The following is a 72089-nucleotide window of genomic DNA, read 5'->3' as shown; positions in this document are numbered from 1 at the left end:
CTGTTGTGGGGTTTTTTTTTCTTTTTTTTCACTTTATTCTGGTAATATTATAACCTTTTTGCCCAACTGAATTTTCCAAAAATTAGAACTTTACTCTCAGTTTTGCTTGTTTTTTATATTACAGCTTAAAAAAAATAACATATTTTTACTTTAATATTTTAATAATAACTTTATGCAACTAAAATTATATTATTTTTCCTCATAATACCAAGAAATAAAATTACAAAATAAAATTACAATAAAATAAAATTACGTCTTTTTTCTCATTGGATTAAAACATTTTTTCTCTTAGATTTTAGTGCTGTTTTTTTTTATTTTTGCTGCTGTTTTTTTGAAATTTTCCAAATTTTTCAAATTTCTTCTCATAATTATGACATATAACTTTTTCCCCAACCTAAATTTAAAAAAAATTCCAACTTTATTCATTGTTTCGTTTGTTTTTCACAATACTACAACTTTTTAAAAAATAAAAAAAATGTTTCTTCACTATTTCAACTTTCTGGTACTAAAATGACATTATTTTTCCTCATAAAATTATATATAATATTATCTCACTTTTTCTTGTTCGATTACAACTGTTTTCTCTTCATATGACGACTTTATTCTTGTAAAATTACTGCTGATTTGTCCATTTTTGCTGTTTTTTGTTTTCTTGTTAAATTAAAAACACACAAATGGTCCCCGGGCCACACTTTGGACACCCCTGCCCTCGCGAAACCTTTTTCTATTTTTTCTTCTTGGTGAAAATGCAGGGGAAGGATAATTATATTTGAAAAACATGGCTGCCGAGCTAGAATTGGCTTTACTGCTGGCAAGAAAAATTGTAAAGAAATGTTTCAACTGCAGTTACCTGCAGCTATTATGTGACTTAACAATTTGTAACTTAAGTGTTAAACCTCGCTCTGACATGATGTCAGAAGGAGGCATGCTGGGAGAAAAACATCAGAAGTGAGGCGGCTAATGCCTCCGCCATCGCTACCGCCTGTCAAGGCTGCTAAATGAACTCTGTGGCCTCACCCAGCTCCTCCATCCACCTGTGTCGCCATCCAGGCCACAAATCAAATCATATTATATTGTCATTTTCCATCTTTGCCTCTCCATCCTTCTCTTGCCATCACTCTCCCCGCTGACATCCCCCTCCCTTCCGACAAGCCTCTAAGAGGAAAAAAAACATGAGATGAGATGTGAGTCAAAGGGTTGGGAATTTTCCCATTCCTGACGTGTAATCCCATCAGATCAGCTGGAGATGTCAGCCTCAAAAAGGTTCCCGGGCCACCCGGAGCTCCAAGGTCCGTCCAATTTCAACATTTTTTTTTTGTGTGTGTGCGGTGCTAGCCTAATAGCGCCTTGTGTTTTTGTCCCACTCAAGTGGAATGACATTTCAATGTCACCGCAGTGGAAAGTTTCCCGGCGTGGGCTCGGTTCACGGTGACCTGCTTCCATTTGCAATGTGTCATGTTCCCCACCAAAGGTAATGGCCTCCATCTTTAAAAAGGGAACACACACACACACACACACACACACACAAATATTGTACATGTGCACAAACACAATAAGACTCCATCCCTTTTTTTTCCGGGTGAATGATTGTCTTAACATGTGTGCCCTTCGCTTTTAACAGAATTGAAAAGTCACCAACAAAAGAAGAGCGTTCATATACTGTAGCTCAAACTATCTCGCTAATTAGGATGAAAAAGGCTCAATAGGTAGCTCCATTAAATGGATACATAACGATATCGTCACGATAGAACCAACAGGAATGCATGTCAGTCCCCTAAAGGTGTGTGGCGATTCACCTAAACACCCTAAGGTTACAGTGTAGGACATTTCAAGACAGTCCCACTTATGGGGTCAAGCTTTGGGGTTTTACCCAACAGCACCACCATGTGGTGTGGTTGTCAGAAAAATAACCGCACAGGCAAGAGGTTGCATGTTGTGACATTTTTTTGTGCAGTGGTTTACACTGCAGAGTTGGCTTACACAAACAATACAGTGGAGCCTTGGTGAACGTCATTAATTCGTGCCAGAAGCTCAGACTCGAACCGAAACGGACATTAAACAAATCCATTTTTCCCAAAAGAAATCATGTAAATCAGGGGTGTCCAAACTTTTTCCAGTGAGGGCCACAATACTGAAAAATGAAAGGACGCAAGGGCCGCTTGGATATTTTGTAAACCAACACACAGAGATATGCTAAGAAGCTACATGTAGCTCAGCAAAAAACTGCATTTCACCTTTGTAATATAGGTCAGTGGTCCCCAACCCCCGGGCCACAGCCCAGTACCGGGCCGTGGGTCATTTGGTACCAGTATTTTGAAAAGTGGCCGGATTCTCTCTGTTACACCGTCTCACTTGACGCATGTCCATTGTGCGTGTGCTAACTTTATCTCATGCCGCACAGATAGACTACTACTGCATTTTTACCATTTTTCTTTCACCTCATATTTGGTGTGAAATGCTGATACTATGTGGGAATGCATAAAGGTAAGTTTTGATGACTTATTGAGTGTTAATGTGCACATTTGTCTCAAGTTAATTCATGCTAGCGTACTGCCTTTTAGCACACACGTCAAACAGCCATGTAATAATCTCTCTGGAAAAACTTGGCTGGAACTTGGACTGGTGGCTGGTGGGTCGGCATTCATTTTGTGCTTTTAATGTAATTTGATGTTATTCATGTATTAGTTTTACACAATACATCATAAATAAGATAAATTAGATCGGCATAATGTCCACGGGAGATTTGTGGGAACACAAGCCGGTCCGTGGGTCACAAAAGGGTGGGGACCACTGATATAGGTGAAATGCTACTAAAAATTACGTTTTTTCGATAATAATACGACTTTTTTCTTGTGAAATTGCGACTTTTGTTCTTCATTCAATTCTGACTTTTTTCTTAATATTTTGACTTTATTCCTGCAAAATTACAGCTGTTTTTTCCATTTCTGCTGTTTTTTTTAAATTTTCCAATTATTTCATTTCAGCTTTCCTCTTTTTAAAAATAATGATGTATTTTTCTTTATTTCAACATTGTTACTTAAATGATATTTTATCTTCATATTATTAGTTTATTCTCGTAAAATTGCAACTTTTTTCGCATTACAAAACAATTTCTTTCTCTTAATATTTTGACTTTACTTTACTTTACTTTCTGATGTTTTCCATTTCTGCTCTTGTTATTTTTTGTATAATTTTCAGAATATTTAAACTTTCTTCTTGTATATTTTCTTCTTCTAATATTTTCACTTTATTCTCATGTTATAAATTTTCCCTCTCTCTTTAGTATTTTCAACTTCATGCTACTAAAATGACATTTTTCCTCATACTATTACTTTATTCTTGTGAAATTATAGCTCTTTTTGCTTGCTGGTTTACAACTCTTCTCTTAATATTTTGACTTTTGATTGTTTCTCCCATTTTTAGTGCTGTTGTTATTTTTTTTTAAGCTTTAGACTGTGCTGCTGGGCCGATAAAATCACAGCCTCTGGTTGCAAATGGCCCCGGGGCCACACTGTGAACACCCCTGACTGTAAATCCAATGAATCCCTTCCAAAGCCAAAACACGTTGTCACGTTGATTATTGAAGGGGCTGAAGACAGGAAGGTGGGTGTGGTTGATCACATGGTGTCTTTGAACAGTCACGTCTTCAGTGAAGGTAAAAGTAACCTTAAATGTTCATTCATTCATCCCTTCATTCATGATTTAGAATTGTTTTATGTATGTGAAGCTACCGGTATGTTTGTAAAACTATAAAAACGTGTCACATTTTTGAGAGTCAACCGCTAATTACAGTCCAAAGTTTGTCAGCATTTGCCTGCCTCCATGCGTCCATGATTACACCACCATTTTGTCCATTTTTTTTTTTTTTTTCCATAAAATAATGTCAAAGTTTCCTTTTTTGCAGCAACAAACACTGCAGTTTCTGTCTGTTTACAGACGTGGACAAGACGCGCTCAGGGGCTTCCATTAGCATGCTAGCATGACGCAAAGGGCGGCTAAGCAAGCAGTAGTATGCATGCATTACCTCTGGTTGCCTGGGGGAGACAGAACATTTGCATCCACCTCTCCACTCCAGCTATGAGCTCTTCAGACATCAAGTAGTCAGGGTGAGTGTTTCCTCTCGGGGCACAGCTCGGCACACCAGTCTGTACAATGGTAACACAAATGAATAAAGCACAGCTGATTGTGTTAGACCCCCAAGGCAGTCCCCAACTAGCATGTTGGCTCCACTGGAAAAGACCTGTGAACCTTCAGCATGTGAGGATTAAAGTCAAGCCACACACAGCTTTTATTGGATGAGGGACAGGAGGCTCCCACAGGTGGTGAATGGATTATTTCACTTTCAAAAAGCCGCACTACAATCACGGGGACGTAAAAACAAGGGGGTCGTTTTCATTCTGAGATATTAACGTCTGAAAAGAAGCAGGTAATAGTTGGAACTACAGTATATGAGCCGTGAGGCAGGTTCGTGAGTATGTCGGTGGTGCCTATAGAACTATACAGGTTTGCTTTATTTATGCCTGTAAAAGGCCGACATGCTGAGGCTTTTTATTAAAGCACAGAACTAGAACTGCATATGGAGCTCAAGCAAATAAGCCACAAGAGAATCAGGATTAAAAAGAAACAACATACAATGAACAACAATAAACTGCTGTGATTGACTCAAAATTTCGCTGACATACACACACAGCGAAAGAGTGGAGTTTGGTGAGGCGCTATGCAAGGTAACATACTAGAAGTTGGGAGGGAAAAAGATGCTTGCACTCACTCCTTCACTATAATGTGTGTTTTTTTAATAATGAATTAATAATAAATGACTGCTGTCAAAAAATATTAAAAGACAAATTCTATGTAGTATTCTGGTCAGTAGACATCAGTAATGTTATGAGACATGATGTTAGATTACATTACCTTTCACACTGCATGCAGACTGGATACTGAGCCAGCAGAGCCGAGCCGACATGCCATGGCTGAGATGGACTGACGGACAAGCCATGACCAAGGTCGAATGAAAAAAAGGTTCTCTTCTCATTCGGTGTGGAAGTGGTGCGTTTTTGGCTTCTTTGTCCTTCTTCCCAATGCCGTTTAAAACACTTTGTTACATTTAGAATAAGTAAATTGGAGAGGCTAACTAGTTAGCTCGCTAGCTTGCTATGCTGGAGGCGACCGTCTGTTATGTCCCTGCAGTGATCCCGTAGCCTGCACAGTAAGAATAATAGGAGTGTAAAAGTGACTATTGGGTGTCATTTCATGTCCGCATGTCTAATAATGTTAAACTCGGTATTTAGGTTTTCTATGCTCTAACTATGAAAATATTCTGTTTATTAATATGGAATCCCACTTCGGAAATTCACTTATCACGGTCGGGTCTGGACCCAATTAACAGCGATAAATGAGGGACAACTGTATTAATAATGAGCAATACCGAGCCATTATGCCAGATCTATTCGAAAGTTGTAGCAACATAAAAGGCAACAAAATGAACTTGCCCACCTTAAACTTTTCCACCTGACGTAGTTTTCCCATCTGGGAAAATACTATCGAGATGGAGAGCCTTCGTCCCAACGTTTGATCAGCAAAGTAAATACAAACGAAAGTCACAGAAAGTCATTGCAAAAGTTGAAAAGCCAGCATTTCAAGAAAAGCTACAAATGTTAAACAGTACGAGAGAGAAAATACATGTCACAAACGCCAACTGCACAACTTTACAGAGTGAAAGATGACAACTATTGGAAATATTGCATTATTATGATACAGTATACAGTATTATATACAACCATCCATCCATCCATTTTCTATGCCGCTTCTCCTCATTAGGGTCGCGGGGGTATGCTGGAGCCTGTCCCAGCTGACTTCGGGTGACCCTGGACTGGTGGCCAGCCAGTCGCAGGGCTTACAGTATTATATGAATTATCATAACATCGGTGGCTTATTTTTTCAGTGTACCTTTCTTAAAAATAATGTTAAAATCTCGTCTCCTCTCGTTTTCGTGGACCCAATCTCGTTCATCGTCTCATCTCGTGAGTTGGGTGTCCTACAAAACACCCACTGTAACTTTTCAGTGTGTGTCCGAATCACCACACAATTTGATACACACCTTTAGGGGACTGACAAGTTTATGTAAGTCAAATTTTTGCAAAATTGGTTAGAGAAACATGGTCACCATCCAACAAATTGTCTTTACAGTGTCACAGACGGGACTGACTGACTGAGACTAAGGATGTCTGTATTTCATGTATGCTGGCATGTCTTCCAAAACATTTTGACCACAGCCCATAGGTACTGCTTGGTAGCTTCCAGTCACGTCCATAAAAGGTCATTCTCATCTTCCTTAAAGGACTTCCTGAGTCGAGACCTCTTGACTGCCAATTAGTCCTTGCACTTTTAATTCCCTCATCACCCTTGATATAAATTAGGCTCTGAGAAGGGGTCAAAGCACACAGTCAGCAGCAGTGCGCCCTTGTGGCTAGGACTGGTCCAATATGTCTAACGTATGACGATAATGGTGGCAGTCATAGTGGGCTTGAACCTCTGAGGCCTCCCTGTGAAGTCAAGGATGCGCTCCCTCGCCCGTTGCGCCAGCTTTCCACTTTAGCATACATTAATTCAGTTTCCCTGACATCACCAATCCATTTGCGTCTTTCTATGGCACCATCAAGGAAGCATTGAATAACTAATAAAAGCAGGCAGTGGATTAGGGTGGAGTGGATTTATGTGGCAGCTATCAGAGCTACTTTATATTAAGGCTACTTCACCACAGTGTCCACTGTAATTGGCTGTGACGCTAGCCATCAGATAAAGGCAATGACTGATGCGCTGCAATCGAATGGCGCTGGCGCCTTCCCCAGATGCCTTTGTCATGTGTTTGTGCACATGTGTGCTCATTGTTGGTAGGGTTAGCGATACACTACAAAATGCATTCAACTGCATGTGTAACACATTCAATCAGATTACACAATATAATATAAATAAGTGAGGGTGATCACAGGAACCTCTAAGGCAGACCTTGGCAAACGTTTTTAAATTATTATTTTTAAACCTTTAAAATCATAACTTGGTCAGCAATTGGATTTCCTATACTATTTTCAAATTACCATAAATCTTGAACAATTAATAATAAATTAATATTCTAAAGGAGACTGTGAACTTTCTAGTGATACGCCGGCCATGATGGTAATCATAGCAGGGTTTCCCCTAGGATTTTTTGATGCTGTGGTAGTGATCTGCATGGGAGGCAGACTGCCGCCGCTGTCATGCCAGTGCTGTGTCGCTGTGCCAGCAGTTTTATTTTATTTTTTTATATATTTACATTTACTGTCAGTAAGTGTCAACATTAGGGTCGTTTTCACAGGCTTGAACAACAAATGCATTAATTAAATTTAAATTCCTTCCTCTCGGTCCTTAACCGTCAAGTGCCAACAGGGCAGAAAGGTGATTCTGGTGCGTGTTTTTCAAAATAAAGCATAGTGAAACGTTTTTTATGATATTTGATATTATTATTTGATATTATTATTTCAGAGTAATTGTGGTCAATGTGTAAATAATGGGCTATACACGTATCTATATAGCACAGGGCTGCTCATACTTTTTCAGCCTGTGGGCTGCTTTTAATATGACCATGTCCCAAAGCTCTACCTCCTACTATAAACAGAGAGAATATACTGTATATATTTATAAATATGAGTATTTATGTACATTATACATGTATATCGGGGTGCACACAGTGAAAATGATTAAATCTCTTATCATAAAACATATAGCATGCATAAAATCTAAGCGGTAAACTTTGCAGCTACTATACTAAATAGTAATGGTTAGTATTTCACTTATACACTTTCAAAGTTTGCAAGTCATCAAAATAGTTGATATGATTCAGTAATTCACAGTTCAATTCGATGTGGCAATAAAGATAATTACACATTCCTCCATAGTCGTATGTCGGTGAAAATAGCTACGTCGCGTTCATTACACATACACTTATTACGTCCAGTTAGCATTGGCTATCAAACATTACAGTTATTGTAAACGAGAAATGAATAGGATTATGCAAAAGACAATGCAGCCGAAGTCAAGGCAACATATTAAAAAGCTTTCAGCGATGGGCACATTTTCCAATTCATCGTGAAATTTTTGTTTAACAAACAAACTTGGAGAAAACACACATTTCTATAGTGGAGTTCATGACGCGAAGCGCACCCATGAAACAATTACTTATTTTTTACATAACTAACAAGTGAACGCATTACTTTTGTTATAGATGTAGGCATCGTACCACTGACTTATTTTATCCATAATCAGAATAATAAAGATGAAAGTTGCATTATCAGTGTGTGACTGCCGACATCTGTTCTCCACTTTCTTTGCCGCTGAGGCAAAAGAGTGAATCAGGAGGGGGGTTCATGTCAGCTGACTGATGCCAGATGACATCTACAAAGTGATCTTTATGATGTAGGTGGAACCCTGTGTAGGGACCATGTCACAGCAGCTGCGGGAAGACAAAGCAACGATACCAAGCAGAGGCAGCAAGCGTGAGTATCGTGACGAAAAGAGACGCAAAATAAGGCTTTCTACGACAGAGTTCTGCAGAAAAATGATATTTTATGGGACATAAACATTTACCCTTAGGTTGTTGCATTTGCACAGGTGAGCATCGGTGGCAGTTCATGTAATACCTCTCTCTGTCAAGCTACAGGTAAGACTGCAAACAATCTTGGTGCTAATGAGTCATCTGGTGTGCTAATGACGCTTTTAAGATTTTTTTATCCACCATCAAGCTAAAGAACCTTTGTCAAATCTGGAGTAGTTGCCACTGCACCTGAGCCTGAGGATAGAAACAGGAGGTGAAATGTGGTGGTCCGTTACATGGTTGGTTTGTCGGACAAAAAGGATTTTCTCCAACCATAACATACCAATGCATTTCAAACCCACCAACATCCTCAGACAAAAGCTGGTTTGCCCTCAGCACAAAAAAATCCTAAGAAGCAAACTAAGCAATGTGGTTTATGCAGTGCAATGATGTTTACATTGGAGAGACCAAGCAACCCTCTTTCTTCGGTGTCAGCAGTTCGTTTGCGTCTCAAAAAGAAGGGGCATTCCTTTGAAGGCAATGATGTCCCGATTGTAGATAGGGAGGCGCCGTTGGTATGAGAGGTGTGAAAGAAGAGGGCCGTTGGTATGAGAGGTGTGAAAGAAGCATCTATGTCAAACTAGAGAAGGACGAGCTTTGAGCCATCACCTATTGTCTGCTTACAGCAGGGGTGTCAAACTCGTGCCATGGAGAGCCGAGACGCCACAGGTTTTCTTTCCAGCCAGACACTAAAGCAGGTGATCAACACCTCCTTCAATTTGAGGGAAGGAGCTCATCAATGAAATCACCTGCTGGAGAAACTGGTTGAACAGAAAACCTGCAGTGTTTCTGCCCTCTATTGACACATGTGGCTCACAGCAATGTCCTGACATCTCTTCCCCAAAGATTGTCTCATTCCACTGGAAGGAGTGGCCACTAATGAGCCGTTGTGCCACCAGGCAGACGAACAATGCATTGTTATACAGGATGCTCGTTCACTAGCCACACTTGGCAACAACGTAAACGACAACCCTATTGTGACCACCGCCCTGCCATAAATAGGGGGACTCTACACTTCAAAATTGACAACTAAAGAAATGATTCATGAGATGTTTTCCATTGTAACGTACATGCATGTTTAAATAAAATTAAACCAAACCAAACCAAACCAAAGAAGCCTTTTGGGAGGTTTGTCTTCAACAAACAAGACCCATGTGGACCAAACTAATGGAATATTCAAGCAGTAAAGTAAGCTTCTGTGATTCTGTGCAGTGCAACTGGGATAAGGTCGCTGCTCTCATCAAGCTCCCTCTCAACCTACAATCCAAAATAATGATATTTGACCCTTTAATAACATTATTTCATACCATGCAAAGATCTCACATAAAAAGGCCTTTGTTGAACGTTCAAAAGGCTTCCTGCACTCATGAGCCAGACTGCATTAATAAACTTGGCAAATAGCAGTGCTGCTGGGCTACATATTAAACCAGAGCTAATGCACCTTTTGATCACTGGACCATCGGAATAATCACTGTAAACACCGATGATGATGGTGTTGCTTGTGGTGGAAAAAGAACAGAAAAAGAGGGAGACCTGCTGTATTTTATGCACTTTGAGCAAGAAAAGCTCATCTACACTTTCAGGAGATGCCCTGTCGCATTGGATCATCAACACTGAATCTCCTTTTATTTGCCAAACATTTGCGCCTCACCTCAAAGCTTTCAGCTCCCACAGTCTTAATCAGTTCATGTTCCCTAAGCCCTTGTGGGAAGATAATCCTCCACAGGCACAAAGGTCTCAAAAAAAAACTTCCTCATGATGCACCCAATCAGGTCCGCTTTCATCCTCACACAAGTTCAAGCTATGGATAAAGATGTTGGAGTTAGTGTGTCATCCTGAGGGAAGCATGTTTTTTTTCCTTTTGTCTCCACTTTTATGATATTATATGCCTTATAACCTGTTGGGCTACAAAGTTAAATGCGTTTTGGTGTTTAATAAAGAGCAGCTACAAAAACATACATACCATACATTGGCAATATAAGAGCAGATGGAAAGCAGTTCATTGTTTTTTATTGATACATGCTTGATTATTGATTATTACTTGACGTGACTGAACTGATGTTGACTTTCTCGGATCTGATGCTGCAAGCACCTTTGAAAGTTTGAAGTTTAACCAGCATGAATGAAAACCAGCTGGAACCTTGCCCCAACTCACAACCATATTTTATGATGGTCGGAAGTTTCAAACATTGCAGGGAATCTAAGTAGGGAGGATTCTGTTGTCTCGATCCCCTTGTGTTGGAGATCGTTTAAAGGCAATAGGGTTCTTGCTATAACAAAGAGAAATACGTTTATAAAACATGAAATGTTTGAGGGTGTTCTCGGGGCATTAAATCGATTGCAACTGGACTGTTCGTGTGGTATTAGAATATTTTTGTATTAGATATTTTTGGGATGTATCACAATATGACGATATAATTAACTTCAGCGAAGTCTTGTATAAAAAGCTACAAACCTTAACATATATAATTAAAAATAATGATTAAATTAAAAGTAAATTTACCTATGGCACTGTGTAGAGTGTCCAAAGCAAGTCAGTCTATTTCAGTTGTTGAGGGCAGCTGCTTTCACAAGGTTAGATCCACTGTCAGTACTTACACACACTTGCTTCTTCTCATCTAAGTCCCGTTCCTGGAGAAACTCCTTCAACTCGCTTGCGATGTTTTCACCTGTGTGTTCCTCCGGAAAGAAACTTGTATGGAGCCAGGATGGCTTCGAAGTCCAGCCACTGGTTATGTAGTGGACCGTGAGGCTAACATACGGTCGAGTCGCTCGGCTACTCCACGTCTGCACTCCATTCGCAATAAAAGCCTGTTGTTACGGTGATCAAGTCTGGCATTTGTTTTCCTCACTGAACATTACAAAGACAGTCAGTGACCAGTGTGGAATACTACATATCATTCACATTCTTTTATATGTCTTTTAGTTCATTTTAATGCTTGAACAAACAAACTAAAAACAAACCACAAAAAACGTTTGTCCCAATATGCATAGTTTTTTTTACTAATAATGGTCTTTAACCACAAGCATCATGATTTATTAATTAATACAGTATGTTTAGAAAAACTGTGATAGAGTGAAGCCGCAAAATTTGAACCGCTAAATAGTGAGGGACGACTGTGTGTAGATCAGACAGAATGTGGACGACCGAATTACCTGAAGATTTTGGCAAAATGATGGTTAAAAAGGAAAAACAGAAATACACAAAGACAACATTATTTGACATAACAATCCCAGCCTACACGGTCAATGGAAGTCACACTATGGGAAACACCTTAAAAAATGGCATTACCCTTGTTCAAGCCTTGCTTTTAAGTTCCCATAACGTTTACAACGAGGTGTTCCAGGTATGTATGTCATGGTCATCTGGTGTTAACATCAAGGTTCAAAAGGGCAGTGGTACACAAAGAATGTTAGGCTAGTGATGGTGTATTGTTGGGAAAAGAAGTTCAAACTTGAAGGGGGACGTCCTTGAACTGGTACAGCCTTGGCACAGCGTTATGTCATCAAATGTACCCTCCTAAGATGCACCCCCTGAATTGGCACCCAGCTAATGTGTCTAGTGCAGTTCATCCCGTCAAATGATCAGCCTGATTGGAGGTTAGCGATTACTTAAAGCCGCACTATTGATCCACAGCTGTAATTTTATTTGCAAAAACAATATATTTTAGATTAACGCCGTGATGAGACGGAGGGCTGCGGGTTGTTATTAAATGTTTGTCTGTGAAACAAGTGAACAATCAATATTCTCAATTTATCTTCCCACCAAACCTCCCCTCGTCTCCAGATGCGTCCCGGTCCAGGAGGACTTTTATTTAGCACCAATAGGACTTGAAGGCATGGAGCGTGTCAATCAACTTGTATCAACACTCCTTATTTGTTGAGGATAAATAGATTTAGAGAGTATAGCATTTATATTGCCCAAATCTGACGATATCGCTGTGTTCACAGGAAACAAATAAATAAATAAAAATGTGTACAGGTTCAGGTACCGGGCACTGCATATTTTTTGTGCATGTGTTTCTTACATTTTTGCAGGAAGCTTAGCCTGTTCCGACAGCTCCAGCGGTGTTTTAAAAAATACATTTTTTGTTATCCATCACTGTTTCTAAAAGCTACACCTTCTGTCCAAGAAGATTAAAAGTACTCTGTGAGAACATAAAAGAGAAGTAAAGGACATTAAGGTTCTTAATGTCACAGGTGCTGCAATGTAAACGAATGAAAAACTCTGAAATCAGTGAAATTTGCTGGTTGAGAGGAGCAGAATTCTTTGGGGAAACTTTAAGAGCAACCTGGATTATATACATGGTCCAAAAGTGATCCGATCTGTAGAATAAATGCAAAAAATACCAAAACAAGAGCTGGTTAAACTCACTAGAACACATCTCTAACAGTGTCAATCGAAAGTATAATAGAGTATAATTTTTTGTCAAGACGGCATTCCTGATATAAGCTCACATTAGATTGTGAAAGTGTACCTAATAATGTTCTGAAGCCAAATATCCAAACTTTTAAACTTTTAGCAGAGCATCCCTGGAGGAAAATCCAGTCCCTTCATTTATGCTCTCCTGGCGGAAATGTAACAAAGAAAAGATAGAAAGTCCACCTGCAAAGATCCATCTTGTATTATTTTGGAGAAGCGTTGCACTGCTATTCATTCTTAAAACGTGGATCTTGCAGAATATTGCACCAGGAGGCTCATATGTCAGGCGACCGGGTGCTCAGGTATTCTGTTTTCTGTCTGACAGCTGAAGATGTTTTCTGAGGGCGAAGCAACTCCATAACAGTGATGCAGCCACGAATCAAGAGTGTACATTACACGCTGGCACACGAACGCATCAGAATCACCATTTCTTGTTTGGTTGCTTAGTTAGCAAGATTACACGCAACCTACACAACTGATCCATGAAATTTAGGAATGTGATGAGCAAACCCATAAAATCTAACCAGGCAAATGTGAGTCATCATAGAAATCTTCCTCTCGCCCCAAAATACAAATGGCCCATTCCAAACAGTGGTGCGTCACTACACTGTTTAAGTTAACTTTTTCCCTTCCTTGTGCCTCAAGCGAAAGGCAGACTCTTCTGAAGGAGTGCATCAAAGAAAAGGAAAGCGATATGAAATTTGACATCGCAGAAATCCTCAGAAAGTGGTGAAACGGCAATCAACATTGGCAGCCTGCCCCGTCCAAGCCGCTCAAACCCCGCGACCATCATAAAGGATAAAGAAGGTATCTATGAACACGGGAAAGAACCTGCTCTTTTAAACTGGACAGTGACAACTAAGCTGTGTAGACTTCCTCGTCCCAATAAGCCTGTCTTTCCCTCCCTTGCAACACCCCTTTCAGTGTGCAAGCAGAGAGTTGTTCTCTCGTCATTATTTCATTCTTCTATTTAATCTTCTTATTATGTACGTGTAAGTTCTGACTTACACTAAATTTCGATTTACATCGGCGGCGTATGTCGGCCAAAGACTTCTTGTACACTACTTCACAATCACAAGTTCTCTTTTGCCATTTGAGTCAAGATGGAATCTTTTCTGCTAAAAAATGTTAGTCAGCTTAAGTCGTCCTAAACGAGGAAGTGACCTGCTGACCTGGATGGATGAACACACCCGCTCGTTAGTTGTGCTAACGGTTCAAACAAGCAAAGATTGGGTTGTAACATCCTGCAGTATTTACAGTGGTGTGAGAAAGTATTTGCCCCCTTCCTGATTTATTTTTTATTTTTTTGCATGTGTTTGTCACACTTAAATGTTTCAGATCATCAAACTAAATTAAATATTAGTCAATGACAACACAACTGAAGACAAAATGCAGTTTTTAAATGAAAATTTGTATTATTAAGGGAGAAAAAAAATCCAAACCTACTTGGCAGAGTGTGCAAAAGTGATTCCCCCCCTGTTAAAACATAACTTAACTGCAATTAATTGAGATCTATCAGTCTGGAAAAGGTTATAAAGCCATTTCTAAAGGTTTGGGACTCCAGCGAGCCACAGTGAGAGTCATTATCCACAAATGGCAAAAACATGGAACTGTAGTGAACCTTCCCAGGAGTGGCTGGCTGAACAAAGTTACCCCAAGAGAGCAGTGACGACTCATCCAACAAGTCACAAAAGACCCCACAAACAACATCCAAAGAACTGCAGGTCTCACTTGCCTCCATTAAAGTCAGTGTTCATGCCTTCACCATAAGAAAGACACTGGGCAAAAATGAAAGACGAAAACCACTGCTGAACAAAAAGAACATCAAAACTCATCTCAATTTTGCCAGAAAACATCTTGATGATCCCCAAGACCTTTGGGAAAATACTCTGTGGTCTGATGAGGCAAAAGTAGCACTTTTTGGAAGGTGAGTTTCCCATTATATCTAAAAGTAACACCGTATTTCAGGAAAAGAAGATCATACCAACAGTAAAATATGGTGGTGGTGGGAGTGTGATGGTCCGGGGATCTTTGCTGCTTCAGGACCTGGAAGACTTGCTGTGATAAATGGAACCACGAATTCTGCTGTCTACCAAAAAATCCTGAAAGATGTCCGGCCAGCTGTTCGTGACCTCAAGATGAAACCAACTTGGGTTCTGCAGCAGGACAATGATCCAAAACACACCAGCAAGTCCACCTCTGAATGGCTGAAGAAAAACAAAATGAAGACTTTGGAGTGGCCTAGACAAAGTCCTGACACATACATACTGCAAGGTGCATGGCAACGTTGTAGCCGCAATCCGCTGCAGAGCTAAACACAAAAATCTAACCAAGCTGTGCATCCATGGCCTTTGAGCGACATTTTGTGTTGACATTATCAGCTCCATCAATGGTCAAAATGGCAGCAACTATGAAAACAAGGCCACTCACAATGCAAAGAAACCTCCAAATCTAGACAAGATGAGAAAACAGCAGTGCATGCGGGTGGAAACATGAACTTAAGACTCCGATAACAAAAGCCCAAATAGAAAATATGAACCTTAAAGCAGCAGAGGAAATAATCTGTAACCCAGCTCTAATGCCCACTAAAGAGCCCTAAAGCAATATCATTTCCCAAATGACAGCAAAGGGAAGTGATTTATTTTCTCTTCATAATCCTGATCGCCCACCTCGTTAGTTACAAGCGAGCACGACTAATGCGTCATACGTCTTCAAGTGGTGCTCATTTGTCAAACACGCATGTGAATACACGCGTACGTTCTCGCAACCTTTAGCTGAGATTATACGCGTCCACTACAGCGACACCGCATCCCATTGTGCAAAGTCTAAGCTCTTTATTGGCTCATCTATTCAAGGATAACACTTCTTTAATATACAAAAGTGTAATGAGGTGCCTTGAACCCATGCACGCATAAGAGGGTCAGCATTTATCTATTTGGTTTTATTTATACGGTGCCAAACGATCAAAAACTCATTTCACGGCACTTTTCGTTTGGAACAGGTTTAGCACCACGCTCCTTATTCCCTAAATCTGTAGCTCTAGCAGAACCAGACTGCATGTGATTGTTTGTAAAAAGGGTTAGCAGACACATTTGAAAATGAAGCAGCATTTTCATGAAAAATCGTCATTAAAAAGGTAAAAAGGTACGTACTCTCATTTGCTTGTCACGCATATTCCAAAAGCAGGTGACAGTTACAAATGTCTCTTCACATTATGACATCACTATTTGTCATTTAAGTTCAAGGAAAACTGCACTTGAATTTTGCCCATCATCCACAATCCTTATGTGAAATTTGAGCACGTCTTTCCATTTTCTCTGCTAAAAAACAGCTAGTATGAGCTATCTATGCATGTCATGGGACACACCTTTTTCAACTATAAAGCCCTCTGAAAAACCTCCAAAAACATTTTATAGTTTTATATACATGCTGTGACCATGCAGTAACAGGTCAAATCATGACCATATGTAAAACTTACAGTCTTTTGCCTTATTTTGATCATTTTAAACATTACTGGAACTTCCTGGGCGCATTGATTTCACAGAGCCCACTGACAGGAACTAACGCGTCTGTTTGCAACTTCTAATCATGGCAGACTCTGTGAGAGCCGCCGCCACCGACTACTATTGGACAAATGAGGATCCACAACCTAATCTTTTTGAGCCTGAATATACGAAGGATGAGCTACAGGTTTTAGAAGCGGAGCCCGCAAGAAGAGAAAGTGAAACGTCGTAGCAGACGTGGGCCAAGTCATTACACTGGCATGACTTGGAACAAATGTGGCGCTTCCCAAGCCGACAGAAATGGAGTGTTTGTGCTGCACTGAGTGGCATACAGTTTTACCATTCATGGAAAGGCTTCGTGTGTATGGCAAGAAGGACATTGATCCAAGAGATTGCATCACAACTAATGAAGAATTGTTATCTCCAAGAAAGAATAGAAACTTTTTTCCACCTCCCCAAAATAAACTGGAAAAGACGTCCCAGCTGGACCAGACGGACAACTGTCCATCGAGTAAGACACCATGATATTGATTGTGGGGCGGCCTGGCTCAGGTGGTAGAGTGGTTGTCTCCCAACCTGAAGGTTGCGGGTTCGATCCGCCATCCTCCTGTGATCATGTATCCTTCGGCAAGATACTGAACCCCCCTGATGTTACGTCATCAGCGGGTAAATGTGCTAACAGTCTCAAAGCACTTTGTGTGCCTTGGAGGTGGAAAAGCGCTATACAAGTGAAAGACCATTTACCATTTACCATTGTGATACATGGAGCACATGGCACATGATATCACAACACAGTCCATCTAGCCGTGTATAAAAGTTAATTTGATTGTCTATTCGTAGTTCTTCATATGCTTGTTCTTGTTTTCTCGTCAGTACTGATTGGTGTCCTGGGGGGGACAAAAAAAAGAGAGACAAAAAAAGAGAGACAAGAGACAAGGACAACAGCAGCAACAACAACAATTGTGACAAGAACAGAACAACAGAAACATACAGAACGACATCAGCAAATAAATGTCTTTGACAACTATAAAGACGAACAAGGACATAAGGACAAAACAATATCAACAACCACAATGACAACGCTGTCAATGACAATCACACATAATAGCAGTCATGAAATGATGAACTATGATAGTGATCACAATGACAATACTGCATTGAAACAGTCACACATAATAGTAGTCATGAAATGATGAACTATGATAGTGATCACAATGACAATACTGCATTGAAACAGTCACACATAATAGCAGTCATGAAATGATGAACTATGATAGTGATCACAATGACAATACTGCATTGAAACAGTCACACATAATAGCAGTCATGAAATGATGAACTATGATAGTGATCACAATGATAATACTGCATTGAAACAGTCACACATAATAGTAGTAATGAAATGATGAACTATGATAGTGATCACAATGACAATACTGCATTGAAACAGTCACACATAATAGTAGTCATGAAATGATGAACTATGATAGTGATCACAATGACAATACTGCATTGAAACAGTCACACATAATTGTAGTAATGAAATGATTATCTATGATAGTGAACAGAATGACAATTACTGTAATGCACAGTAATGCAATCATTGTAAAAAAAAAAAATATAGTTATACTGTTAATATCACCGTCGCTGTAATAAAACCAACACCATAACACCCTGGATAACTCAGTAAGTAATGTGGGGAAGTACGTATGTACTGTGAGTGTGCATATGAACAGGTATCTCTGTATGTGGGGAAGACTTCATGTATATAAAGGTGCAAGAATGTGTGGGCGTGTAATTGTCACTGAGAATGCATGAAAGGAAAGGGGCCGCCTTCCACCTCCCAGAGAGCCCCGCCCCAAATAGCCAGGCCGAGCCCCCGCCGCCAGAAAGCCACCAGGCCCACAGGGGCAGGCAGCACAAAGATCAGTGCCCCAAGAGCCAGCATAGAGAGCCCTCCCCCCCGGGAAGACCAGCAAGGGGCCGAAGAGAGGTAATCCCAGCCAAAGACAGGGCGCCAGCGGGCCGGAGGACAGCCAACTCCTGAGACCAGCGAGAGATCACACCCCACAAAGGCAGACAAGTACCGGGGGCCACAAACCGGCAGGCCCAGAGACGCCCCCACAACCGGAAAGAAGCCCGCCCGCGCCAGAAGCGCCAATCCCCCCCCATCGCCACCCCTGCCCCCAGGGAGCGGAGCCCGGCCCGCCCCGGGCCAACCCCCGCCCGACCCCCGACACAGGGCCGCCCCGCCCAGGGATGCAGGAGGCACACCCTCCACCCACCCGGCGGAGGCACAGACGGCAGAGATGTATCACCCAGCACCCGACCTGTACAACAACCTGTACAGCCTTAAACCAGAGTAGCATTCTGCCCTGTGCTTCAACTTAGGTCAGCTGAGTGAAAGTTGAGAGCACCAGCTATCGAGCTAAAAGCGCGGACTGTCAACTCGACGTCCAGTGTGACTCTTCAGGGAGTGACGTTGACCGAAGGTACATCCTCACAGCCACACTGGCTGGCACCCGTAACAATCATAGAGTATGGCAGTTTCACCCAGGTATTTCAAATGAAAAAAACTGTTTCGGAATCTGAACAAACTGAAGGTCAACCAGCATTTTGGAAGCTTTTCCCTCTGGCGTGAGGATGGGTAAGGTATTCCCTGTCATTGATGTTCACATCTCTAGACTTAATCGGAATTCTCTGCTTCTTTTGAGTTCTGCAAGTTCAAAAGCTAAACAGTTCACACAATTTGTGCAAGAGACACTTTTTTGTCCATTGTCTGGTCGTCTACAGGGACATTCAAAGGACTTTATGGAGCTATGTGTGCTCTCAATGTCGTCCTGTCCTTGTGTTTCCTGAAGATAATGTGGCAGTTAAATGCCGCCTGTACTCTTGCATGTGCTTTACAAACAGCGTAGGAATTCCCAGATGTCACATGTTCACTCTGATGCACTCCATCTCTACTGTATTTTAAGCCAACGGTAGGAGCGGAGTATGAAGTGTGTCACTTCTTCTGCTGCTACCGCTGTCACTCACCCTGGAGATGCACTCGTGTCGTCAATTAGCCGCTCTAAATTCCCAATTATCTTCCTCGTCAGATGCGTGTCAGCGTGCACAGATCAGGAGGTAACAAAGGTTCCATGGCAGCAACCGCAGGAAAACTCCACCGCGCGGTAATTAAAGATGATTTAGTATGATTTACACACCACAGGCTCAAGATAAGCACGATGATGTTAGACCAATACTGAGGTCAATAATTGTGGAGGCTTGGAAATTAATAATAAATCTCGCCTGATAAACACTCGCGGCACAGCTACGTGCAGGGAATGCTAAACAGTCTGCGATGTGGGGCCACCTGCTGTTATCGACTAAATCTTATTAATTGCTGGGGAAAAATTGTTTCTGAGGAGGTGATGATTCCTTGAAAAGAACATAATGAGTTTTAATGTTCAGTATAGACCTGTCATGATAACAAATTTTGCCGGAAAATAATTGTCCTACAAATTATTGACGATAATCGATATTATTGACAGCATATTTTGAGACAATTTTTTCATTAATTATATGGCAAAATAATGAGAGTACGTTGTATCAAATGCCATAAATTTTAATTTCTCAAGCGTATTTAACATTGTAATTGGAATGTTAAGAGCTTTTAAATAAATTAAACAAACAACATAATAAATTTTAAAAAAGACCAAAAAAAAAACATAATGAAAATAAAATGGACTCTTAGTCTCGTTTAGCAAAAATTGCATTTAAATAAAAATCACAGTAATAACCCAAAACAACACAAAATAGACCCTGTCTCTGTTAAGAAAAAAAAACACATGGACCACATATATATATATATATATATATATATATACAGGTCAGGAATTGCTGTTTGTGACAGACAAATTGTACTGTCAAACATTTGCAACATTTGCCAAAATTAGTCAAGTTGTATATTAGAGGATGAATGTTATTCAACAACTACTGTAGTCTGGGTCAAATCACAAAGCAGAATATTTAAAAGGAAGTAAAACTGAACTTTTGGCACTATTCGTGTGTACAGTTATTATGCATCTACATGAAAAACACATTTTTCCATCTGACTATTTGCAAGAAAATGATGGTTGATGGTTCTGTGATCACTTGCCAACATCTTATCAATTTCAAAAGTGCTGTATCCCTCTGAAAGACTTGTCACAATGTTGGACTTTTCAGAGTCAGTGAAATATCTTAGTTTTGCCTGAGGAAAAAAGCAGCCTAATAATTGTGTTCGTCCCTGTGCACACAGTATATTGGTTAGAGCCACCCGTCTCTGCACGCTGTGCACGCAGGGCCCCGCGATCCATGGGGTGGGGGTGGGTATTTTGCAAAAGGGGGCACATTCTTGTCAAATGCGCGAAGGACATCAAGTGAAAATCTTCTGCTGGCTCCAAAATCTCGTTGAGACGAGACAAGTGCTTTAAGAATGATTAGAGGTAAAGCTCACATGCAAGGATGCAAATCAACACAACCCGAACAGACGCCTTCTAGAGAAAGTGGCTGACTAGTCATGCTAAAAATGTAGTTTATATAGGAAACCATGTATGCGAGGGAAGGAGTGATCTCCTTCTGTAAAGGACAGACAGACGATGAAGGGCCGACTCACATGCCCAGATACCCAAGGCTACTCGTATCAAGTAATAAGTAGGATGTTAACGATAAACCGATGTGACCGGATATCCGGTTTGATGAAGGAACGATTCCGATTAGCCGGTGGAAGCCTCCTGTATCGATAAAAATCAGCCATAACTCTTTAGATTAATCGATTGTGGAGACATGCACCAGGTATCGCGCGAGAAGCAATCAGTTGACAGTGTGAGCGCGAAAAGGATTGTCAAGCTTGCTCCATAGCTTTCCCTGGCTGAAAACGAGAATGCGTGGAAATAGCAGGAGCGGTAGCTAGCTAGCCATTGGCCGGCCACCAGCCGTTTGGAACATCTTTGGATTTTAAAAGAAGTGCGCAAACATCGAGCGGCCAGACCAACAGTGATGAGTATGGTAACTTTTTTGCTTTGTAACTTCTTTATTTTGAAATGACCCACCTTTCTTACCTACCTGGGCTGTTGAAAACATTATCATGCTCGGTCTGAAATGTTGCACGTTGTTATGACATTGTTATTGTATTATTGTCATGACATTTTGAATATGGGATTGTTTACTTTTCCAAATAAACGGTGTATTATTGAATGGATTGAAGGCTAACAGAAGGCTGTTATATTTCATTGTTATATTTTATATAAATAATTTATATTTATAGTCACTGCACACAGTGCACAACGGAACTTGGTTTGGTGGCTCCGCTTCCATTTCTGGCAACATTAAGACTTTAAATGTTCCAAATCCAAAGTTAACAGGTAGAAAAATCTAGATATAAAACATAGAATGTAAAATACTGATCCCATCAAAGAAAAATATGTTCATTCAGCAAGTCTTTTTTTGCTAAATATAAACATTTGACATGTTATTCTGTAGACTTTATTTTTGCCAGTGCCTTACAGCATGCTTGGGGATATGATGTGCTCTTTTACACATTAGGAAATGCTGTAAGAATGCCACTTTCATATAACAGGCATCTTTATCTTATAATGTAAGACTAATATCTACATCAACAAACATGAACCGTGGAATTGAATCATATCAAATCGTATCGTTTGTACACTACATCTGTTTTTAAAATGAATCGTTTTTTAATCGTATCGTAACTTGTGTATGTAGATTTGAATCGAATCGTCTAGCACAAAGATATTACACATCTTTAGTAGTAATAAGCATGTGGTGGACTTGTTTTGGAGACAAGCGGCCTCTAGCCTCGAGTGGATAGTCATGGCAAGTCAGTGTGACATTAATGTGCACAAATATTAGTAAAATCAAATGGAATAGTGGACACAAGACATAAGTGCAGTAACAAACCATATTTTCCGTAAGGATTAAGCACCAAGTCAGCCCGGGGCAGCAGAGAAAATGGAGAGACAACTACATCAGACAGGTAAGAAGAGACGAGTTAATAAGATGTCAGCATTCACCCACTCACCTGTCAGTCCCTGGAGGTGTAAGGGTACAGCTGCTGCCTTTCAGGTTGGCATGCGTTTGTTCAGCCCCAGCTCTGGACATTTTTTTTTTGTATTCTGCTCATTTATTTTGCACTAAAAACTATTTGCTGAAGAATTCGTTTCCAATGTATTCGTATGTCATCATTTGTTTAGTGTTGCTTACTTATTTACTTACTAACTCCGCCCCTAACATTTGTCACCCAAACCCTGCTGGTGAGTGTCTTTAGGTGGCATGCCTGCAGTAACAGCTTCCAAATGTTCAATCTGTCGGTGCAATTTCCACATGCATTCTGGCAGGTTGTGAGGGAGGCGTCCTCGTGTTTACGCTGATTTGCACCTAAAGAGGTCTGCGACAGGAAGGAGAAAGAAAATAATGTCGCCCTGCTCATTGTGTGCTGCTTATCGTAAGCACTCAGCGGTGTCATCTTCTAAAATTAGCTCCTGCTTTGCTGAGCACTATCTGGCCAAGATAGAATAAGGTGCTTCTGCAGGAGTGGAGGAAGAGAAGGAGGAAGAGGAGTGGGGTGTGCTGCATTATTAATCTTGAGATGTGGAGAAGAAGAAGAAAAAAAAGGGCGGGGGTATATTGATGCCTTTTTGCTGAAACACTTCAAAAAATAGAAATAAAAGAAACAAAAGCTCAGCTAAATGAGGTTGCCATCCTCACCTGGCACAGCTGCACACTTCAGACGCATTCAAGTGAAAAGCGGCCCTGGTGATAAACGCCCCCTAGAGGCGGGCACACAGCAGGAGGTAGACACACACGCACATTGCTGCAGAAACCTGACTGGTATTTTATTTTTTTTAAGTGTCTACCCTCAGGGGAGATTAGGGATGCCCCCGTTGCACCCGGTGTCACCTCTTTCTTAGGTCGCTGTCTGCCCGTGATAAAGCACGGCCATGAAAACAGGATGTGTGCTTCAACTACGAGATGGACTTTCACAGGTTCTGCTCCAAAGCGTTATAGATTCTGGCAAACCACTATTTGAAACCTTTTTTCTGGAATATGTTGGTAGGATTAATTGCATTATTTGGGGTGACCTCAATGCAAGCTTGTCTGAGTGGATGCAGTACAAACATTCTTTACTGCTGGCCAGAAGCATGAAAACCACCAAAGCTAGGTTTCGTTTGGATTGCTAGTCAGTTTCCTCAAACAGTGACCACGCTGTGTCCCAATTAGTTGTTCAGGTGTGTCATTCCTGGAATAGACGCTAGTAGCTGTCACTAATGGACATTAAAGGGCTTAACTGCATTGCTAACCAAAACAAATCTATTATTGCAAAAATGTGTGTGGACAAATAAAGGCTGCCTCATCTCAACTGAGGTTGAGCAAATAAATGTCCCTGGACAGTTAGATAGTTATGAGAGTTTCGACAAAACTATACGACATTTTGTGCAACGGTAGTCACATGTAATTTGGTTCCATTTTGAGTCACTAGCTGTGTCCTACTTGAGCGACTGCATTCTTCAGAGGGTAGATTTGAAGGTTGAGGTTGTTGTAACCCACTAAAGTTGTCCCAATTCGAAGGCTCCTTTAAAAGCTTCCCCATAAATGCGGCCTTGTTTTTCACCTTTGTCTTGTCCTCCGCAGCCACCAATATCCCAAGATTCTTTGCAGCCATAACATTTAAAAGTCATGTACATTGGAACCTCGGTTTTAGAACGCCCTTGTTTTTGTCAAAAATGTGTGCTAAAACTTTGCCTCGGTTCTCGTACAATTGCACATAACAAACTTCTATTTTACCTTTGGCGTGTTGAATCCTAGGGCATCCTGTAAGGCACGTTCATTTGGCAAACTCAAATGAGAATGAGTCAGGTTCATGACTAAGATAGGTTTTTGTCATTTAAGTAACATTGCCAGAGTGAGACTGTTCCTGTCCCGAGCCAATGCAGTGACTTTGATCCGTGCTTTCATCACAAATAGAACTCACTATTCTAAAGCTCTCCTTTCTGGTCTTCCAAAGAAAAACATGAACCAGCTACAATTACAATTATATCACAAATGCAGAGTGGATCAACAGGTGGTACTGTCATCATTAGGTTATTGGTTATGTTTCAGATCATCAAAGCAAAATTAAATATTAGTCAATGACAACACAACTGAACACAAAATGCAGTTTTTAAATTATTAAGGGAGAAAAAAAATCCAAACCTACATGGCAATCACTTCGTCACACAGGGCCATGTAATGGTAATGGTTTAATCCATCCTGAACATGCATACGGGTCACACTGGAGCACAATTCACAATTTTGCATGTCCAAAAAGGAGTAGGAAGAAGCAAGTCTTATTTAGTCCTACCCCTCATCAGTTTCACATCAGCTGCAATACATTTATTCACCTCTTGTTCTTCCAAGTGTACTTTGGAAGGCTACATAACAATATAGTGCAATGATCGTCAAGGCTTATATTTACTGAAAGGAAGCTACAGACTTAATGATAATAACTGATAAAATGGTTGACAGAATCGTAGCTTGATAATGAGTGAGTACAGACCATGTGCTCACCAGAATGAAGAGTTAGTAGTCAGTGTAGTAGTGGTTAGATATTGTATTGTATGTACAAAGTGGTTCAGGTCTCTTGTTTGTATTTTGTAAACATCAACTGATTGTACTTTTTCTTGAAATCACTCATTTTAGTGCATTGTTTGAGTTCCTTACTCAATCCGTTCCACAACTTGATTCCACATACAGAAATGCTGAAAGTTTTCAGTGTTGTCCGTGCATATGACTGTTTTAGGTTTCATTTTCCCCCAAGATCATATTTCTCCTCTCCTGTTGATAAGAATTGCTTTACGTTTTTGGGTAGAAGGTTATTGTTTGCTTCATGCATAATTTTAGCTGTTTGAACGTTTACTGGCCGCACGGTGGTCTAGTGGTTAGCACGTTGGCCACACAGTCACAGTCTGGAGATGACCTGGGTTCAATTCTCCCCTGGGGCATTTATGTGTGGAGTTTGCATGTTCACCTCCTGCGTGCGTGGGTTTTCTCCGGTTAATTGGTGACTCTAAATTGTCCATAAGTGTGAATGGTTGTTTGTCTATATGTGCCCTGCCTGCGAAGCAGCATAGAAAATGGATGGATGGAAAGTTTACTAGATCCGCAAATTTTAATAATTGTGATTTTGTCAAAAAAGAGTTTGTCTGTTCTCTGTAAGCGCCATTATGGATTATCCTAAGTTTTTTCTGTCGCACAGTTAGTGAGTGAAGTGCACTCTTGTAATTATTACCCCGTAACTCCCCACAATAAGTTAGATTTAGTAATATCAGTGAACAGTAGAGCGTATGTAGTGCTTTTTGGCCTAGAACAAATTTAGCTTTATTCAGTATTGAGGTGTTCTTGCCACTTTATGTTGTATATTTTTAATGTGAGATTTTCAGTTCATCTTCTCGTCTATTATAACCCTGAAAAATGTATTTTCATCCACCCTGTCAATGTCTACACCATCAATTTGTATTTGCTCGTACTCTTCCTTTTTGCACTTACCAAATAGCATTACTTTACTTTTACTTAGGTTCAGGTATAGTCCGTTTTTAATCAAACCATCTTTTTAGTACAGTTAGCTCATCTGTGATTTTTTTTTTACTAGCTCTGGTGTGTTGTCTCCAGAACATAGAACCCGCAAGAGAGAGCGCATTAAACCAATTCTGTCTCTGCATTGGCTCCCTGTGGATTTTAGAATTGATTTTAAAATACTTTGTTGTTTTTTAAAGCTCTTAAAGGGACTCGAGTGCCCAAACAAAGAATCGCAAGCATTGGTGGCTCAGTCTTGTCATATCTTTAATACACTGAGTGGCATTGGTGATTCAGTCTTGTTGTGTCATTAATACCCTGCATGAGTCCGACGCTGTTTGTTACGTGTTGTTATTACACAACGTGCCTGTTAGCTAGCCTCAACTCCCAACCCGAAGTCATTGTCGGTTTCGGACGTGCAAATTAATCAGGAAAAACACTGTTCCACTGTATAAGTGGGTCAGAGTGAAAAATGGTACAGTCCAATCCAATAACCTTATTCCAACACGGAAAACTGACACCATTAAATATGCTGAGTATCCTGGCAAAGGTGCTGATATCAAGTAAACTAGATCCGTGGAAGTGTCCACCCTCCATATCATAATGGAACTGTCTAACTGTTTGTAAACCATGAACAAGGAAGTAGCCTGCTAACTTGTTTTTTGTTGTTGTTTGTATTTACTTTTGTTTGTAGCTTGGCCTTGGAGAGGCTGGAGAGGTTATGAGTCATTCAGTTAGGAATGAGGTAGCCTATGGAAGAATCCATTCGGGGATGTAACGCTGTCTCCATCCATAAATGTCAACATGTCATCTGTCAACAGAAGAAACCATGTTAATATTAAAAATTCAGTAGCAAATGTTTCCTTGTGTCTGGCTGTAAAAATATCCCAACTGCTGGGGTGGTATTGTAAGGAAGGGCTTGGCGAGGTTCAATAAGTTCTGTTATTCACGGTCGCTATTGTTCATAATGAAACATAATAAAGATATATATTGGATGGAGGTCTGTATCTAAGCTTGATATACAGCTCTTTATTTAAGCATATGATATTTTGGTCATTGAGCTTCAAGCTACTTATCTGGGGCAGCCATACAGGAAGAGGCTGACTCAACAGCATTTGGACTGAAATAAAGCGTGTGGGCTCGGGGCAGAGGATATGCAAAACAGCAGGAATGTATAAATAAATCTGTTTTGGGTGCTATTTGGAGCCACTTACATTATCATATGGTGCACGAAGGGTCATGGTGCAAGGCCGCTGAGTGTGAACGACATTTTCAACCAGAGTCCATGTATGGAAATGTCATCTGAGAAAACGAGGACTCCATCAGTGGCACATTCACAATTTATGAATTGCTGCATTTGCTGCAAGTCAGGAAAGAAAGACAGCCAGGACAAAAAAAAAAAAGTACCAGCGGTGGTACTTCATCTACCGGCCGAAGAAATCCAACCGCGACTCACTGAGGTGGTCCCGGACAGGAGATGGCTTTTCAAGATAAAGGCACCATGAAAAATGAATGACTGCAACAAACACAGTGGCTGCTGCATCATTCATGCATAGCGTAATGGAAAAGTGATGAACAAATGACACAGAGAAGCTCCTCATCCACAAAGACGTCCATGGAAAAGCAGCATGCACGTGTCACATAATCCCAGACAATCACACAGCCATTACTCCCATCATATATTGATGTCCCTACACCACATGACCACATGTATGCATGAACCTTCAACAGGGAGTGGATTTAACCTTTCAAACTCACAGCTACGATGCTTGTATGAACTTGAGAGCACAAAATACAGTGGAATAGATTATACGTACAAAACACATAGAAATACATACAAATGATGAATGAAAGGGGTAAATTAACATTTAAGGTTAATTTTGCCTTCATTGAAGATGTGATTGTTGATAAAGAAAGTTGATAACGGAAGTTATTTCTTCATTTCATCTGTGTTTCTGTGTTTCTGTGTTTCACGCCTGTGCTTTTCTTTTGATCAGGGCTGCAAAATACCCCAAAATGGAGCCAAAGAAAGTTGCAAGCGCCAGAATTGCTAGCATGCCGACATTAGAATATTAGCATTTTTAGCTATTTTCTTAGACACTATTATGTTAGGTGTTAGCATGATAACTTAGCATGTTAGCATTTTTTGCGATTTTCATGAATATGAACCTAAGCAGACACTTAGCGCTATCATGCTAGGTGTTAACATGTTAATGTTAGCATTGTTAGCATTTTTTAAGTCATTCAAACTTTTCCATGGTATGTTTTCATGGTCAAGGAATCTAAATATGTACATAAAATAAATGTAAGACTAATATTTATGGTGTAAATCACAATATGGGGGGAACTATGGCGCTTGGCAGTGGTCTGCTCTCCCCAAGTGCTTTTCTAGTTTTGAATTGTTTTCTACATGCAAAACTATATTTGTAAAACTATAAGATTCAAGATTCAAGAGTGTTTTGTGTTAACATTTTTGAGACTTGTGGCGTAACTGTGTCAGAACTACCGAGTCACAGAGTTTCTGTTTCCACGTAGTAGCAAGCTAATCGGCTGCAAAAAAATACATTAAGAACACAGTTGGACTCATGCAGTGTTTTAATAACACAAGACGTGAGCCATATTTTATGCTAACCAGAAAATGTATGCAAACCAAGGCAAAATGTTGCCGTAAATTTTCAACGTTTTCAACTAAAAAACACACTAACCAAGGTGTATGCTAACAGAGGTCCCACTGTAAATCAAAAGAAATAAGATCATAGGGTCTAAATTGTGTTTGGATATGTATTCTTTGTATTATCATTGTTATTATTGACACTGCATCAAAAACAATGGCATTTTTAAGAACGCCACAAGATGGTAGTATCTTCATTTGACATATAAAGCTGCTACGTCTACCTCTGCATGCACTTTAAAATGGTGGTTGTGCTACTCAATGTGAAACTCGTGTGTTACACTTGCGGGATTGTTGTTTACAATAAACTCATCACCGCTAATACAGCTAGCCTTTCCACTTTCTCATGCACTCAAAATCATTATTTAAGTTATTGCTGTATATATATATAACGAGTGCTCATAAATTACATAAATAACGGCTTCTCTCCAATTATCGCCTGCTTCCAATTAACGCCCCGTCCTCTTTGTGCTTTTGGTAAATAAACGCTCCGGTATTTGATGTTGATGAATACATGTGACTATCCAGATTGAAGTCAGCACGATTTTGCCGCCCTTGACTGGAGATGCAGTTTGACGTGCACACAGCGCAGCAGCGTAATGCAGCATGACAGTGAATGCAGCATGACAGTGAAAGCAGCATCATATGAGAAGTTCATCGTTTTCAAGTTCCATCCAATGCTTGCTTTATGATGTTGGCCATTAAATCTCATTTCACATGTTTGTTGTTTTTTCCTCCTCTGCACGCTGCAGGAGGATGAGAAATCAATACGCAAAATAATGATGCTGTTGTCTGTGCCGCCTCCACGACTTTTTACACCCAATGTCATTAATTCCCAACACAGCCTTCAGACCTGCAAACCCCGCTTTTTATTCATGTGCTCTCTTGTTTGTTTGTCAGCTAACGGTGCGGGGGCGCCAGTACATGTGTGTTGTTGCACGCATGGCAAAATGGGAGCTCGGCAAGAATGTGATGTAACATTTTAACAGACGGAATGCAAAGATGAAGGCCTTTCCGGCGCAGAACAGGAAGCTGCTGTTTGGCTTGTGGTCCTCGCGCGCGCCCGCCTGCATAATGAGGGGGAAACGAGGAAATGTTCTTACTCTGAGCCGGAGATAAAAAGGATTTGTAAGGCTATGTAAGTACAGAAGAGGAGTCGGGAGAGCGATCAATAATTAATTTACTTTCAACAGTCAAGGGCAATTAACATGCTTTTTTGCCCATTACCCGCCGAAGAGGGCCGATGCCGCAGCTCTCGCCCCTAATCTCACTGACCGTTGTCACGATGGAGGATTACATGACACACCGATCGATCGGGCCGACGCTCGCGCACGTAAACGCTTGGGACACTTGTGTATAGTTACCAGTGTGGAACATGAGACAGGAGTTCATCACATTAACCAGAAAGTCATTGTTTGGGCTTTCACCAATATGGCGCCTCAGTTAGCAGTGACAAAACACATTATAAGCATTTTGTCTTCGTCTTATTCCGATGGCCTCTTACTGTCCAAACTTTACAATCTTTGTACAACTAAATGAATCAAAATGGAAGACAATGTTCCAACCATTTTGTGTCAAATTGTATCTTTGCATCAATCAAAAGTGACGGCCTCACCAACTAGCAGCTAGCATGTGCCAATTAGCTAGCCAACCAGTTCAAACATTCCCCAAAAAACTCCACAGAGAACAAAATGGCTTTTCATGCCCTTCATATTGTTGAGTGTATTTTTAAAGTGTCGAATTTACTTACAAAAGTTGCTTTAGAAAGGCCATTTGTTTGAAGAAAAGCAGGCGTCAGAGCCAAGCCCACACCAGGAAGTACATTGCAGGGCTGACTTCCCCCTAAAATTACCTGCACTTACAAGTCATCACCAGTGAGTGTCACTGTTTCTACCAAATAGTTTCAAACTAAGAATTCAGGTGAGACGTGTGTCACTACGTAATATGTACCCGGAACGTAATCGGTTCGACTGGGTTCTAAGCATGTGCAGAATGCGTCAGCCTATTTTTCGGCAGTCACATGTTAGGCATGTGTAATCTAGGCCATCCGTCGATCTATTTTACGCCAGCAAGCAAAAGTGCAGTTTTACTTTACAGTGTAAAGTGTAAAATGTACTTAGAGAAGTTGCTTTACAAAGTAGTGACATGCGGATCAATACTGAAATATCGATGCTTCGGGTACCAACTTTTCATGCTCTAAAATCGATTCTCAAATCAAAATATCAATATTTTTGATACTTCAGTCATTTGAGGCAATGTTTGTCTGAAACTTTTGTCTGTTGAAACGACGGCCGATCGTAAATGGAGCCATGTGTGAATTGTGAATCGTTTTCATTCTTAGAGTAGTTCTTAATAATTCATCATTTCTTGAAATGGTTTTATTTTCTTTTTTACTGTTTACATATACTTTGTTCTCTGTTTTTTTTCTGTTGTATATTAGCTTGGATATATTGTAAACCCACTACCTCATACTTATACTTCAGGGGTTTAAATAAATGTGATCAATTACTTTAATTAATTATTAATTTACTTAATGAATCAATTAAATGTTGTGCATTTTTTATGGTATGATATGAAATACACTACTTTTTTAAATTTACCGGACACATGAATTTGCACAAATTATCGGATCGGTATCGTCGATACCAGCGTGAATTTTACTCAGTATCGTATCGGAAACAAAATCACGCCCACACCAGAAAGAGAAGTTCTAAGGGTGCGTTAACCTGCACTTACAAGGCTCCACCTGTGGGTGTCACTGTTTCTACCCAATAGTTTCAAACTAACAATTCAGGTGAATACTTTCTAACTAAATCAGATGAGCTGAATTGACTACAAAAGAGGGGCAAAAGATTAGAAACTGCCAATCAATAAAAGCATTGTTAAATGAACACCTCTGTGATAATGCCAATAAAAACAATCATTTCTACAATGTTGTTCTTTGTAAAGAGCAGAATGTTTGGTACAACTCTTGCATTGTCTCTCATTAGAATGTGCAAGTGTTAGGAATTAGCAGCTTCGACTTGCATGTGCCCTAAATTCTTCGACATCCGCACACAGATCCTCATGGTCAGCGCAGGCAGACAGACCCAGAGATCTCATTGTGTTCATCAGTGTGGAAAGACCTTGTGACCTCACTTCAAACTTGAAATTAGAAACACATCAGTTGCTCCATTACCACATGTAAATGTGATACTTGTCTTTTTTTTTTTTTTTTTCAAACTGGGTCACAACCCCCCCCCAAAAAAACTTATCTGGCGCGGCAGACTCAGAGATGGATGATACCCAAAGCTTTGGGGAACAGATTGAACGCCGACCTGATTGCAAGGCTGCGACACCGATGATTGCGACTGAAGCGTCAGGAGGGAACGCTCGTTTAACGCAGTAACTGCTGCAGGATCTTTCTTCCCAAAACGGAACACGTGTACTCAAATTAATGAAAGGGAATGAGTGCTTTATGAAGCATGTTGCACATCACCATTTCACCAGTCAAAGCTGCCGGCAGGAAACTCGGAATATTTACTCTGCTTGTGTAATAAACTCCCGGGGCATGTTTGTTTTATTACCGTTTTTTCCAAGCTGTCTAATTTCTATACAGTATATTCAAATGGCTCTTCAGCGGGCCCACTTACTAAATATGTGCTATCACAGCCCTTAACTCAAAGTGTACAGAGAGCAGGAGGTAAATAACAAGCAGCGGTAATGAAAGCGTGCTTTGTAGATTTAAGGATGTAAAACAAAGCTGCGCGTGGAGCTGCATAGATTTCAGATTCAGCCGAGATCCACAAAGGGCCGTCTCAAGTCGAGGCGGCCGATTCTTTCAGGCTGAGTCACTTTACACTTCACTGCTGATGCGGCTGTCTCTCCTGACACGTGCCTTTTCGAGACAAAGCGAGGTGCTACGATCAAATAACGACAGCCTCTGAATAAAAATGAGCAGCCTGACAACTAAAAATGATCATGCTTTGGCCAAGTGCTGCTGGACAATCCACTGTTACAGTATGACAAACGTCAGTACACCTCTCACAACCCCATTTTTTCCATCCCACAATCCACACTTAAAACCCGTTTTCCATTCATGTCGAAGGTAGCTGCTTACTAACATTAGGTATTCATGGGAAAGATGTAATACAGTATATCAGGATGACAGTATTTCAAAAATATGTTATTATGATGGGAGTCAGGACCAAATCGGCCCCACGGGTAAAGTGTGTAGGCATACTGCAGCATATGCCGGGGGTAAGGAACCCATGGCTCGTGAGCCAGATGTGCTTCTTCTGATGACCGACTCTCGTAAATTTCTTACCATTATAATTTTAAAGTAAAACGTTACAGAAATCAGAGTGTTGAAAATAAAGTTGAAAATATAAAACATTCTCATGTATGAAAAATAATACAGAGAATTATTATATTCTAAAACTGTTGGTTTTGTCTAAAAATTCATTTAGTTGTGCTCAGTGATAAAAAGTCTTTCATGGGTCTCTTAGCCAAAAAGGTTCCCGACCCCTGCTATATGCAAATCTCCTATTCTACAGGGGTGATGAAAAGCAACTCCCTGTGTTGTTTTTTTTGGTCTTTCTTTAATGTATGAGAATTTAATCTACATTTTTTTTTCCAGATTGATCATTTTGAGTGAAATTTGGAAGCCTTACAAATACAGAAATAGGAGTAGTTTTGTCTTCTAAGAGTTCCTGGTAAAAATCAAATGGACGATTTGAGAAGCTGGTAGCAAATTCCGGTGCCCTTATGAAAATGTAAATATACCTTCTTGCTAATCGCTTTCCTGTCATATCCACCCACCCACCTTCTATGCCGCTTATCCTCACTAGGGTCGCGGGTATGCTGGAGCCTATCCCAGCCGACTTTGGGCGAGAGGCGGTCGCCAGCCAATCTCAGGGCGCATATAGACAAACAATCATTCACACTCACATTCAGTCGCCAATTAACCTAACATGCATGTTTTTGGAATGTGGGAGGAAACCGGAGTACCCGGAGAAAACCCACGTACGCACGAGGAGAACATGCAAACTCCACACAGAAATGCCCAACGGAGATTCGGACCCAGATCTTACCGATCTCCTGACTGTGTGGCGAACTTGCTAACCACTAGGCCACTGTGCGGCCCACTGTCATATCCATTTCTTCTTCTTCTAAAAAAAATAATATTAACAAAGTATTTTAACATTAGAAAGTATTTTAATATAGGGAGTTACTTTCCATTCACCCTTCATACACCTTGCACCTTTACATTTATTCAAAATAAAATTGTATCTTTTTTTATTGAAGAGTCAAAACCACATTTGGTCTCCTGATGTGCCTCATGGGTTTAAAACAAATGCGCTAGCTTAAACAGTTGATACTTAAGCACAAGATACTTACAGGCAAACACTTTCTAAGGCTCAACAGGAGACAGTGTTGGCTGCATGAGTGTTGCCGGCACAGGGGAAATGCGGTTCATTGGTGGAAAATGTAATTCCAACATGTACTTTCTATGTTATTTGTCCCTTGACAAGATATAATAAAAATGCTTACTGAAACGTGAGGATTGTTCTCATGTAGTTAGAAATGAAATCTCTTCTACTCATCATTCAACATTTGTAGAGCAGTTGGAGAGTCTTGTTGTAGCATTATCTTTGCATTAAAAAGATTAGCAACATTAATAACTACAAGTTATTAAACGTATTTTCCCCTCCTGATGACAGCAGCTGTGTGCCTGTGTCAATGATGACGTGCTCACAGGCATCGCGTGGCACTCAAGCTCTGCAACTTAATTACCTGCAAAATAAATTAGCATCGGGCTCTCTCGCTCACTTCACTGAGCGATGTCATTCCACGGGTACGGATTCATTAGAGTCCATCTCACCTGCCAGCTCCCTGCCACTCCCGCAGAGCGTTTTTGGATGGCAAACATGTTAGTTTGCTCAGAAAGGAAATAGAAACATCCCCCACTTGTGTTTTCCACTTGAAGAATGGCGTCCACGGTGACAAATGTCAGACTGTCATTGGTGGGCGGGCTTTCGTCAAGTCAGTGGCTATGTGGATCAAACTCTGCCTAGGAATAATTGCTGTGCCTTTAATGCAAAAGGAATACATAAGCGAAGCAGGATGCTTGATCTCCATGGCAACAAAGCAGCTCGGTTTCGTCCTGACACATGTGACATATGGAGGCCTGTGGTATAAATAGTCCTTGGCGCGGCGCAACAACTGGCAAAGGCTCTGATCTTGGCGACGGGTGAAGGCGGGGCAGAGGCCTCGGACTGGACATCTGGACAGGGACCAGCTGGTGGTGCGGCAGAGGAGGAAGGCAAAGTCGGCATGTGAAAGCGGCAGAGTGACACATTTTCAATGACCGGTGGTATAAAAGTTAGTGTAAGCAGCCGCGGCAAAAAGAATGTAATTTCACTGCCACTATCGTGCTACAAATGTATCCATTATAAAAGTGGTTGTCAACTGGTTTGGCTTCTCAAATCTCTTATATTTAAAGAGACTGTTTGCAACACCAGCCAATCGGCTGGTGTTTGGCTGGCGACCAGTCCAGGGTGTACCCCGCCTGTCGCCCGAAGTCAGTTGGGATAGGCTCCAGCATGCCCCCGCGACCCTAATGAGAATGAAGCGGTATAGAAAATGGAATGGATGGATGTTTGCAACACAACATGAGCTGCTGCGGTGGACGCTGTCTCTCTCTTAATGGCGCGCTCTTCCCCAGCAGATATCTGCAGCTGTGTGTCAGACAAACAGCACGTTAAGTCCCAACATGTCCTTCCTCTCCAGCTCAAGCTTGACAAAGTCGCCCACAAACATGGCGCACACCTCATGGCGGCTTACTAGCACAGACAAGAACTCGAGGTGCATTCACAGATATTATTGTTTTATTATTGTTTTACTTTTTTTTACAGCTCCGCAGTAATCACTGCTCTATGTGACAGGCCCAATCTGCTGTTTTTGAGAACCGACAGAGAGAAAAAAAAAAAAACACTAGTCAAAACATCCTCAAACAGTATGACAGCAGCACTTTGCTGTTTTTAAACACCTACTGCCAAAATCACTCCAGCGATCTAGAACTTTGACCAGTAGATTTTTAAAAGCAGAAGAGCGCTGCTGTCATACTGTTTGAGGATGTTTTGACTAGTGTTTTTTTTTTTTTGCTCTTGTCATACTGTGTAGACTTCTAACCTTCAAGAGGAAAAAGAAGCCAAGCTGGAGTCTTACTGTTTTGAATTTGAATCTGCTAGTCTAAGATCATCTACTGCAGTGGTCCCCAACCTGTTTTGACCCACGGACCGGCTTGTGTTCCCACTAATCTCCCGCGGACATTATGCCAATCTAATTTATCTTATTTATGATGTATTGTGTAAAACTAAGACATGAATAACATCAAATTAAAAGCACAAAATGAATGCCGACCCACCAGCCACCAGTTCAAGTTCCAGCCAAGTTTTTCCAGAGAGATTATTACATGCTACATTAAATGCTCATTGTCAGTGATTTCCTTGCGCTTTTATTCTGAAGGGGATTTTTTTTGCAGCAGGGTGTTTTCTATTAATACTCCTGTAAGTGGCGACAACGCTCTGTAGTGCCATTTCAAATTTGCTGTCAAAGAAGACCGGCACCATTAGTTACCTACTGTCATTATGATTCTAAGTGTGCCTGGCCTGTCTCTTGTTGAACCTTATAAAGTAAGGTGACCAAACATCCGGGTTTCCCGGGACATGTCCTGTTTTCACGTCCTGTCCTGGCTATCCTGAGTTTTGTTTTTGAAAATGATGAAAATGTCCTGATTTTCATTATTTTTCCATTGGGCCATTAAATTGAGTGGTGTTAGTTGAGTTAGTGTTAGTGGTGTCTGCGAGGCTCCAGTATGGGCGGCTTTTTGAATTAGTGTTACTAAAAAGCCATAAAAAGCCAAAGAAATGGCAAAACAAATGCATGGAGTCAATCCACTGATGCTTGCCGAGTTGAAGTGTTGTAGAATTGGGAATGTCATGCACAGCGGCGGTTCATACTCTCACGTTCTTGTGGCTTTAGAGGGCATATTTTTCCTGAAAATATTGGTTCCTTTGGAATTTCTGTCTTTGGTTATAGATAGCATTTTGTATTTTAACACATTTCTATGCATACTTTAAATGCACTGAAATTATAAGTCATCTTTGAGGAAAGGTTGCGCATCGAGCTAGCGCATTTGTTTAAACCACGGTTGACCAAAGTTAGTATTTTTTTTTTTTAAACTGCTCGTCAGCTTTGTGAGGTAGATGAAAAAGCATATTGTTAGTATGAACTTCACTCTTTGCTCCTTTTTCCTATTTTTGCTGGGTTTTTTAAATTTATTTTCCAAATATTCAAACTTCCTACATAATCTTTGTAAATTTGATTCTCGTAATATCAAGACTTTACTCCCATAATATAACTTTTTTCAAGAAATTACAACTACCTTCATATTATGACTTTTAAACAGGAAAATTTTTCTTTAACATTTCAACTCTAAAAATATTAAAATGACATTTCCTCATAATATTACAAGTTTATTCTTGTAAAATTGTGACTTTTTTTCTCTTTAGAACAATTTTTTTTCTCTTAATATTTAGACTTTATTCTCTCGTTTTTTTTCCAACTATTTCAATTTTCTTCTTGCAATTATGACTATTCCCATATGTTGACTTTATTCTTGGAACATTAAAACCTTTCTGCAACCCAATTTTATTTCAAATCATCTTTTTCTTTAATATTTCAACTCGAAGAATACTAAAATGACATTTTTCCTCATAAAATTATGAGTTTATTCTCATATAATTACAGCTGTTTGTTTTTGTTTTTTAAATTTGTTCTTGTAATTTTCTTCTTATAATTATGACATTATTCTCGTAACGTAACTTTCCGCATCCTAATTTTCCAAAAATTTGGCAAAACAACTTTATTTATAGAGCACAATTCGTACACTATGAAAAAAATCACTCTCAAATCATTACATAAAATTCCATAAAAAAAAAATCCATTCATTTTCTATGCCGCTTATCCTGTTTAGGGTCGTGGGGGTATGACTATGGGCGAGAGGCGGGGTACACCCTGGACTGGTCGCCAGCCAATCGCAGGGCACATATAGAACAACCATTCACACTCACATTCATACCTATGGACAATTTAGAGTCGCCAATTAACCTAACATGCATGTTTTTGGAATGTGGGAGGAAGCCGGAGAAAACCCACGCACGCACGGGGAGAATGTGCAAACGCCACACAGATTAGAACAAAAAATGAAAAAGGAATATAAAAGTGAAGAGTGCAGATAAAACACTTACCGCTGTCATATGCACAATTCAATTCAAGTGTTTTCAGCCTGGATTTGACCACAGCCAAAGTTGAGGATTGTCGCACATCTTCTGGAAGACTGTTCCAGATTTTGGCAGCATAAATTGAAACGCAGCCCCACTGTGTTTAGTCCTGACTCTGGGAACCCCCAAAATTACAACTTCGTTAGTTGTTTTGTTTTCCAAAATATTACAACAAAATATTACAACAATATGTTTTTTAATATTTCAACTTTATGCCAGTGAAATGGTATTTTCGTCATATTACGTCGTAAAATTACAACTTTTTCTCGTAATATTTTGACTATTCTTGTAAATTTTTTCATTTTTTGCTGTTGTTGGGGGGTTTTTTTGTTAGTTTTTTAAAATGTATTATATTTTTAGAATGTGCCACGGCACACATTGTGGACAGCTTGGTTGTAACTGCATTGCATTTATGTCAAATGTAACACAGAATTTATTTTGCGGCTTATGCAAGTCATACTTAACATACTTTATTTCTGTATGTTCAGTTTTGAAAATACTACTGAAGGGTCTTTTCTAGGACAAATTCTGCCAAGCAACAACTGTCTAGCTCAGAAAAAGAATCCAAAAAGCTCTGCTGATCTATGTTAACGTGTCCGCCGTTCTTTTTGTGAAGTTTCATAATGAATCAAATGATCTGTGCTGTCTTGCCATTGGGAGAGAAATCCAATGCTAAAGACCATCACATCAGACAATAAGAAAATGTACTGCTGTCTCCTTGGTACGTAAGTGGATTTAGTCCATATGTAAATGCCACTGGTGTGACTCTATGATGCATACAGTGTCGTCTCCAGACATACAGTATGTGTGCATGTGATTATGTCATGTGTGGCGCTCCCCCCAAGCACAGCGCTTGGCAAATGAGAGGATTCCTCCCGTTTGTGTCAGACTGAGGGATGACAATATTATTAGTGACTGCAGGACACTGTCAGCATCCATATGCTTAATAACCGACCCGCTGAGCCCGCCTCAAGTGAGCAGACACGCTGTAGTCCTCTGACATGGCTGTCAGGAGGCTTCCTTGGAAAGCGCGAGGAGGAGGCACCTCATCCACAGTGGTGTCATGTCTGGAGATTTATAAGCCGTGCACACAAACAAGACTGAGGCCTCACAGCTTGACTTCCGCAGTCCCCCCCTGCTTGTGTGACGCACTGGAGATGCTGAGCACCAGGGTCTGACAGTTGCCTGAGGTGGGGACAGGGCATTGTAATGTAGATTTTTTTTTTTTGTTGTTGGTGGCGGTTGTGAGAGGGGCGGGGTCTATAAATAACTAAGATGCCAAGCTGCTATTTACAGATATTTCCTTTCCCAACTGAGGGAGGAGTGCTCAGTGGAATGCCAATTACCTCCACGTGTGGTGTTTGGAGAGTCAGGCAAGATGTCAGTTTGCAAAAATGGAGCTCTACTGCCACCGAGTGGACAACTAGTAGCACTGGAGCGATGAGTTCCACCGTTAGGTTCACCTGCATTTTGCAATGACAGTACAAGAGATGTATAAACAATTATTCTCTTATGAATATAATTATTAATGTATCAATGTTTATTATAGTGTATGTAGCACTCTTACTAGTATTCCATCTTATTTTAGATACAAAAGTGAGTAAAATAAACATTCGCTGACAAAATAGTAACAGGTTGTACCTTGTTGAAAGAAAACCATGCCACTCATCTTGGGTGTATTTGCACATTTACTGTTCGGGGCCACAGGTAGTGCTTGAAGGTCAGAGATAATTCTGAAATAGAAATCACATTATGCAAGGTTCACCTGAACAAAACAAAAGGCATGTAAACAATGAGGATAAAGGTCTTTGTTAACACAATGAACTGATCATCATCTCATGTCATTGCCAAAGACATCAACTTAAATATTCCAGAACTCTACAAACGCACCATGGGTGTTTTTCATGATGTCTTTATCTGCTCTTCAAAAATAGGTCATTTTCTTTTACTATTCACACTTTGTACAAGATTTTAACATTTCCTGACATATGGTGCCCTGGAAACAAAGACAATATACTCTTGAATATGCAGCTGCATTGGAAAACAAAAACAAATGGGCATCAAAACATCCCTTTCCCTTCACCCACTTCAGCAAACATAACAGTTCTCCATGAAGAGTGCAGCCATTTAACTGTACACGTACTCTCGTCCAAACACTTTGGCCAAGTGACAACAAATACACAGGCAGGAGGCCATCGTGTCAACTTCAAGTTCTTGCTGGCGGATCAACATGTCATACATTCATGGGGAAAAAAAAAAAAAAAAAAAAGACAATTCCCCATGGGCACAAGGCAAACGAAGGCGTGCCGATGTCATCAGGCGACAAACTTGTTCTTGGTGGTGGAGCCGCTCTTTGTGGCCGTGTCGGCATGCGACTGGTACCCGATGACCACTTTGGGCGGAACGCCTAACCGTTCTTTGTACACGCGCCTAAAAAGAAACAAATGTGGCAATGAAAACAGTGGCTCCTCGCATATTAGCCATTCAGCATTCTCAATATGTATAGGGTTGATCCAATCCAGTATCAATATCTGGTTCTGATACCGGCGTAACTTTTGTATCAGACATTTCTGATCCATGAGCCATTTAATGCTGTTAGCAAACATAGCCAAAAAAAGTATCAGTGAATGTAGCAGTCTCCACACATGCACTGCAAGTACTCCTCCTGATGCAGTCACAGCTGTACAGTACATCACAAACATACAACATTACACATAACTACCGGGCTGCTACAATATCATACTTGCCTGTAGAAAGGATTTTATTACAGCCTCATAAAATCAACCATAATGATGACGCAGCGCCCTGGAAGTTCTATACAATGCTAAAAGGTTTTGTGTTGTCTGATGAGCCATGAACACGTCAGGCTGAGCACTTGTGTGCAGACAGCTATGTTCACTGATATTCTACTAGCTATATTTGCCAATATACTTTTGGTGTGGTTGTGGTTGGCGGTAACTTGTTTTGTTCATTACAGCGATTGTCAATCAACCACCTCGTCATTCTTATAGAATCTGCAGACATTACAACAAATTAATTTTATTATGATTATATATTTTAAAAAATAAATAAATAAAAACAGCTCCAGCTTTCCTGTGACCCTAATGAGGACAAGCAATATCAGACTAGTATCGATATCGCTAGATATACAAATTCAGGTATCGGGATCAGAAAAAAAAAAAAAAAAAAAAAGTGCAACATCTTTCCCTTTTTTTTTTTTTTTAAATAAATGTATTAATTTGTGTGAAAACCCACCCATTTGTGTTTTTTACTCTCCAAAAATACGTAATGTATGAATAAGTGAATAAGTGACAATGACACATAAAATGGACCGCATAATACATAACAATACTGACAACAGTACATAATATAAGGTTTGATTGGCTGGGCGGTGGGCTAGTGGTTAGCATGTTGGCCACAAAGTCACAGTCAGGAGATTGGGAGACCTGGGTTCGAATCTAGGGCATTTCTGTGTGGAGTTTGCATGTTCTCCCCGTGCGTGGGTTTTCTCTGGGTACTACGGTTTCCTCCCACATTCCAAAAACATGCATGTTAGGTTAATTGGTGACTCTAAATTGTCCATAGGTATGAATGTGAGTGTGAATGGCTGTTTGTCTTTATGTGCCCTGCGATTGGCTGGCGACCAGTCCAGGGTGTACCCCGCCTGTCGTCTGAAGTCAGCTGGGATAGGTTCCAGCATACCCCCGCGAAGCGGTATAGAAGATGGATGGATGGCTGAGCGCTGTTTGTAGCTTGTACTTCCTGCTGATGGCACCACATCCACACAGCTGTGCATTTGTCAGTCACTTCTTTGTTTGCAAGTGTTTAAAGCGTCAGCCGTATACCATACATGTGTTCATCAGCATAATCACCATTTATTATCGTAGATTAGTGGTGAACCTATACATTTATCCATTTCAAATGCTTTAAAAAGTGTGTGAGGCATATTATAGGGTTTCAGCTTGGATTGTGCTTCTATCCATTTAGCTTGTTGGCTTCCTTTGTCACAAGTGAACAATGGCAATTACAGAGATTGGGAGGGTATTTGTAGCTGAATCTAATCTAATAAGTGTTGATCCAAAATCAGAGATCAACCTAAAGCTAGCAGGATGATTTGGAGGGGGAGAAGAAAGCTAGCGTTGTATACGGTAGCATCTCGCTACTGCAGCATAACCCAGGCGTTATTTGAGTATCAAAAAAAAATGTTTTTGTTATTACAGTGGTACCTCTACTTACGAATGTCTCTACACACAAATTTTTCAGGTTACAAAGTACCAGAACGGGAAAATATTGTCTCTAGTTACGAAGGCGTTTCAGGATACAAAGTCAAAAATACAGTACAGTACGCGCTGCTATTCGCCGCTCCCAGAGTTTCCCGAACGTAAACAAACTTGTAGCTGCTCTGCCATTGGCTATCGCCTAAAATCTACCTGGCAACCCGGTGCGTATGCGTGTATCCCAGCATGCTCTTCGTGTCCCCGTCCCGCTCTGTAAACAGTCTATGGTACCACTACGAACAGCTATCATTCACAATGGACCCCAAGAAAGACATGCAGAAAAGTGGACAAGGAGAAAAGAAGAGGAAAAGACTTTTTCTGGCCATAGAAACAAAGCAAGAGATAATAGAAAGGTATGAAAAGGGGATTGTCGGACGGATTGTCAAAAGCCGGCAAAAGCAGACGTCATTGGATCAGTCTTTCAAGAAACGCGAGGCAAAAACACTGCTGGACCAGTAAACAAAGAGGCCAAAAAGTGACAGTTAAAAGGTAAATGAATATTTTTATTATTTCCTTTATTCTTTGTTTTTTTACATTATGAGCCTCTCGTTTTATGTTTATTTTGCGGTAATCTAATTTTAACATGTATTTGTTTCATGTTCTGATGCTCTTTTATGATTTATTAAAAAAAAATCATACTTTTGCGGGGCTTGGAACGGATTAGCGCATTTACATTCAAAAGGCGTCTCTACTTATGAAGGTTTCAGGTTACGAAGCTCCTCCCAGAACTAATTAAATTCGTAAGTAGAGGTACCACTGTATAGCAGGGATCTATTGTACAATGTACAAGAAAACATAATGGAGCGTCCCGCAGCTCACCCTATATGTGTGATGGCCTCCTTGTTTTCATAGTTCGTGGTCCAGATTGCAATCTTGTCTCCTTTAGCTCGGACGTTGATGACGGCCCCGCACACGTCGTCGCTGTGGTCGTCAAAAGCTTCGCCCACGAGACACAAGAGCTGCAGTGAAACGGAAAGCACAACATGATGGCCATCTTGATGGTGAGAAGCAGAGGGAGGACCCCCACAGCTATCGCCTCAAACTTACCGTCTCCAACCAGAAGCGATCCAGGTCTGATTTGCGCTGCTGCTTGGACAGAGTTATCAGCCAGCGGCCGCCTCGACGGTTCCGCTCGTCCTCCCACATGGGCTCGATTCCATCCTGTGTGCCAAGAAATATCACTGCTCATTCTGCTTAAGCAGATTCCTTTTAGTCCGAGGGAGACTGGGGGCAGCAAGAAAACGGAGCGCTGTAGCAAAGTGGAGATTGTGGCATACACACATAGGGGATTATCTCGAAACAAGTTTTAGAAATCATCCCCTGTGGTTCGTTGTACCTGCTTTTGACACAATTGGTTCCCTAACAGTTATATTTTTAATAACTGCTTTATTCTGTGTTTAGGGCTTTCATCTACAGCTTTGGGAAACCTCCTGCTGTTGCTCTGGCATACACTTGACAGCCTGTGAATCCTTTTTTTGTTGTTTAAACGTGCACAAAGTTTATTCTTTTAAAAACACTGACGTAACTTACTTTTACCGCTGAGATGCAAAAAGTATCCTTCTAAATCAATTAGCAAACACTGTTAAGTATGATCTAAAGCTGCAGACGACTCAATTGGGACATGCTAGGGCAAACAGTGTGTTCTTACCTTAAACAGTGAATAGTCACATCCAGACATCAAGTTACTTGACAGCTGAATGTGGTTATACAACCTGGGAAGGTGATGATATTAGTTATATCGGGCATAGCAACTGAAGGCATCTTGGGAAGGAAGAACATGACTTACGCCCAGAAGTCCTCCACGCTATCAAATTTGGAGATAAGACGAAGGTTTGCTTGCCACGTTTTGCTCTTGTCATTCTTGAAAAACCAAAGAGCCCATCTGCACAAATAAATACATAAATGCATAACATACTGTATGATCAGACGTGACAGAAGCATGGTTTCCATCACACCTGTTCTGCAATGGATGCTTGATGTACGATTCTGGACTCTCAACTTCTTGAATCGTGCTCTCACTCACTTCTTTCTCAGGCTTGCCGGTGACTGAAGCGATCACCTAAACAAACACAGTTTTAACGGGGCTATGTTGAAGTTTTGGCTCTGTACACTTTTGAGTACAATTCCAATCCCAGAATAAGCCCATTTAATGGGACGCGTTACACACGGATACAATACAATCATAAACATCACGATCCAACTTACCGGGGAGGGTAGCCATTGGGACACTCCTTTCCCATTAGGACGCTTCAAATATAAATTTGCGATGTGATTTTTAAAGAGAACACACTCATGTCTGGCGCACGCCTGCAAGAAGATGCTAGGCTAACGTTGCTGACGTCACCTTTAGCTAGCTGCCAGCTAGGGAATGGAAGTTGTACCAATAACTGTGATTTGATTCCACTCGGTGAAACTTGCGAGGCACCGGTTCGTATAGAGCATATTTTGTTACGTAAGCCATCGTCCTAGCTGGCATACAAAGACCGCTAACAAACCTGGACTAAATAAGCTCCCGGCGTTCAGAGGATAACTCACCAATAAGGCGGTCGCCATCTTGTGAAACCTTCCTTTGGGTTGTTTTGGGGTCTGTTAAAATAGCTGATTGGACCAGCTGGGGCATAGCACTACGCATGCGCAATGCGTTACGGTACAAAATACTGTGCTGTCTATAAATACCATGTAGACAAATCATTAGTAATATTAAGTATTAATTACCATGAACCCATATTATTAGCTGTTGGCATGAATTAACAAAATATTTTTTTCTTTTCATAAGTCAAAACAGACTAGAACTACCATCATCCATAACAGCCCAGGTGCAATATTTTTTACATGATTGCATTTCTCCCCTAATAACTTGGCAAAATTATATTTATATAGCATTATTTCAAACCACTTTTGCCCACGTGATAGAACTAGAACAACAAAGTCTCACATTATTTTGTTCATCAGTATGTAAGATAATGGTCCAGTTTAGCCATATTTAAAGTTTTTTTTGACATGAAGTTGTATGACATCCCCATCAGCAGTGCGACACTAGACTCTTAGCCGCGCATGTAAACACCGTCTGTGGTACACATACACAACGGACAGGTGACAGCGCGCAGTGATACGAGAGAAAGTAATGCCGAGCAATTGTGAGGTCAGATTTTTTTCGAGGCCCCACCAACTAACCGGAACTACATTCCTCATACTGAAATCCGACCAAAACTCAGCTCATGGGACGAAGTGGGGGATAAGTCACTGTTGATGCACTACACTGCTGATGGGGACGTCTTACAACTTCATGTAAAAAAATCTGAACTATCCTTTTAAATTCCCCCTCCTATGGAATACTTGAAGACGCTTGTGATGGTGCTAAAGCTCTAACAATCAAAATTATGCATACATTGCTTATAGCATTAAATTAGCGTACAGGCCAAAAGTTTGGACACACACACACACACACACAAAATACGACCCCATTAACAAGGCAAGAAATTCCACTAATTAACCCTGACAAGGTACACTTGTGAAGCGAAAACCAGTTCAGGTGGCTACCTCATGTAGCTCATTGAAAGAACACCAAGGTTTTGCAGCACTATCAAAAAAGCTAGGTTGAGGAATCTACAACATAAGACATATTTAATGTTATTTCACACTTTTATGTTAAGTACATAATTCCACGTGTTCATTCACAGTTTTCATGCCTTCAGTGAGAACGTAGTCATGAAAATAAAGAAAACGCATTGAATGACAAGGTGTGTCCAACTTTTTGGCCTGTGTTGTATGTACAACTGGGTTGCATTTATATTGTAAATTGTAGCAATATAGCATTATGCATGTTTCGTCATATGATCAGACATCAAAATGCCATATGTGCGTGTGTTGAAAAAGATTTATTGAAACCGTCAAGGCCAACCTGAAACAGTTGTTCTAACAGACGTGGTTCTAACAAACGTGGTTCTAACAAACGTGGTTTAACAGTGAAAACAGTGTAATCATATTAAACGCTTGGAACATGAAAGGAGCTCCTTGACTGGTGGAGGCACTTTAGAAGGTCAGAACAGCGCGGATGCTGCAGGAGGGGAGGAGAAATAAAAGGTAGGCAAATGTAAATGGCAGAAAAAACAATTACATTACATGGGCAATCTGTGCTGACCTTTTTCCAGCGTGCATGAGATCAAAACCCTCATTGATCTTGTCAAAGGGCAAAGTGTGAGTGACAAACTCGTCCACCATCAACTTCTTATTCAGGTAGTCTTCCACCAGTTTGGGAACACTCTCCACACTCTTCCAGCCTGTCAGGAGGAAAGTTAAGTTGCTAAAGCTGCTGGATCACTCGGAAATGCCTCAGATATACTCGTACAGCCACGTTACATGGTAAAATCATCACCTCCGAAGGCAGTGCCGCGCCACACTCTGCCCGTCACCAGCTGGAAAGGTCTGGTGGAGATCTCCTGTCCGGCTCCAGCGACACCGATGATGACACTCTCACCCCATCCTTTGTGGCACGCCTCCAGAGCAGCTCGCTGGAACATGCAACATCGTCTTCACTTTCTTTTTTTTTTTTTTTTGCACAACAAACATGAGAATATACAACTGGGCTGCACAAGATAGCAGATTTGTGAATTACAATATTGATTTTTTTTGGCTTAGAATTGAGAGTACTGTAAAATTCTCAGAACTATATTGTTTATTATTATTATTATCATTATTATTATTATATGTTATTTATTGAATACTAGTTATGAATTATAATTTGGTTATTACATTGTATTATTAGTTATTAATTATATATTGTATTGCTTTTAATTATATTTTATTAAGGAGATGTGGAAGATCGCATCTCTTCCGCGACAGAGCGCCATGGCCATCTCACTGTTAAGTCACAGGATAAGTCACTGTTGATGTAGTACATTGCTGATGGGGATGTCATACAACTTCATGTCAAAAAATCCTAACTATCCCTAACAGCAAGACTGAAAATAATCCATCAAGTCCAAAAATGTGTAATGTTCGCTCACATGACAGTACATTCATGCAAGTCAAAAGAAAAGTCAATTAATTAATGCGATTGCTCCTTCCGAAAGCAAGGAGGAAGCGACAGCTGACATATCCACAACTGATCAAAGATGCGTGATGGTGTTTGTTTGTCATACAAATTTAAAAAAAAGTTAAATCATCATTTTGAAATTAGACTGCATGTTAGCGTGAGTCTATTTTTTGGTCCAGCCCTGATATACAGTACAACAATCGCTCACCATGATCTGCACGTTTCCGATGCACTCAAAGGAGTAGTCCACGCCACCGTCTGTGATCTCCACTAGGACTTCATTGATGGGCTTGCTGTGGTCCTTGGGGTTCACAAATTCGGTGGCTCCAAACTGCCTGGCCGTGTCAAACTTGTCAGGGTTTATGTCCACACCAATGATGCGGCTCGCCCCGGCAACCTTGCAGCCCATAATAGTGGCCAAGCCAACAGCTCCCAGGCCGAACACGGCGCACGTGGAGCCGGGTTCGACCTTTGAGTGTGCATGAAGAAGACAGAATTACAAGACCGTTATTATGATCGTATGTTGTGGTCTTTTTGGCCGTACACACCTTGGCGGTGTTCAGGGCAGCACCGTATCCCGTGGAGATGCCACATCCCAGAAGGCACACTTTATCCAGCGGAGCCTTCTCGTTCACTTTGGCCAGAGAGATGTCGGCCACCACGGTGTACTCAGAGAAGGTACTCGTCCCCATGAAGTGGTACACTTGCTTCCCCTTGCAAGTGAAGCGGGAAGTGTTGTCTGGCATCAGTCCCTGACCCTGGGTCACTCTGCCAAAGGGTGAGAACACCCAAGAAAACCAACTTCAATGATGGTTTGATATAAGAAAGTCATTTCTGGCACAATAACGGTGAAATTGTGGTGTCATTGCTTTTGGGCAAAAGAAAGCTTTTTTTTAATCCTTTAAAATTTCTGCATTATAACCTTTATGATTAACCTTCTGAAATAATATACTTTAAAACGTCTAATTCCAGTAGATACTTGTACAATAACTGAATTATGACCTTAAGTAGCCTCTGTAATTGGAGTGTTGACCTCAATATGACTCCTTAGTAACTAACATTTTTGTGCAGCAGAGGCCGCCACTGTGCATAGGTGTATGAGAATATGAGAAAGCATTGAACATATATAGACATTACTGGAAGAACATCACATTACGATGGTGGGACTTTTGCTGAGTGAGGGGCGCTGGGTCAATGAGAAATGTGTGTTGTGTCTTAGCATAGAATGAAGATTTAGGATGACAGCAGTACGGTACCTTGTACGCACAACAGGCTCCTTTTAATGCCTAACCTTTAACTATATAATGGATGTGTATGAATAAAATATGAGATTAATATGACATCACATAATTATGACCAATCAGAATAGCTGAAAATAAAAGGACAGCTTCTCCTTAGTGTCCAACTTTTCTGCCTTAGCAAGAGGGCTTTGGAATACATTTTTGGATTCTACCTGGAACCTGATTACAGTGGCTCATTTTGGATTTTGAATTCTATTCGACCTACAACACTTAAAAAAAATGTCACCTGCCGAAAACTTTGTTTTGAGAGGACTTAGCAGAGACTCACACTTAATCACATACTCTGAATATATAATAAAGCTAAACAAAATACTACAAATTAGTTGCATGTGTACAATAAAAGGATATGGAAAAGCGTGTGAGTAAACATGGTGTTGGACATGACCTAATTTTCTGGCATAGGTTGGTCTTGGGATTTTTGCAGAACTTGCATTCACCACACTGAGGCACGTAGAGCGGGATGACAGCATCACCTTAGTAGAAGACATGTAGATTGTTTTTAAAAATCAGCATCCACACTCCAAACGTTGACTTTTTGGATGCAACTTCTTACCTGGCTTAAACTTGGTGACACCCTCGCCGACGCTTTCAACGGTCCCTGCCCCCTCGTGGCCCAGGATTACGGGGAAAAGGCCCTCAGGGTCGCTGCCGCTCAGAGTGTAGGCGTCAGTGTGGCACACTCCTGTGGCAAAGAGCTGACAAAAAACATAACGAAACTTGATAATCAAATCTTTCTTGTGTTACGTTAGACTTTGTACGCCTAATGTTGTGGTCATGAGCGTGTCAGATAGAATTAATAAAGAGAGCATGTCCACAGGTAGTGGAGGGTTTTATCTTACCTTGATGCGGACCTCATGAGCCTGAGGTGGTGCTACCTCCACCTCCTCAATGGACAGAGGCTTGCCAGCCTCCCAGGCAACAGCTGCCTTGCACTTGATCACCTGGGGAGGTCAATCACAGCACGACACTCCCTTAATATGTACATTCTGGTAAGTCAGTAAGTGCACCTGTGAATTACTGAGGCGTTATGGTTGGGTGATTGACAGGCTGTGAGGCGTACGTGTGACCTTTGAACTCGCAGAAATAGGTGTGCTAAGAACACACGCGTGTACTTCAAGCACGTTGTTAGCTTGATGGCTAATACAAAATGTCCACGTTTTTCATCAATAATAGGCGTTTATTATTAATTTTCTCGACGCTTACGTAATTAAATCGGTTCACCAAGACACTTACGACTGCACTGCCTTGACAATAGTCAATAGTCAAGCGCCAAAAACACGTGACCGCAGAGAAGTTGCTCTACGGTCAAAAAAAGTAGTTACCAGCTCGGAGATATTTGCATTAAAATAAAGAGAACATATTTAAGAGCTGACTTACTTTACCAGCAGTCTCCATGCTGCCTTCACTGTTTCGATCCGGGCGAAGTGAGCGCATCCGCGAGAGGACACTGACCAATCACGAACGAGTACAATGGCGACGCACTTCCGGAAAACGGCCCACCTCGGAAGTTGTTCATTTTTTTTTTATTGTTTTATTAGAATATAACACACGCATTAAACAAACAAAAAGTATATATATACAATTTGGCAACAACTTCAAGGCACAAGGTAAAACACATTCACACAATTGTATGTTAAACACTAGAGGTCTTCGAATATTTTCAAATGCATTCAAGAGTGACATTGTTTTTTTTAACCTGTCATACATTTTAAGACAGTTACATCATTTTCTACAAGATGTTTTTTGAACACTGTGAAAAGAGGCTTTACTTTTTCCATTTTGAGAAATGAATATTTCGAGAGTAATAATAGGTTATTTATAACATAGTCCGTTTGCGATTCCTTTAGGCTCACCCCACATAATACAGGTATGTTGTCCATCGTGAGGGTGTCCTGTAGCTGGATTTTAGAAGAAAGCAAGTCCTCCCAAAATGTTTGTGTAAATACAGTGAAAGAAAAGATGGGCTGTGGTTTCAATCTCTGAGTCACAGAAAATACAGTTATGATCAATATTAAATCTTACTCTTAGCATTTCACTAGATGCATAAATCTCATTTAAGGTCTTAAAATGTACTTTTTTCACCTTTGGACTTAACAGGGACTGTTAGATATTGGGTACTCCATTTTTTTACCTCTACATCAGAGAATTTCTGCATAATGGAGTTTCTATTTGAACGTATTGGATATATAGTGTTATTCAAATGATTACGTAGGATTTTGTTTGGTATCTCTTTAAGAAAGTCTTGTTCATTAATGTGGAGTACTGGTAAATTAGGAGGAGGCAGACTCTCCAAATCAATGTTTTGTACAAGTTGTTTGACTGGTGTAGGAACTGCTTTCAATACTTTAATAAATTCAGATTTTCTACAATTAATACTGTGAACTGAACTGAAGTTTTCATATGATAACCAGGGGAAGTTGTTCATGGCCAACAAAATTGTCATTTATAACTGCAAGTGACGCAAAGGTTTAGAAAATCATTGGCACACGTTCAAGATAAAGACTCTTGGAGAATGCAATACTTTGATAAAACTTACTAAGGTAAAGGTTAATACTCAACGTGTAACATATCTAGAACAATGTTTTTTTTTAAAGCACAGTGTTCTGTAATGTATTTTACCCAAATACATCTTTCCCATTTAATTCAGACTCTGACAGTCAACAAATTACTGCCAATAAGAGTATATTTATTGGATTAATCTTTAAACTATTTTATGAAATGGTACACAACTTAGTCCACATTACGGATTTTGAGCTGTTTAGTGGCTACTTTAGCGCCATAAAACGGAAGAATTTGAAATTTCTCCCAAAAGCCAAACTTCTTAGGAGTAGTGCATTTTCAGAAGTCTTAAAACCAGCATTGAAAAACAGTCACTTTAATCTGTCAGGTTGCCCACTGCTAGCCATGGTAGTTTTTAGAATTTTTTATTCTTTAGAATACCAAAAAAGGTAATTACAAAATTGTCTGTTGACAAGTTCTGAATGTTAAAAAACATTTCAACCAATTTTAAAGGTCCCATTTGCCCGCATGTCCAAACGTGACGAATGATGGTTTGTGAATGCATGTTTTCATGATCAAAGTACAAATATTTATGACTTCCACAGGACAATAACATGCCTGTGCACAAAAAGGAGACGGGGGAGTTGTCGCAAGCATAAATATGAGCCCTTAAAATAAAAAGAAAAGGTCCATCACTCATACTTGTTAAAAAAAAAGAAACAGAAAACAAATCCATCCAAGAGGTAAAGTCCAATGATGTATCCATTTGGAAAAGGGCTGGCACGCAGCACAACCGGATGAATTATGGACACACAGCAGATCATCTCCCACCTACAAAATAAGCACAAATTAATAGGTACTCAAACCTAAACACATTAAAAGGACAAAAAAGATGTTCAGAATGTGGTCAAACCTCTGAATCCACGTCCTCCGCCGCCGCCTCCTCCTCCTCTCCCTCTGAAGCCACCTCCACGTCCTCCATATCCCCCACCGCCCCCAAATCCTCCACCTCTGCCTCCGCCCCGTCCACCGCCTCCTCCCCGTCCACCGCGAAATCCACCTGAAACCAGTGTGGAATTTAAGAAAGGAAGAAAAGACAGCGCAGTAACGCTACTGTAAATACATTAACTCAATAACGAAATCAGAGAGTTAGTCAGGTTACAGTTTAAATTCATCACCTCCGCGACCGCCGCCTCGTCCTCCACCTCTACCCCCACCCCGGCCTCCTCTTGGCGGGCCTTTTTCTCCGGGCGGCCTGGGCAGGAATCTCTGCAGTGGGAGGAGCTTCATTGGATCTATATAAAACTGTAAACACACAGAGTTTAATAGACCAATGCAAAATAACATACATTTAATTTAGAAGCAATGTTTACCTTCTGCATCTTCTTAAACGAAGACGCCTTCATATTTTCAGACAGTTTGACGGAAAAATACTAATGGGTGCGTTAAGTAGATTGTGAGCAGCAACGTTGTTGATGCACATTTTTAAAACTGAAGTGGAGGAGAGATGCTAAATAGAAAGGATACAAAGTCCCGCAGCTGTCCAAATATCTCGTCCACCTTTCCGATCTGTTCCTTGTTTTCCAGGTACACCGGAGCATTGAAGTAAGGAACTTTGTTTTCGTCTGTTGTGCACTTGCACACAATGTCATCCTCACATGGATGCATGAATTCTCCTAAAGCTGCGGAGGAAGATAAGTAAGCATCAGAATGTCTCCATTTTGGACCAGTTGAGAAAACGTCTATTGGTAAACTGTAAGTCCAGGAGCTCCATGGTAGTGACCCACATGAGATGGTAGTGTTATTAGTTACATTAACCTACCAACAACATAATCCGGGGGTCCAAAGTCTTGCTGTCTGTTATAACCTCCTCTACCACCACCCCTGCCGCCGCCATAGCCTCCTCCTCCATAGCCTCCTCCGCCATAGCCTCCTCTGCCTCCCCCACCGCGGTTAAATCCTCCACCTCTTCCGCCTCGACCTCCACCTCCTCTGAACGACATTCTTCAACTGATCTATAAACACAAAAAGATGAAATTATATCAAAAATACACCAGAGGTCATTTGGTACGAAGTAATGATGGCGAGTTGACACAACAACACAATGTATGGCTTAGCTAGCTACATTAGCTAGCCCGACCATGTAAACATACATACAGAATTTACAAACGAATCAATGCAACTTTCCACACACAGCTATGTTAGCACGCAGAGGCTTTAAATATAACGCACGGCGCATCCATCTATGCAAAGTATGTGCATTGTGTCCCGTGTTCACGACTTACAACTTTAGCAGTGGCTACCGACAGCAACGGTCCTCCATGCGACCACAACACGTGTGACTACACTGCCGTAAAGCAGTACAGCCATGTCGAAAAGACGGAAACAGCCGTAAACTGTACACTTTTAGGGGGGTGTTTTGTTTAGATATGATGGGGGTATACGGTACGGCGTAAGTGTCTCCACAAACCCAGGCTTTGTGCCCAAGATGCAACTCGACAAAACCCAACATCCGCAATCAGACTTAACTGGTCTCCAGACGGTGGTTATCAACTTACTTTGTCAAGTCGGCTTTTCGGCTTCGTGCTAAGTGCGCGTTCACATGAAAGGTGTTGTTTGACGTCGTATTATTCTACTTCCGCTGAAAAGTGAAGCATACCAGCCCAGTGTATTTCACAAAAATTTAGTTTGTAATTAGTATGAAGCGTTATGAGGAGTTCCCAAAAGATTATGACTGCTCAAAGCAATACTGTCGCCGCCATGCCCGAATGCAGCGTATGAATGCACAAGTTAACGCTGATGATTATAAAAACTATACCATACTGGTCTTTTCATTTATCAGCGTTCAACATTGCACAACTTTGACACATTAACACTTATTCTTTAAAAAAATAAATAAATTGGAGCAACAACTTTCGTTTGTGATGTTATAAGTTTAAGAAATATTGTAATCTGCTGTATCTCGTGACGTGTTTTGTAGCGACTTTTTACATTATTTTCCTTTTTATAATAAAACAAGTGTTTTAATGCAGTTGATTAATGCCGCAGAGTGTTTATTCCTCCAGCAAATATTGTAATATACTGTAAGAAGACTAACAGGCTGAGTACTCGCGCAAGCACTCATATGACATTTACATCTGCTAATTAATATTTCATATTGAATTTTTTTCCTGGTGCTCCTGTGAGCATATCTAGAGTATTCCCTCGGCTGAAAATCTATCTCAATTATAGATGGATAATATCATCAGGAATGGTCTTTTAAAAAAAAAAATTCCCACCTCGTAGGTTCTAAATAAATGATGAGGCCATCTCCGAATTAGTTAACCAGTGAAACAGTGGCACTTTCATAGCCGATTTTAGCTGTGAACTGTCAGGGGGAGTGTGAGAGGCAGGGAGGACTTTCAGCATCAGTGCAGACCTGCCAACAGGTATGAATTTGTCGTACTCAGCATGCAATTTGAATATGCTTGCATGCTTCGCTGCTCTCCATTTTGTTGCATTTTGCTGGTTTCAGTTTCGAGTTCAGTCAGTACAGTACAGATAAATAAATAGACAATATCAGTTTCTCAATAGTTTTTCAAATCGGGTTGCGGCGCGAAAATATTTCTGTCCCCCAGTGGGGGCATGACAAAATATTTGAGAACCACTGTTTTCTACTAACAAGGAAAAGTGTCACAAAGGTCACCACAAACTTGTCAACACTGCCATCTAGTGGTCACAATGATATACAGCATTTTATAATTGAGAGCAGTAACATTTGAAAACAATACTGCATAGACATATTTCAAAGAGTAAAAAAAGACAGTTGTTGCTCCAATTCATACATTTTTTTAAATGAATAAGTGTTAATATGTCAAAGTTGTGCGATGTTGAGCGTTGATAAATGAAAAGACTAGTTGGGTTTAGTTCAGGGGTGTCCAAACGTTTTCCATCGAGGGTCAAAAAATAAAAAATGAAAGTATGCAAGGACCATTTTGATATTTTGTAAAGCAAAAAATAAAGTGAAAAAGTGTATTATTATTGTGAACTTTTCTCTTTTTTCTGACCGTTTTTCCTCCTTTTTCCCAAATATTTCTAACATTCTTCTTAAATAATATTTTTACATTTCCTTCTCATAATATTATGACTTTCTTCCCATAATATTCTAACTTTTCCCCAACCTAATTTTCCAAAAATACATGTTTATTTTGTTTCGTTTGTTTCTTTTCTTTTCTTTTTTTTTTTTTTTTTTTTTTTTTACCAAAAACTGTATTTTGTAATAGTTCAACTCTATGCTACTAAAATGATTTTTTTTCCCTCATAATTGTAAAATCATTAAATTGTAACATTTTTTTCTCATTTAGAAAACATTTTTTTCTTAATTTTTTTTACTTTATTGTCGTAAATAAAAATAACAAAACAGAAAAATGGCCCCCGGGCCACATTTTGGACATCCCTGGTTTAGTTAGTATCATAATAGCGGTCCTCTCTCGCTGTATTGGCGCCGACATAATAATTACATGCTCATCTTGTGTAAAATACACCGGCTGGGATCGCTTCATTTTTGCGCGGAAGTAGAATAATAAGACGTCAAACTCCCCCTTTTATGTGAACGCGCACTGAGCACAAAGCCGAGAGCTGGACTTGACAAAGTTGAGTTGAGTTGCATCTTGAGCACAAAGCCCGAGTCGGTTGAGCCACTTTTGCAGAATACCCCGCAAGTGTAAGGCAGCTGTTGCTTGGGAACCAGAGAACATTGAAGATGTGGAGGTTTCCCCGGCCATAGTCCACGAAGTCTGCATTAAGGTGAAGAAGCCTCAAAGACATAAGACTCGGACAGGAAGTGATGTCAGGCGTTCATAGTTGAGTTTTAGTTTGGCGTGGGTTATGGCAGTAGCGCGTGTTAGGGATTATTTTGCCTGTTGTGAGATCATTCAAACCTGCAATAAAAGCCTGTTGTTATGGCAATCAAGTCTGATGCTTGTGTGCCTCTCTGAACATTAAAGTAACATTACTGACACCCAGTGACCTGTGGAATACTCCATACCATCACAACGTCTTTGAATGTGTGTTCTAAATGGGTCATGGTTGTATTTTTGTTCATTTAGCTATTTTTATGCTTGAAAATTTAGGCAAAAAATACTTAAATTAGCGTAAATATGCATATTTTAAAAAAACTAATAACAGGCCGTATTCAACAACTAAACAGCATGATTTATTAATTAATATATTTTCAAAAAACGTGATAGAGTGAACCTGCGAAATTCAAAGCGCAACGTGGTGAGGGATTACTGTATATCCATTTTAATACAAATAAAAATGTGCCAGACACACTTTTTTGGTTCATTAAATATCCCTAAAATTCACTTGAATCTTGAAGAGGAAGTGCTACGTAGCATTTTTATCCATTTAGAAAAGAAAAACAATTGTAAAAAAATATTTTTTTGCACATAGTAGCACTGCATACCTTAAACATCAATGAAATAAATCCTTTTACTGTTACACAACAGCGTTTATCAGCATTTTTAACTTAAAATATTTTTTTCTGACATTCCTCCGATATATATTTTTGTAGCATCCGCACTGTAATATCTCTGTGGGATGATGCAACCTGAGAAGACTTCACCTGCAGACGCTTCAATAATACTGTATTATATTTGCTGTGTGACTTTGTAGATGCTGGCCGCTAGATGGCAGTGTTCTGCCATGTAAAAATCCCGGGGTCGACAATCTTGAGCATCAAAAGAGCCAACAATTTTCAACAAAAAAAAGTGCAGCAAGCATGTATAGGCCTACTCAGAAATAATTTAAACACTGAACTCTGTAAGCCTTTTTGAGTGGTTCCCGTGTTTGTTTAAAATGAAGTCAAAATGTAGCCAACTTTAACAAAAAAGCTCATCAGAGTTCACATTTCTGTATATGAGTGTTGTTTGCTCAATAGCGTGTATGCCTGTGCTGAACTGTCACCGATGACCATTCTATTGGTCCTTTCCTTGACTGTCTTCGCAGAGAGAGGCATTCTTTCATTTTCAGAATAATTTCTTATTTATTTTTTAACTTGGCCATTTTCTCGCTAAATTTGGCAACTTTCCAAACCCTCTTGGTGACTTATTTTCCCAGAAGGTAGGGACTGCCGCATACTGTAGCTACAGCGCACTTATTGCTATTGCTAAACATATTGCTATGCTCCGTTGATCACATAGTTTTATTTTACTGTGCAATAACTTGCTTCAGACTCAAATCCAAACTCCCTCACCTTTTTTTCTCACCTGTGAGACTCCCTGCAAACACTAGCCTAGCTCCTTGTTCAACCAATCAGCAGTCAGAACACAGTCTAGATACATTCACGGACTTGCGGTGAGTCGGATATTTCCCATTCTGTTCGAAAATGCACATTTTCACTACTTCGGTGTTAAAAAAATCACCGAGCTCGGCAAAGGGAGGCTGAAGAGCCGCGAGCTGCCGACCCCTGCCCTTCACTGTACGCTTGAGTCCATACGTGCCAATTGGCGTTGTCAATTAAAACACAGCTTTTCCATCCGCGCATCAGTCTGCATTTTAATGCTATTTCATCACGTAATTCAGAGACAACTTGAACAACATGACAAATCCTCACCACATGCACATCCTGATCCTCTTGAAGCCTCCATTGGAAGTACGTAGTAGTCCGTCATGTCAGATTAATTTGTGGACCGTCACGCCTGTCTTTTGCCTTAACGGATTTCACTCTCTTCAACACTGGAATCTTGAAAAGGAAACAAAAAAATAAAATATTTTAATCGGGTCTAAGCGGTGAAAAACAATGAATTTGTTGAAGCAAATCCCGTAGCTTCCCTTTTAATTTGAAATGCACGCCATCTTTCATATGCCCGTCTAAAGTTACTCAAAAGACATTTTTGCGGGTGAGACAAGACAAGGAGGAAGTTGACGAGTTGGAACAGGTGCCTACGCCGCATCTGTTCAAGTCGGACATGCAAGCAGATTTATAAAAGGAGGTTCATCTCACGCCTGACACATCTTTGGGGAGAAGACGGACGGAACTCATTTGAACCTCGCGACCTCAGGAAAGGTCACATCGTCGCGTAACTGATACAGCGAGAACATTCAAAACATCCATTGTCCTTCTCCACACTCATCACTTGGAAGGGGGATTTGGATGAATAAGGAGAGCGAGACACTCACACGTTTCCTTACTTCCCTGTCACTTTGGACCTGTTAGGAATAATAATTTATATGGTCTTTCCATCCATCCATTTTCTATGCCGCTTCTCCTCATTAGGGTCGCAGGGGTATGCTGGAGCCTATCCCAGCTGACTTCGGGCGACAGGCGGGGTACACCCTGGACTGGTGGCCAGCCAATGGCAGGGCACATATAGACAAACAACCATTCACACTCACATTCATACCTATGGGCAATTTAGAGTTGCCAGTTAATCTAACATGCATGTTTTTGGAATGTGGGAGGAAACCGGAGTACCCGGAGAAAACCCACGCACGCACGGGGAGAACACGCAAACTCCACACAGAGATGCCCAACGGAGATTCAAACCCAGTCTTCCAGATCTTCTGACTGTGTGGCCAACATGCTAATGTGCGGCCCCCTCTCTAAAATATATTTTTTGTAAATTATTTAGGTATCTGGAAGCAATTGATTGGATTTCTATTATTTTCATTACTATTTCATACATTTAGAGTTTTTTGTCAGGCCTTAGGGAACAAGTTAATGACAAAAGCCGAGGTACCACTGTATTGTCTTTTGAAGACCAATACTGCTCTGGTGTGTAATGGTGTGTCCAGTGAGTGTATTTCCCAGTAAAAAGGTATTAACAGCTTTTTTCCACGTGTGTGACACGACTTACTGATAAACCAAAGTGCCAAATCTGAATCACAGCAGGTCCAAGAGTCATATCGGAGGGTAAAATCACCGTGGATGGATTGTAGAGCTGAGCGGCTACGGAAGAGCGGCCCACTTAAGTCACTCAAGACTGCCAATGTGAGGCCCTGGTTTTATCATCAAATCCTGGCCATTATACGGCGAATGCCTGGCATTGCCTGTCACATCCCCGTGTAGTCGGCTAGCTTTAGCTGCAGTGTTGGAGGAAACACATGCTGCTTCACCATAGGCCGGCTCTAATGCGCCCGCTCGGGCTGACACGTTGTTATTAAGCGTTATGAAGAAAACATTACATCTGCTGGAAAAAAACTGCTTCTTGACACGAGCAAATGACATTCAGCGCTAGATTTGAGTCTTTTTTTTTCCGCACGGTAACACAGTTTGACATAATATACTGTAGTGTATAAGTGTAGTGTTTCCAACACTGGTTTGCAGAAGTGCTGATCGGGTTTCTTGTGCAAACACAAAGTCCACTAAAAACTGCATGGAAAGTAAGGCGATGACATCCATTAAAACGATAATAGACGTTATTAATGGAACATTCAACGCTCAAGTTTGTAGTGTTACACTGAAGCGGGCTTATTTTGGTTCAAACCGCCAGCCTTGATAATGACTGTATCATGCTCTTTTCATTGGGGCCATATGTTTGCTATTTTGTAATCAGACTGCGTGTGTGTGTGTGTGTGTGTGTGTGTTTTGGGGATTGGTTTCGATAGAACTAGACAACAGAAAACGGGATGAAAAAGACCACACATGCTATTAGCCACCAGGCAGGTAAACACACAACACAAGTTCTATGCGTGACAGCTTCTAAGCCTCTGTTGTGTTTTGTCTGACAGCAGCGCTAAGGTAGTCATTGTGAGATTAGCTCTAAGGTGCTACCATGGCGCTCCTTTGTGTGTCTGAAGGGGTGGTGGTGGTGCATCGCGATAGGAAACGATGCAGTTTGACAACTCGGCTCCCCTAAAAATCAGCACAAATTGAGCTTTATTCGATTAGTAGTACAGTACAGTACAGTAGCCTTTAGTCCTGGACCACACCCATCACTGAATCAACTTTTCATGATGCAATGAGATGGAAGGACGGCGGTAGATTTCTTTAAGGCTCATGTGTGTATTTACACTCTAATCTCTGAGGAAAAGATCAAAAGTAAAGTACTTTGAGATTTGTTTACCTCGCAAACCTGCATATGGCGGAGTAACTCCCAGGAATGTCTGTGAAGTTCTCAATAGTAGGACCTGTTTAGGGTTTGTTTTTGGTCTGTAAGAGTGGCGCCACGGGCCAACTTTTAGGGGATGTTTGTCACTCAAACCAGTGAAATCTACACGACGAGTGTGTCTTGAAGCCTGAAAGTAGTAACATGACTGTGTTGTCTAAGCTCTGACAACGGTTGTCTGTAAAACAGTTAGGCATGTGCAAGCACTTTGGTCGCAACAGTCTCAGTAGGGAATTCCAGTCTTCCCAATCTCCGGCCAACTCTTCCAGCTCCACCGGGGGGACACTAGGCGTTCCCAGGCCAGCTGTGAGACATCGTCCCTGCAGCGTGTCACAGGTCGACCCTGGGGCATCCTCTCGGCTGGGCACCTCACCAGGGAGGCGTCCAGGAGGCATCAACCCTGATGACCAAGCTCACTCTATCTCTCAGGGTGAGTCCAGTCCAGCCACCCTATGGAGGAAACTCATTTCAGCTGCTTTTGCTAGCTGCGATTTTGCTCTTTCGGTCACTACCCAAAGCTTGTGACCATAGGTGAGGGTAGGAACGTTGATCGACCAGTGAATCGAGAGCTTTGCCTTCTTGCTCAGCTCTCTCTTCACCACGATGGTTTGGTCCAGCAACCACATTACTGCAGATACTGTGCCGAGTCACCTGTCGAGCACACGCTCCAGCTTACCCTCACTCGTGAACAAGATCCTGGGATACTCCTCCACCTGGGGCAAGACCTCACTCCCAACCGGAAAGATGTGTAGCAACACATTATGTAATAATAATAATAATAATAATAATAATAATAATAATAATAATAATTTCCACCTCATTATGTAATAATGCTACAGTTTCTAATAATTCACGTATTTTGTGATAAAATTCTTGAACGCATTTTGTAATAAACTTTGCCACATTTTTGACTAACATAATTACACATTGCAGAAGTTGTTACCAAATGCGAATGCTGAGGATTCTCTTTCTTGGAAGAAAATGTAGCAGTTTGGTGCATTATGTAATAAATCATTGAAATGCATTCAACAGAATTTTATGTTTAATAATATGGTTTAAAAAAATGGACTACCATGATACACACCAGATCAAAATTTTAAGATCACCTGAAAAATAAAAAATAAATACTTGTTGATCTTAAGGAGGTTCTAAGTAGAGCTTCAAAATGCAAAAAGAAGAAATGGGAGTGAGATAAAAAAAATAATAATAATAAATTGGAGTAAGCAATTTATTGCAAACAAGCATTAAAGTGAAAAAGGCTGCTCATTAGCTCCTCAAAAGTTTAAGACCGAAGCTAAAAAAAACCCATACCCACCTAAAAATAGAAACAAAATGTTAAAAAAAGGAGACGGTAATGAGTAGCTGTGCCATTCTTGTTAATCATCCCAAAAATGGGTTTGGGCATGCTTGATGCCATGTTTCCAGGAGGTTAGAATGTTGCTCCAGGTGGTGTAGATGGCTTCACGGAGGGCATCCACTGTCTGGAACTGATGTCCATTTTTGTAAACTTCCCTTGCCATCCATCCCCAAATGTTCTCCATTGGATTTAGATCAGGGGAACACGCAGGATGGTCCAAAAGAGTGATGTCATTCCTCTGGAAGAAGTCCTTTGCCAGGCAGGCATTGTGAGCTACAGCGTTGTCCTGTTCCAGTCAATCCAGTCATTACCACACAGACGAGGGCCTTCAGTCATCAGGGATGCCCCCTGCAACATCTCCACATAGCCAGCTGCCGTTTGGCAAAAGCACCCCAGATCATGAAGGTGCCCCCTTCCACTATGCGATGTGGAAAACATCTCAGGTGGGATCTCCTTGTCTTACCAGTAACGTTGGAAGCCATCTGGACCTTCAAGGTTTAATTTTTTCTCATCCGAGAATAAAACTTTCTTCCACCTTTCAATGTCCCATATTTGGTGCTCTCGTGCAAATTCCAGTCGGGCAATTTTGTGTCGTTAAAGGAGACAAAGTCTTTGAAGACCTTTTTTGTTCTTACAACCCTTCCCTTGCAGATGCTGTCTGATGGTTATTGGACTGTACTCGGCACCAGTAACAACTTTCATTTGGGCCAAGGATTGTCCCGTGCCTTGACGGACAGCTAAGAGATCTTCCGACTCAGGGCCATTGATATTTTTTTTTACTACTTGACGTTTTTGTTCCATAACCTTAAAGGATCTTTGAAGACGTTTCAAATGACTATCTTCGTACGACGTCCAACCTCAGCAGCAATGATGCGCTGCGAGAGGCCTTGCTTGCGCAGCTCAACAGTCCCACCGCGTTCAAAGAGAGAAAGCTTTTTTGCCTTTGCTATCAAGAGATCACGACAGTGTGAATACCTGACACAAAATTGCATTCAATCCACATTTTTGTCATGAGTTTGGCTTTTAAAGGCTGTGGTCTTAAACTTTTGATCAGTTGATGAACAGCCTATTTCACTTTAATGGGTCTTTGCAATAAATTGCTTACTCTAATTTTTTGTCTCACTCTCATTTCTTCTTTTTGCATTTTGAAGCTCAGCTTAGAACCTCAAGAGGCAACAGTGCAAAATGGAAATTCTTGCAATTTTTCAACTAGTCTTAAAAGTTTGATCAGGAGGGTATACTAGTAGTCCAATTAGGGCAGTTAAATGTTTCTAAAGGGCAAAATTTGTTTATTACATGAAATATTTTCATCATAGTTTTTGAAAAACAAAAACAACATGCAATTGATCATTGATGATTTTTTTGGTTCTATATTTGTATTTGTGTTTTTTATGCTTTATAGCATGTACACTATTTGCGCAAATAATCCATATGCTATTGCATGTATTTATGTCTTCCAACATTTCAGTGGACTGGTAATTTTCATGTGAATAATACTTAATAAGTGTAGCTTTTGTCTCTAGCATGTATAACACATTGTAATCAATACGGTCACATTTGATTTAGGTTTGACCAATGAAACATTGTACTAGATTCTTAAAGTTCCTATCCATCCATCCATTCATCCATCCATCTTCTACCGCTTCTACCGGAGCAGCAGCCTAAGCAGGGAAGCCCAGACTTTCCTCTCCTCATCCAGAGGCGGTCCCAGGCCAGTTGAGAGACATAGTTTCTCCGACGTGTCCTGGGTCTTCCCTGAGGCCTCCTATCGGACATGTCCTGAACACCTTCCCGGGGAATTCCAATTAAGCTCAAATGCTGAATGTTGTCGTGATGGTTTTTCTAATGTAACAAGGTATCACAAAATGCGGCAAAGTTGATTACAAAATGCGTTCAAGAATTTGATCACAGAATGCGGCGTTGAGCTGAGATGAAAATGTGTTACATTATTACGTAATGCACCAATATTACATAATGTGTCGCTACAGGCTGCAACCCTGCCTTTTTCTGGCTGAGAACCACCGCCTCAGATTTCAAATTTGGACGAGTTTCATCCCAGAAGCATCACGATCATCTGCAAATACAGTGGCAGCGATGAGATTCAAATTTGGGATTGGGATTAGGGTTGGGGGTAGCTAGGTTAGGGTTATGGTATTGTTAACCGTACTTAAACTACTTGAGTATGACCTTGTAGGACTCTTTCCACCTCTGTATGTAAGATAAAGTGATTTTCTCCTTGCCCATCATAGTTTCATGTCTAATAAGTAAATATGTGGAAGGGGTTAGAGCGGAGGGGCGTTAAGGTTTGGACTCCCTTATTGTGAACATAGCCTGGGACTTACGGTGACATTTGATTGTGTGGTGATATTAAAGTAATATGTGCACGGTCGTGTTTGCCTGCAGGGGTTTGGGAAGTAAAAGGCAAACATGAAGCGCTCAAGACACTTCAGCAAGATAATGGTGGGAGGGGGGCGGTGGAGTCGATGGTGGCGGTGAACTCTTAGCTTTCGCTGCGTGGTGCATTCATAAAGCCTGCCAACGTGCGCCAGGACGACAAAGTTGATGTTTGATGTGCTAATGTGTGAAATGAGTGTCTAACCTCCTAAAACAGTAGCGTCCAAAGCGCGGCCCGGGACCATTTTTGGCCTGTAGCTTGTTTTTTATTGGCTCTTGGTATATTGTAAAAATAAAATGAATTAATTATTAATGACATATTTGTAAATATGACACTAATTTGTCCCGCGACCCGAATTAGGATAAACGGCATGGAAATTGGATGGATGGATGGACACTAATTTGTCACCTAAACGGCCACCTATAACACTAAGTGAAGATGATGTTTTCCTGATTTGAGCATCTTTATGCACAAAAATGCTTTAAAGCTGCTAATCAATAATCTTGTGGCTGGATTGGAAGTCTTGAATAGGCCAATGAGTGCGAATGAGAAGTAAATACTAATGATAAAATAATCTCTTGAAGAAACCTGCTTCTTCTTTGATGCATGATAAAAATTGTATATTTTCCCAGCCGCCCCCCCCTCGGCCCCACCTCAACAAACACGCCCCACCACCGCATCCATTCCCAGAGCCCTCTGTGTCTCTTTTGACTTTTGAATTGCTGCTAGAGTTCAATCCGGTCTTCAAACACATCTTATTTTCAGGCCCACCGCCGCCACCTCCACCTTATTGGTTCACTTTAATTAGTGAAATTGAAGACAGGGGGCAAATGAGGCGGAGGGGGGGCGGGGAGGAGGGGAGGGGGTGCGTAAATACTGAAAACAAACATGGCAGTTGAATGGGAGGATGGCGGCGAGTGCAGCTCCGATGCCTCCGCGCAGACGGAAGGGGACACATGGTGTAAGCAAACACTCGTAATTGCATTAGATTCCCTATGGCCCATGAGTAATCTCCACCATCGCCCCCCCCCCCCCCCCCCCCCACCACCACCACCAACCCTCCTTCCTCCTCCTGCAACCCACTCCCCTGAAACCCACAACACAACAGGACACATCTCGCTTCTCCTTCACAACATTATTTATACAAAACCTCAAGTGATGTCATTGATCATGCAGCAGGCGTGATGGAGGGTGAAATATCGTTGTGGAGTGTGCTGCATGTGCATGTGCATGTGGGTGTGGGTGTGTCCCATTGTGCACACACCGGGGGGTGCATGTCTTGACAGAATGAGCAAACACATTTGACTAAAAATGTGATGTTTCCTCCAGAAAAAGCTGCAGTTTTTGTTCCTTATTGATCAGTCCAGCATTGATCAGTCCAGCATTGATCAGTCCAGCCTGCAGGCTCCTTCTCACAGGCCTGATTCTTTCTGTAAAAGAATGTCTAATAATAACTGTAATATATAATAAATAATAACATATAAATAATTGCAAAATAATAATAATACATAAAAATAATGTAAAAAAATAAATAATGTAATAATAATGTAATGTAATAACTAATTATCTACAAATAAATAATAATATGTAATAGTTTGTAACATCTGCTGATAATACGTATAACAAAGTATAATTATAATATATCAATAGATTTAAAAAGTATGTAACAAATAAATAATATAATAACATAACTAAAAATTATCCTAAAACAATTATATAATAATTTGTAAAACCGTCTGCTAACAACTAATATGATAACCTATATAATATAATAAATAATATATACATTAATAATCATGAAAAAAATCATGTAATAATAATTATTTAAAAACAAATAATACTTTGTAACATTTTCTGCTAATAATAACTACAATATAATATAATATATATTATAATTAATAATACATCATTTCTATCATCTGAGTATAATAGCTACAATATGATAGAATATAGATTAGAATTAATAATAATAATGGCAATAGTAAAATAAATAATATAATTGCACATATTACCTAATAATGATCAAAAATAATGTATACTAATAATTTGTCATATATTTTCCGTGACAGTGCATTGTTCCCAGTGTATTTACATGATCAACATCGGCCCCCAATATTTATCCACTCGATTGCTTTTTATTAAGTTAACATAAAAAAGGTGGACATTTCTATCTAATTTGTATTTCTATGTTTAAATTAATTTAATTGTGCATAGTCTATTAAGAAACGGCATTGCTGCACTTTGAGCAGAATCATGTAGGAACCTCAAAATCCACCAGGTGGCGACACAGTGCACCCCAAGGACGAAATTCCTCTTCATGCCAAGCTGATACTGTCAAATTGTGATAAAAGATTTGTAGATTTTTAATAAAATACACCTAAATGGCGTGGTGTGTAATATGACAAAACTATCCCTGGTATGTCCTGTTGTCAGATGACTTTTCCAAGCCCCAAATATGAAATATTCAAATAAAAAGACACGAGTAGAAGTGTCATATCACCCGTGGACATCCGTGGAAGCGACGCAGGGATTGAGCGGATATAAGAGGCTTTGAAGAGAAGCCTCAGGGCCACAGGGATTGAATCTGTGTGGCTGAGGGTCGCTGTAACAGAAAACAAACAATGCTTCCCAGTGATTAGGACTTTATTACGGCCCACCAGGCCTTGGTGGTGCTGACGGGTCCTACAGCAACGCTCTGCTATTAAAATAGCTCAAAAAGCTACTCGGCAGCCTCGGTGACAGTCGGCGCACAATGCGGGACGTCTTCATCTGATTGCGTGATTAACCCCGCGATGCACACAATTAGCGTTTATTGACCACCCCGTAATCACTACCGCCCGGATTAGGGGGCACCGCCCCACACAGAGTGCTGCGGCGCGTCTAATGGCTGACAAACAAACAAGCAGGACGAGACAGCAGGGCGAGGGCGGCGGGAACACCCAGCGAGCTGCTTTTAAAGCGTGATCCCTTAAAGCCCCCCGCCCCGGACACCCCGACCACGTCTGCCATGTCTGACTCGGCTCACCTGTGCCCAGGGGTAATCCCTACCTCCCTCCCTCCCGCCCTTCCCCAGCCACAGATGTGTCCTGACAAGTTAGCGTCCTGCGTGGAACACCCACACTTTCGGTTCGTATTAGCTCACACAGCGACTGGCATCAGTGTGAGTGCAATGATGGCCGCCATTTGCATGCGTCTGTGCATACTTGACTTCCTCATTGATTGGTAGTATTTGCATCTGCCTGATCTATGATGAATTTTACAGTCATAACCAATCACATTTCCTCCAAAAATGAACAGTTTGCGGTTGCAGTTCGTCCTGCGTTGCAACGTGACGCGTTCCCTCTCGGTGCAGTGGCGGTGAGGCGCCACTAGGGGGAGCAGTGTGGCACAAAATAGAGTTGCAGATTGGTGGCTTGCAAGCTACACCACAAACTTAAAATTGGGCTATTATGTTAATAATTCATTGAGTATAGGCAATTACAGGTTGGCTCTAAACTACACCTGTTGTTAGTGATTTATTTTTAATAATATGTATTTAAATACAATTTTATTTTAGAAATTTAAATAAAATGTAATTACTTTTTTTCCCTCCCTGTTAGCAGGTCTCTAATACATGCAGTTTTTTTTTTTTTTTTTTTTTTATGAAACACAATAAAGAAGGACAAGCGCTGAGATAAGTAATAGTAATATCATTTTAGGGAGTACCTGAAGCTGCAGGCCCTCAGAGTGTGGTCTACCAAGTGGAAGCGCATGAATCATTGTAAATATTACAGAAACACGCGTCATTTGTTTCAGTTGAGCAGCTATGCTGAGATAAGAAAGGAAAATACACCAAAGTCGTCCATCTTCCATGTTGCACATTATGTCTTTTATCTGTAAAAAAAAAACAAAAACAACCCAAAAAACAGTACCTTTGTGTGTGTGCAGAAGAAAAGTTTCAAGTGGAATTTCTAAAAAGACTTCAATTGAACTTTCCTGTGTTCTCACCCCCCAAACGCTCCCACGTGGATGTTTTATTTGTTGGCTTTGGAATCCCCTCAAATCTTCTCACAATCTGCAAAGAATAAAACAACTTATTAACTTAAAAACAGTAATTTCCCACGAGCATCCTGCCGCAAATGCTTTTGGCTGAGAACTGTTCTTCTACTTTTGTTTTTTTTTGTTTCTTCTCTCATCTGTTTCCTAATGAACAGAATGAGGATTTGATGTCCTCCACTACAGCATCACTCGGAGGACACTTGAACCGCGCGCGTGTGTGTGTGTGTGTGTGTGTGTGTGTGTGTGTGAGAGAGAGAGAGAGAATAATGCTACTTTATAAGTGAATAACAGTGCTTCATACTTAAATAATACTCTGATTTTGAATAGTGAATGTGTGTTGAGTAGCGATACTTGTATTACTGTAATAATACAGTAATAGTGTGGTTTTGAATGTAAATGTTTGGTAAATTACATCATACTATCCTTTTTGAATGTCTATTTCTGGACAAATTCGACTCATTTAAGATGCTTTAGTATTTTATACATAAATAACAAAACATCTTAGCAAATAGTATAGTGTTAGTATACAACAGTATAGTAGCCTATAGCATAGTAATAGTTTCAGGGAAGACCAAAAGTCTTAAATCTATTTTAAACAATGACTTTATGTCAAATTACATTTTATATTGCATTAAATCAGTGATGAGGGATGATGTTATGCAGCAAACACATCATGTTTGTAATGTAATAAAGGACTGTACTTATTTTTATTTAAATCAAATGAATGAATTTATGAAATATACATTTATTTTAGATATACTTTTCTGTCTAAAAATATGTAGCATACAGTGGTGTGAAAAAGTGTTTGCCCCAGTCCTGATTAAATATTCTAGTGAATGTTTGTCACACTTAAATGTTTCAAATCATCAAGCAAATTTAAATATTAGTCAATGACAACACAACTGAACACAAAAGGCAGTTTTTAAATTAAACTTTTTATCATTAGGGGAGGAAAAAACATCCAAACCTACATGGCCTGTGTGAAAAAGTGATTCCCCCCCTTAAACGTAACTCAAATGAGATTAATTGAGATCTATTAGTCTGGAAAAGGTTATAAAGCCATTTTTAAAGCTTTGGGACTCCAGCGAACCACAGTGAGAGCCATTATCCACAAATGGTGAAAACATGGAACTGTGGTGAACCTTCACAGGAGTGGCCGGCTCATCCAAGAGGTCACAAAAGACCCCACAACAACATCCAAAGAACTGCAGGCCTCACTTGCCTCAGTTAAGGTCAGATAAGAAAGACACTGGGCAAAAATGGCCTGCATGGCAGAGTTCCAAGCCCAAAACTACTGCTGAACAAAAAGAACATTAATGCTTGTCTCAATTTTGCCAGAAAACATTTTGATGATCCTCAAGACCTTTGGGAAAATACTCTGTGGTCTTATGAGACAAAAGTTGAACTTTTTGGAAGGTGTGTGTCCCATTACATCTGGCGTAAAAGTAATGCCACATTTTAGAAAAAGAACATCATAGCAACAGTAAAATATGGTGGTGGTAGTGTGATGGTCTGTGGCTGTTTTGCTGCTTCAGGACCTGGAAGACTTGCTGTGATAAATGGAACCATGAATTCTGCTGTCTACCAAAAAAACCTGAGGAAGAATATGTTTGTGACCTCAAGATGAAACCAACTTGGGTTCTGCAGCAGGACAATGATCCAAAACACACCAGCAAGTCCACTTCTGAATGGCTGAAGAAAAACAAAATGAAGACTTTGGAGTGGCCTAGTCAAAGTCCTGACCTGAATCCTATTGAGATGCTGTGGCATGACCTTAAAAAGGTGCTTTATGCTGGAAAACCCTCCAATGTGGCTGAATGACAACAATTCTGCAAAGATGAGTGGGCCAAAATTCCTCCACAGCGCTGTAAGAGACTCATTGCAAGTTATCACAAACACTTGATTGCAGTTGTTTCTGCTAAGGGGGGCCCAACCTGTTATTAGGTTTAGGGGGTAATCACTTTTTCACACAGGGCCATGTAGCTTTGGATGTTTTTTCCTCCCTTAATAAAAAAAAGTTGCGTTTAAAAACTGCATTTTGTGTTGTCATTGACTAATATTTAAATGTGTTTGATGATCTGAAACATTTAGGTTTGACAAACATGCAAAATACTAAACATATAATTATAACATGTAATTATGTATTATGTGTTTGATTATTTGTATTTACATTGGATTAATCGATTTATTAAATTGAAATGAAATTAATGTTAATAAACCTTTTATATATATAAAATATGTATAAAATGTGCATATACACACATATACATATATATATATATGTATATGTATATATATGTGTGTATATGTAAATATAAATAAATTAAAATAAATAAATAATTTTGTGTAATTTTGTTGTCAGCACATTCGACTATGTTCAGAACAAAGTATTTAATGAAATTGATTTCATTTAATAGAATATTTCATTCATTCAGATCTAGGATGTGTTATTTTAGGGTTCCCTTTATTTTTGTTTTAGCAGTAATTATTGTAATGCAACGTATTGTAATGATTTATATTTAGTAAATAAATGAATTTAATTTAAATAAAAATAGTTACAAATAGTATAAGTATGTGTATTGTGTGTTTGCTGCAAGACATTGACCCTCATCACTGATTTTTTGCAATATACATTAAATATTAAACAATTTTAAAAAATCAGTTATTATTAATAATACCGTTGTTACTATTAATAGTCTTTTTTATGTTTTATTTTTAGTATATTAAAAATAATTCAAATATTGGCTGGAACCAGTTGCTAGTATATAATAAAATGCAACATTTAAATAATTAAAATAAAAATGATGTTGAATTATTAATATAATAATTTGTATTTACTGAGATGACTAATCCATTTGAGGGGTTTTGTTTTGGTGTTTTATTAATAGACACGTTGATAAATGCTGGTCTGCAGTGAAACATTTAACAAGCAGCCCGGACAGCGTCGCTCTGTATGGACCACGAGGGTGAAATGTATCTCAGCTGTGTGCTGCACAATAAAAACACATTGTAAAACTTTACGGCATAAAGTCAAGAGGTGCAGAGGAAGAGCAATAAATCACACATCTTCTCTTACTTCATCATTTCATCATCTTAAATCAGTCAATTGCACCTGAAGTCACGTGGCGCTCGGGTGCACTTTGACCTCGTCAAAATGACGCAATGGAGTTCCCACTTTTGGAGGATGAACAAAGCCTGTTTGCAAGCTTTAGTGTCCTTTTTTTACAGAAATGAATGTGCTGAAAAATGACTTTTTTGTACTCAAGTATTTTTAAATGTATTTGTTTTATTTCATATCGTCACGTATTTGACCTTATTTATTTCTATTTATGATTAACAACTTATTCCTATTTTAATCACTTTTAAATTTTGATTTTTCCTTTTCCTTACTTAACACTGCACTAGCTACATAGTGTCATAAATGATCACTTCCATGGTAAAATGTTGACTAAACAAAGCATTTTCAATACACTTTATGGGAAATGTAAGTATGAATGTATAAAATAAAGCATTTTGAATGCTTAAAAATAAGAAAAACATAATGTTTCCATGATAAAATATGGTTAAAAGATAACATTTTTGGCTCAGCATCTCCGCCGGTGTTATAGGGGTTTGAACACGAGCACTGATTTTGGATGCTTTTTGGAAAAATAGTACATGTTGTATGATTTCCTGGTTTTCATCAGCACTGAAGCGTTTGTTGGACAGTGCAACATGCTAATCATCACACACCCTTTTAGGGAGTTTCCCTGCAGCGTGCGCTGACACGGAGGCTCGACCTTCAAATGACTCTGTGTCATTTTAGTTAATCTGAGGGGTTACTCTGTAAAAATACAAATCCAGCCCCCTCGATGTTTGAACTTCTAAAATAAAGTGCCACGGAAACTGCTAAGCTGTTGTTAGTATGAGTCAGCATTTTTGTGCCGTGTTTCCGTTCATTTGAAATACAAAAGCG

General features: G+C 40.3%; 3 protein-coding genes across 4 annotated transcripts; all 3 read right to left on the bottom strand.

Moving 5' to 3' along the window:
• Positions 1-35970: 35970 nt before the first annotated feature.
• LOC129190179 (eukaryotic translation initiation factor 4E-1A-like) lies at positions 35971-44994 on the bottom strand. Its single transcript, XM_054792655.1, has 8 exons — positions 44956-44994; positions 44376-44479; positions 44207-44302; positions 44069-44132; positions 43468-43581; positions 43240-43379; positions 39785-40573; positions 35971-39606 (listed from the first exon to the last, which is right to left on the bottom strand). The coding sequence occupies exons 1-7, from the start codon at positions 44971-44973 to the stop codon at positions 40459-40461; spliced, it is 651 nt and encodes a 216-aa protein (XP_054648630.1). The 5' UTR covers positions 44974-44994; the 3' UTR covers positions 35971-39606; positions 39785-40458.
• Positions 44995-46279: 1285 nt separating this feature from the next.
• LOC129190177 (alcohol dehydrogenase class-3) lies at positions 46280-50237 on the bottom strand. The gene is made up of 9 exons (XM_054792654.1): positions 50134-50237; positions 49596-49697; positions 49310-49451; positions 49142-49229; positions 48004-48223; positions 47664-47924; positions 46796-46931; positions 46562-46700; positions 46280-46477 (listed from the first exon to the last, which is right to left on the bottom strand). Exons 1-9 carry the CDS (start codon positions 50188-50190, stop codon positions 46453-46455), a joined length of 1170 nt encoding a protein of 389 aa, XP_054648629.1. The 5' UTR covers positions 50191-50237; the 3' UTR covers positions 46280-46452.
• Positions 50238-50323: 86 nt separating this feature from the next.
• On the bottom strand, positions 50324-57948 carry gar1 (GAR1 homolog, ribonucleoprotein). 2 transcript variants are annotated; one of them, XM_054792226.1, is made up of 7 exons: positions 57851-57948; positions 53078-53270; positions 52783-52937; positions 52629-52688; positions 52434-52560; positions 52169-52315; positions 50324-52086 (listed from the first exon to the last, which is right to left on the bottom strand). In XM_054792226.1, the coding sequence occupies exons 2-7, from the start codon at positions 53256-53258 to the stop codon at positions 52076-52078; spliced, it is 681 nt and encodes a 226-aa protein (XP_054648201.1). In that variant the 5' UTR covers positions 53259-53270; positions 57851-57948; the 3' UTR covers positions 50324-52075. The 2 variants fall into 2 exon arrangements, with proteins under 2 accessions (XP_054648201.1, XP_054648200.1); XM_054792225.1 differs by lacking the exon at positions 57851-57948 and adding an exon at positions 53541-53696.
• Positions 57949-72089: the final 14141 nt, after the last annotated feature.

The sequence above is a fragment of the Dunckerocampus dactyliophorus genome, chromosome 11, assembly GCF_027744805.1.
Source record: "Dunckerocampus dactyliophorus isolate RoL2022-P2 chromosome 11, RoL_Ddac_1.1, whole genome shotgun sequence".
In the NCBI taxonomy this organism is placed as follows: Eukaryota; Metazoa; Chordata; class Actinopteri; order Syngnathiformes; family Syngnathidae; genus Dunckerocampus; species Dunckerocampus dactyliophorus.
The sequence above is the reverse complement of the archived record's forward strand: the minus strand, read 5'-3'. Positions and strand labels throughout refer to the sequence as shown.

Coding starts and splice junctions, on each gene's coding strand:
- LOC129190179 (XM_054792655.1), bottom strand. Junction 44,303..44,375: donor AAGCATCCATTGCAGAACAG/GTGTGATGGAAA, acceptor TTATTTGTGCAG/ATGGGCTCTTTGGTTTTTCA. Junction 43,380..43,467: donor ATCGCTTCTGGTTGGAGACG/GTAAGTTTGAGG, acceptor GTTTCACTGCAG/CTCTTGTGTCTCGTGGGCGA.
- LOC129190177 (XM_054792654.1), bottom strand. CDS start 50,190: ATGCGCTCACTTCGCCCGGATCGAAACAGTGAAGGCAGCATGGAGACT. Junction 46,701..46,795: donor GCGCGGCACTGCCTTCGGAG/GTGATGATTTTA, acceptor TCCTCCTGACAG/GCTGGAAGAGTGTGGAGAGT. Junction 46,478..46,561: donor CTCATGCACGCTGGAAAAAG/GTCAGCACAGAT, acceptor CCCCTCCTGCAG/CATCCGCGCTGTTCTGACCT.
- gar1 (XM_054792226.1), bottom strand. CDS start 53,258: ATGTCGTTCAGAGGAGGTGGAGGTCGAGGCGGAAGAGGTGGAGGATTT. Junction 52,689..52,782: donor TTGGACAGCTGCGGGACTTT/GTATCCTTTCTA, acceptor CGCACCCATTAG/TATTTTTCCGTCAAACTGTC. Junction 52,561..52,628: donor CGTTTAAGAAGATGCAGAAG/GTAAACATTGCT, acceptor GTGTGTTTACAG/TTTTATATAGATCCAATGAA.